The sequence below is a fragment of the Ascaphus truei genome, unplaced genomic scaffold (assembly GCF_040206685.1).
Source record: "Ascaphus truei isolate aAscTru1 unplaced genomic scaffold, aAscTru1.hap1 HAP1_SCAFFOLD_1029, whole genome shotgun sequence".
Taxonomy (NCBI): Eukaryota; Metazoa; Chordata; class Amphibia; order Anura; family Ascaphidae; genus Ascaphus; species Ascaphus truei.
In genome coordinates, this window is record NW_027453893.1 from 1,614 (window position 1) to 73,702 (window position 72,089).

At 46.7% G+C, this 72,089-nt stretch overlaps 2 protein-coding genes and 1 long non-coding RNA gene across 9 annotated transcripts; 1 reads left to right on the plus strand and 2 right to left on the minus strand.

The window, feature by feature from the left end:
- The first annotated feature begins 7,078 nt into the window (after window positions 1–7,078).
- Window positions 7,079–34,499, plus strand: PACSIN1 (protein kinase C and casein kinase substrate in neurons 1). Of its 6 annotated transcripts, none has more exons than XM_075581065.1 (10): window positions 7,079–7,230; window positions 8,438–8,535; window positions 14,056–14,212; window positions 15,981–16,216; window positions 16,412–16,567; window positions 17,155–17,330; window positions 18,729–18,849; window positions 19,092–19,216; window positions 26,126–26,319; window positions 33,308–34,499. In XM_075581065.1, the coding sequence occupies exons 2-10, from the start codon at window positions 8,476–8,478 to the stop codon at window positions 33,415–33,417; spliced, it is 1,335 nt and encodes a 444-aa protein (XP_075437180.1). In that variant the 5' UTR covers window positions 7,079–7,230; window positions 8,438–8,475; the 3' UTR covers window positions 33,418–34,499. The 6 variants fall into 6 exon arrangements, with proteins under 6 accessions (XP_075437180.1, XP_075437177.1, XP_075437178.1 ...); XM_075581062.1 differs by having other exon boundaries at window positions 7,080–7,230; window positions 8,438–8,519; XM_075581063.1 differs by lacking the exon at window positions 7,079–7,230 and adding an exon at window positions 7,534–7,556 and having other exon boundaries at window positions 8,438–8,519.
- On the minus strand, window positions 11,581–23,100 carry LOC142474972 (uncharacterized). The gene is made up of 3 exons (XR_012790653.1): window positions 23,074–23,100; window positions 21,801–21,832; window positions 11,581–11,639 (listed from the first exon to the last, which is right to left on the minus strand). It is a non-coding gene; the product is annotated as an uncharacterized LOC142474972 (long non-coding RNA).
- A 5,238-nt stretch (window positions 34,500–39,737) lies between the features above and the next one.
- Window positions 39,738–66,940, minus strand: SPDEF (SAM pointed domain containing ETS transcription factor). 2 transcript variants are annotated; one of them, XM_075581068.1, is made up of 6 exons: window positions 66,858–66,940; window positions 52,622–53,023; window positions 49,993–50,190; window positions 49,033–49,080; window positions 46,635–46,787; window positions 39,738–42,550 (listed from the first exon to the last, which is right to left on the minus strand). In XM_075581068.1, exons 1-6 carry the CDS (start codon window positions 66,877–66,879, stop codon window positions 42,372–42,374), a joined length of 1,002 nt encoding a protein of 333 aa, XP_075437183.1. In that variant the 5' UTR covers window positions 66,880–66,940; the 3' UTR covers window positions 39,738–42,371. The 2 variants fall into 2 exon arrangements, with proteins under 2 accessions (XP_075437183.1, XP_075437184.1); XM_075581069.1 differs by lacking the exon at window positions 66,858–66,940 and adding an exon at window positions 55,391–55,758.
- Between the last annotated feature and the right edge of the window lie 5,149 nt (window positions 66,941–72,089).

The window sequence follows — 72,089 nt, forward strand, 5'->3', positions numbered from 1 at the left end:
TTCACCATACAGGTGTGTGGAAACACGTCATACCATGATCAAAATAAATCTCTGAAGACCATGGTCACTCTACCTAGGAGCAGTCGTCCTACCAAAATCTCTCAGAGAACATACCGTCAAATCATCCAGGATGTCACAAAGAACCCCAGAGTAACATCCAAGGATCTGCAGGCCACTCTCGTCTTCGCTAATGTGAGTGTTCATGACTTAACTAGCAGAAAAAGACTGAACAAGAATGGTGTTCATGGAAGGATAGCCCGGAGGAAACCACTGCTCTCTAAAAAAAACATTGCTGCCCGTCTGACGTTCGCCAAAGAGCACATAGATGATCCACAAGACTTCTAGACGAACATTCTCTGGACAGACGAGTCAAAGGTAGAACTTTTTGGTCTCTATGAGCAATTATTTTTGAGGAAAACCAAACACGGCATTGGAACAGAAGAACCTCATCCCAACCGTCAAGCATGATGGTTGGGAGTGTGATGGTTTGGGGCTGCTCTGCTGACTCAGGACCTGGACAGTTTGCTATCATTGACACAACCATGAATTCTGCATTGTATCAGAAGATTCTAGAGGAGAATGTGAGGCCATCCATCTGGGAGCTGAAGCTGAAATGAAAGTGGGTCATGTAGCAAGACAATGATCCTAACATACAAGCAGGTCTACAAAAGAATGACCTAGTCAGTCTGGGCCTAAACCCCATTGAAATGTTGTGGCAGGACCTGAAACGAGCTGTGCATGCAAGGAAACCCTCACATTGTAACGTTGCTGACTAAACAGGATACGGACCCACAGGGCAGAGATAGGGAGTAATACACTGACCTTGGCCTGGGATCAGAGGCCTGGGATGCAAGGGTAATCAGGTACGTTCCGGGGTCGTGGCAGGCAAAGGGTAGTCAGGTCCGGTTCAGAGGTTGTGGCAGGCGGTAGGCTGTTACACTGTGCTCACCACAAACAAGACGAGACCCCGGTACTTAAATGGGAATAGGTAAACACCAGACACAGGGGTCACGTCCGGAGTGTAGAGTAGTCTTGGTAGCCGAGTCTGGGGTGGAGAGGTCAGGGTTGTTGTTATACTTGCCGAGGTCAGAGTAGGAGAGGTCCGGAGTGTAGAAGAAGCTATAGCCTAGGTCAGGTTGGAGAGAGCAGGATGGTCGAGGTACAAAGCCGTGGTCGGGGTAGGAGAGTTGCGGAGGGTCGAGGATAGCCGAGGTCAGTAGTCCAGAGAAGCGGCAGTCCAAAGGCAAGCCGGGTCGGTACACAGGTAAGCACAAAGCGAGGCAAGGCAGGAATCTAGAACACAGGAGAAGTAAGCACAGGGAACAAGAATTTATGCTCAGCCAAAGTGCCAGTGGCACAGCTGAGCATATATAGATATGACTGTCCAATCCCATGGTGGGGTGGAGCAGAGGAGTTACCTCAGTGGAGACTATGATAGGATAGAAGCAGGAGGCAGGTGAAGGTGGTGGAGCTGATTAAGCGCTGTTGCCACGGAGCTCGGGTGCGTCGCACGCGCCAATGACACGCGATCCAGAGGCGGGGTCTATTCCCGTGATGTAAGGGGGTACGCGCATGCGCGCCGTGCGAGTAGAGGGCGCCATTCGGCCGAGGGAAGCCCTGCACGTGCGTGAGGGGATGAGTGTGAGGACTCGAGACTCCAGGGAGCTGGTAGCGGGTGCCGGAATGAGAGGAGTAAGTCAGTGCGTGCGCAGGATCCGTGCGGGAGCGCGCGTGAGGAAGGGCGTTGTAGGCGGTATGCCACCGGGTTGATCTCAGAGACTTGAAATGGACCCAAAAATCTTGGGGCTAGCTTGAGTGTGGGGACCTTTAAGTGTGTGTTCTTAGAGGACAGTCATACCTTGTCTCCTGGACTCCGTTCTGGGATCTCACGGTGGTGGCGGTCTGCTTGGATCTTCTGTCTGGAAGCTTTCCTCAAATTCTCCTGAATCTTGGTCCATGAAGTTTGCAAGGTTTGGATCCGATTGTCTGCTCCAGGAACCCCCTGAAGAAGAGGGACTGATGGGTAGCCGTACAGGATGAAATACGTAGTTCATGAAGAAGGGGGAGACTTGTGTAGATTCATTCCATAAGGAATTATGAGCGAATTCTGCCCAGGGAAGGAGGTCTGTTCAATCGTCTTGAGTATCGGTGATGAAGCAGCGTAGGTACTGCTCCAAGGACTGGTTGGTCCTCCCTGTTTGACCGTTAGAAACTGGGAACCCCTGTCGGAGACGATGGTCGAGGGGATTCCGTGGAGGCGGAAGATCTCTTTACAAAAAATATCTGCCAATGTGGGCGAATCTGGTAGACCCTTGAGTGGGACGAAGTGTGCCTGCTTGGAGAAGCGATCGATGATTACAAGGATAGTGTTCTCACCCTTGGAAATAGGCAGTTCTACAATTAAATCCATTGACAAATGGTTCTAGGGAATAAGAAGAGGGTGTAAGAGTACCAGAGGTTTACTGCAGGGAACCTTGTTCCGAGCACATGTGGTGCATGCCTTGACGAACTCCTTAACGTCTGCTTGAATGTTGGGCCACCAGAACATCCGTGTGATGGGATCTGAAGTTCTCTTGGAACCAGGATGCCCGGCAGTCTTGGAAGAGTGACCCCACTCCAAGATCTTCCTGCGAAAAGGTGGTGCTGCAAAGAGAGAACCGTCTGGGACCTCCAGACCCACAGGAATGTTCACCCGATCTATAAGAATGTCATCTAGTACGTCGAATGTGTTGGCGGATATGATAAATTTAGAGGGAAGGATGGTTTCAGATCTGGCTTCGGTCTTGTCCTCGACTAGAAATTGACGGGAGAGGGCGTCTGCTTGAAAGGTTCTTGGAACCGGGTATAAACAAAATAATATAATTAAAGCGTGAAAAAAAAGAGACCAGCGGGCCTGACGAGCTCCCAGGCATTGAGGGCTCTCCAGATACATTAGATTTTTATGATCCGTCAAAATAGTAATTGGACTCTCCGTACCCTCTAACAGGTGCCTCCATTCCTCCAAAGCAAGTTTGATAGCTAGTAGCTCTCTGTTGCCCACGTTGTAGTTCTGTTGTGCTGAAGGATTTTTTTTAGAAAATGCACAAGGATGCAGGTTAGCTGAAGGTGACTTTTTCTGAGATAGGATGGTGCTGGCTCCGATGTCCGAAGCATCTACCTCTAAAGTAAAAGGAAGTTTAGGATTGGGGTGAATCAGAACCAGTGCGGAACTAAAGGCTTTCTTCAAGACGTTGAAGGCCAGGATCGCTGCAGGTGGCCAAGACACGACGTGGCTCCTTTCTTGGTGAGGGCCGTGATAGGAGCGACAATGGACGAAAAATTGTGAATAAATCTTCTATAATAATTGACAAAACCCAGAAACCTCTGAATGCCCTTGAGAGAAGTGTGGAGCGGCCAATCCATGACGGCTTTCAGTTTGGAGGGGTCCATGGAGAATCCGGAATCGGAGACAATGTATCCTAAGAATGTAGAAGTCTGATGGAAGTGGCATTTCTCCAATTTGGCATAGAGGTGGTTCTGGCGGAGGCGTAGTAGTAAATCCAGGAATCGGAGGGAGCAGTAGTACGAGGGCGTAGTAGTACCTGCTTGACCTTTTCGATGTGTTCCGGAAGAGATTTGGAAAAAATAAAAATGTTGTCAAGTTAAACAATAAGAAAGTTATTGAGGAGATCTCTGAATATTTCGTTTATAAAGTCCTGAAAGGCCGATGGAGCATTGCACAAGCCAAATGGCATAACTAGGTATTTGTAATGGCCGTCCCTTGTGTTGAAGGCTGTCTTCCACTCGTCGCCTCGACGAATCCTCACCAGATTATATGTTCCATGAAGATCCAATTTGGTGAAGATGGTAGATCCTTGAAGACGGTCCAACAATTCAGATATTAGTGGTAAGCGGTATCGGTTTTTGTGGTAATCTTGTTTACCCCTCGATAGTCGATGCACGGACGAAGGGTACCATCCTTCTTGACAAAAAAGAACCTTGCCCCAGCCAGTGAAGAGGATTTTCTGATGAAGCCCTTCTGAAGGTTCTCCTGAATGTAGTCGGACATGGCCTTGGTCTCCGGGAGAGAGAGAGGATAAGAGCGTACCCTGGGAAGAACCGAACCCGGCAGAAGATCTATGGGGCAGTTGGAGGACCGATGGGGAGGAAGTGTCTCCGATCTAGCTTTATTAAAGACATCTCTGAATTCCAAATAACAGTCCGGTAAAGTGCTCTGTACCTCCTCAAGCATTTTCATAATGCAGATCTTTTGAGGAGGTATAGCGCAGGTCGTGGAGCACTGTGAATTCCATGAGATAGGTCTTTGTTTAGCCCAATCTATGTGCGGCTTGTGATGTTGCAGCCAAGGGAGGCCCAGAATGATCTCAGCGGACGGGGAGTGGATAACGTCCAGGGAAATCTCCCTGTGGGTTTGCTCACACACCAGAGAGTTCAACAGTTTATAGGAAGATGAAGGCCGATTGTAGAGGTAATCCGTCAATGGCCTCTAATCCCACAGGGTTTTTTTTTTCCTCAATGGAATGTTATTCTTTATGGCAAAATCTTGATCAACGAAGTTACCTCTAGAACCGGAGTCGATGAAGGCAGAAGTAGCAACCGCAAACCCGGACCCTGAAGAGACACTGGAATCAAAATTCTGTTGGGTAAAAATTCCTTGGTAATAGAGGAGTTGGAGAGTGTTCCCACTGAGGTCGGAAGACATGGGGTTAGCTTGAGGAGCCCGCCCCCCTCCCCCCCTGCTCGGCGTCAAATCACGCGCAGTGTCATGGGTTGTCACGTTGCCATGGTAACATGACGTCATGTTACCCCGTGCAGTCATTTGACGATGGGTTACCACGACGACGCGTCGCTGGAAAGGAAGGTAAGTGTGTTATAGAGGCCTCGCGCGGTCCCCCGGCATTTAATTTAAATGCCTGTGGGGAGAGCGCGGGACCTCTATAACTGCTGTGCCAGAAAATCTAGCGCCCCCCAGTTTGCACACCTCTGCCCTAGAAGGCTGGGGTCGTGCACAGTAAAAAAAAGTTGTTACAGAATACAACTGGATCACAAAAAAGTGGTCAAGTTACCAGCACAGGACAAATATATGATAATAAATCTATTTATTGTTTCATCAGACACTGATGACTGCAGTAATATATACATAATAAAATGTATAATAATAACGTTATTTCATATAACGCTTTTCTCCCAATGGGACTCCAGGCACGTCACAATTACATTATACATAGACTTTTAAAGACACAGTCCCTGCCCAGATGAGCTTACAGTCTGTTTTGGTGCCTGAGGTACAGGAAGATAAAGTGACAGGAGCTGATATCGGGATTTTAACCAAACCCCCCTGCTTCAAAGGCAGTGTCATTGTTTTCAGTCAGTGTACGTATAGGAGTGTATATAATCAGTAGTAATACATGCATATATTATGTAAAGAAGTGTATACATACTGCATTAATATATACATACTGTAGTCATGTATAGGGTATATCCATACTGTAGTAGAGGGATACACTGGTCTATGTATGAATGTATATAAATGATTATGTAAGATTGTGTATATATATTGACCTGAGAGATGTATATTATGTATGTATGTAATTTATACAGAAATGGGAGCAGGTTACAGCGTGAAACAGGATCCCACGATTGAGCATTTGATAAGAGAGATAGAGGGGGAGGGAGAAACAGAGATGGAGAAGAGACAGAGGGGGAGGGAAAGAGAGAGAGAAATAGATCAAGAAGTTATAGAGGGGGAAGTGGGAGGGAGAGGGAAAAGAGATAGGGTGGGAGAAAAGAGGGCTTAGAGGAAGATAGAGGAAATGGAGAGAAAGAGAAAACATGGTGGAAAGAGTTGTGAGAAAAAGAAGTGAGAGAGAGGAGTGAGATAAACGTACTAGAGCCAGGTGCAGGGAGAATCAAGGTAAGCGTTTGTTATGGGGGGAGGAACATAAGAGTGCTAGATGCAGGGGGGAGCTCTGAGTGCGTGGGGAGCAGTATATGAACACTGGGAGTGGGGAGGAAGCACTATTAAGAAACTGGGTGTAGAGAAGGAGTGTAAGAGTAATGGGTGTGGGGGATGCTGTGTAATAGTGCTTGGTGTAGGGGGGAGCAGTGTAAGAGCTCTGGGTATGGGGGGAGTGTAAGAGCATTGGATGCCAGGGAAACAGTGTTAGAAGTCTGGGTGCGGGGACTGGCATTTAAGAGCACTAGGTGATGAGTGCAAGAGCGCTGGGGGTGATGAGGAGCAGTGTAGTAGCGCTGGGTGAGGGAGGAGAGCAGTGTAAGAGTGCCTGGTGCGAGGGGAAATCAGTGTCAGAGCACTGGGTGCAGGTGAGCAGTATTAATGCACTTGATGCGGGGAGGAGGGTAACTGCACTGGGTGTGTGTGTGGGAGCAATGTAAGAATGTTCGGTGCAAGAAGGCAACGATACCACTACAGTAGGTGCGTGGGAAGCAGCGTAATAGCTGTAGGTATGGGAAAGGGTTGTAAGAGCGCTGGATGCAGAGGGAGCAGTGCAAGAGCACTGGGTGCAGGGGAAGCAGGGCAACAGCGCTGGGTACGGGGGGAGGAACGTGCGAGTGCTGGATACAGTGTGGAGTAGTGTAAGAGCTCTGGATGCATGGAGAGCAGCATTTGAGCACTGGGAGCTGGGAGAAAGAGCATTATGAAGAAGCTGGGTGTAGAGGGGGGAGCAGTGTAAAAGTACTGGATGGGGAGAGCAGTGTAAGAGTGTTACTGGGGAAACATTGTAAGAAGTCTGGGTGCAGAGGGGGGAGAAATGTTAGAGCGCTAGGTGAGGGAGTGAGCAGTGTAAAAGAGCTAGGTGATGGAGGGAGCAGTGCAAGAGTGCGAGATGAGGGAGTAGTGTAAGGCTGCGGCCATGGTGACCTCTGGAGAGGGTGCAAGCGTTCACTCGGCTTCCCCGCCGCCTGCAGCAGGAGAGATCTGTGTCCTGAATGCAGAGGAGACAAGGAGGCGTGTTGGGGGGGCACGGCCGTGACCGAGCTGGTTCGTCCTTACTGGGCGACTTGCCCACGTGACCCGGCCGCCGCGCGTGAAAACAGATTTTTCTGTTTCATTCTGAATTGTGAGCGCCGGCGCCTCTGCGTGTGTTCGCGCGCTCTACAGACAGCCTCTTAGAAGCACATCAATGTGATCGCTCCACGTGCGTCCTCCTGCGCGCCGTCACGATCACCATGGCAGCAGCCTAAGAGTGCTGGGTACAGATAAGGAATGTAAGAGTGCTGGATGTAAGAGTTCTGGGTGTGAGGGGGGGAAGTAAGAGCGTTAGGTGAGGGAGAGCGCAGCGTAAAAGCACTAGGTGTGGAGATCGTGTGAGGGGGGGGGCAGTGTAAGAGTGCTGGGTAAGGGGCAGTGTAAGAGTGCTGAATGAACGAGGATACCAATGTAAGTGTGGTATGTGCCAGGGGGAAGCAGTTTAAGAGCACTGGGTGCAAGGATGCAGAAATAAAAGCGCGCCTGGTGTGGTGAGAAGTGTAAATACACTGGGTGCAGGGAGGGGAGGGAGCAGTGTAAGAATGCTGGGTGCCGGGGGAGCAGTGTAAGTGCGTTTGGTGTGAAGGGGAGAAGTGTAAGAGATCTGGGTATGGGGAGGGGAGTGTAAGAGTGCTGGATGGTGGGGAAACAGTTTAAGAGCTCTGGTTGTTGGGGAGAGGGGAGGGTAACCGTACTGGTTGTGTGTGTGGGAGCAGTGTAAGAGAGCGGGATGCGAGCAATGTAAGGCTACACTTATAGTGCCAGCGACGCAACGGTCAGGCTACGGTTGCTGGAAAAATCAAATAGAGATAACTTCCAGCGATCGAGACCAAACCATCGCACTGTCACGTTGCGCTTACTATAAGGGCACGCGATGGCGGCAATGCATTTGTTTTGCCGTCGCTGTCGCCGGCACTATAGGCGCAGACTAAGAGTGCTTGGTCAAGGAGGCAGCAATATAAGAGTGCTGGGTCTGGGGAAAAATGTAAAAGCACTGTGTGTGTGTGTGTACGGGGGGCAGTGTAAGAATGCTCGGTGCAGAAGGGGGGGAGGGAGCAGCGTAAGAGTGCTCTGAGCTGAGGGTGTGTCTGCTGCATGTCCAGAGTTCAGAGTTTAACCTTTGTCAGCTGATACATCAGAGACACAATGATCTGCCGAGTTACGGGAGTGAAACTCTGCAGAAAAAGGTTTGGTGCTGGGTGTCACTGCAAAGGCAATTAGGCACTCAAAAAACGCACTCAAGAGTTGGGTTACTGCAATAGAATGTTATAGGTGCAAAAACGCACTCGAGATAGGGTAATGCAATAAAATGTTACAGGGGCAATAAGGCACCTACGAGTTGGGTTATTGCAAAAATATGTACAAGTAAGATGTTAGAAGTGCATTAAGGCACTCAGGAAGTGGGTTACTCTCTAACTTCTACCCCCCTCCCCCTTTGTTACGCAGTGTATGACGCTGAGAGGTCACTATGTCAGGGTCTTACGATGATACTGCATCGCTGGAGGACACAACAGACAGCTTCTGGGAGGTGTGTTATTGCTAAGGTGCCATAAACATGTATATTACGTGTTGTATTGAATTTGTATCTATTATTAGTATTTGTATCTGTTATTGATATGATTGTTACGTGTATTACTACTGTGAAGTACTATGTACATTAATGGCGCTATATAAATAAAGACATACAGTACATACATACAGCTTTCCAAATGGAACACTGCATTATGGTGAATTGTGTTGAAATGTGTAATTGTATTAAGTTGTGTCATTATGTTATTGTGGGCCTGCAAGTTGGGCACTATATGCGCATAGTGAAGCAGATTGATGACTTTCTTTGAGGTGTGTTGAGTTGCCTTGAGTTCTGCTGAGTTGTGTAGGTGTGCATCAGCATGTTGGGTACACAAGGCGTACAATTCAGTGGAGAACATTGCGTTGAGCTGTGTTGAATTGGGTTGTGTTCAGTTGTGTTGTGTTATTTTGTTGATTTGTGTTGTGTGTCTGCAGGTTGGGCACTACAAGGGCATGATGAAGAGGATTGATGTTATTGTGTTGAGGTGTGTTAAGTTCTGCTGAGTTTTGTAGTGGTACTTCTGCAGGTTAGGTACCAAAGGCACACAGTGAAGTTGATCGATAACATTGCATTGAGTTGTGTTCAGCTGTGTTGTGTACAGTTGTGTTGAGTGGTGTTATTGTCACATAGTAGCTGAGGTTGAAAAATACATATGTCCATAAAGTTCAACATATGTTAAATTTAGACATCAGATACTTATCCTATATTTGTATTTACAGTATTTTGATCCATAGGAGGGCAAACAAAAACAGTGAAACATTATCCAATGATGTCTCATAACTCCAATAATAGCAATCAGATTTCTCCCTGGATCAACATCCTTCTCATGTTTACTTATTTGGTATATCACTGTATACCTTTCCTTTCTAAAAAGATGTCCAACCTTTTTTTTTTTTTAAAGATATCTATTGTATCTGCCATCACAGTTTCCATGGGTACTGAATTTCACATTTTAACAGGTGAAATCTCTTTTCTTCCAACCTGAAGGGATGACCCTTTGTCGTTTTGTACTGCCCTTGGAATTAATAGTTCTTTTGAAAGCTCCTTGTATTGGACCCTAAATATATTTGTATATAGTTATCATATCCCCTCTTAGATGCCTATTTTCTACTGTAAACAAATCTAATTTAGCTAGCCTCTCCTCATAAGTCAGATTGTCCATCCCCTTTATCAATTTGGTGGCTCTTCTCTGTGCTTTTTCTAGTTACATAATGTATTTTTTATGGAAGGGAGCTCAAAACTGTACTCAATATTCAAGGTGTGGTCTTACTAATGCTTTATATAGTGGCATAATTGTGCTTACTTCCCTTCCATCCATACCTCGTTTAATGCAAGATAAGATATTATTTGCTTTTGCAGCTACTGCCTTACACTGGGCACTATTGCTAAGCCTGCTGTCTACAAGCACTCCTAAATCCTTCTCCATCCTTTTACCCCATTTAATTTGGAAGTTGCCTATTTATTCTTGTTTTCAAAATGCATAACTTTACATTTATCTGTATTAAACCTCATCTGCCATTTACCTGCCCAAGTTTCCAGTCTACCCAAGTCCTTCTAGAGAGGAATTACAAACGCCTCTGAATAATACTACCTTACACAATTTAGTGTCATCAGCAAAGATGAAGACTTTAAGTTTAAAAGGGTTCCCGTACTGATCTTTGATGTACTCCACTCACGATTTTAGCCCAACATGAAAAGGTTCCATTTATTTCAACCTTCTGTTGTCTATCCTTCAACCAGTTTTCAATCCAGGTGCAAATATTTTTACTGAGTCCAATTTCTTTATTTTGTACAGTAATCTCTTGCATGGCACCGTATCAAAAGCCTTTTGTAAAATCTAAGTAGAACAGGTCAACTGCATTACCCTGGTCTAAATTCCTACTTAACTTCTCAAATAAACTAATAAAGTTAGTTTGGCACAACTAATCCTTCATAACTCCATGCTGGCTATTACTAATATTTGTTTTATCCATAAGGTATTCCTGAATTTTATCGCGAGAAGAGATAGCACTCTAAAAAAAAACAATGGTCCGCAAGCAGTGGCGGATTAAGACCATCTTGGGCCCCTAGATACAAAAACTTCAGGTGCCTTTTCTCGGGGCTGCTCTCCTCCTGTAGCGTCGCAGTGTCATGATATTATTGCATCCTGTGACGTCGCATTGTCATGGCAATGCATCGCCATGTGGCAACGCTTCACCATGTGGAGTCATTTGACGTCGGGTCGCCAGGACAACGCAACGCTGCAGCAGGAGGGCCGCTCCGGAGAAGGTAAGAGACACACCTCTCTCTCTTATACACCCACACCTTAGCTTGAATGAGGTCCGGGGGCTCTGCAGCTCCCTCCTCCAGCTCCCTCCGCCAGTCAGGCGGAAGTTGGATACTGGCGCCGACAGGAGGAGGGAGAGTATGGCAGACCGTGATAACGAGGCTGCTGCATGGAGATCTGGGGAGTCGTAGCACTGGCCCACCGCAACCCACGAGGGACACCTAACTTTGGGGGCCCCTATGCACATGCATAGTGTACCTAGTGGGCAATCTGGCACTGCTTACAAGAATGTGCACTGGGTAATCTGGTACTGCTTACAAAGAAAAGCAGCACGATCACAACGTTTGAGGCCTACAAAGCCTTTCCTAAAGCAGCCACACCTACCTGTGGAAAGGCCTTGTAGACTTCAAATGTTGTGATTTTGCTGCTGTTCTATTGCAATAAATTAAGATTTTTTTATACCTGTACTGAAGTTGATTTCATCCTTGTAAGAATATGTATCAGGACTGTGAGTTTTTTTTTACAGCTCTTTGACCAAGCTGTTTTAGAAATAAGCACCTAGTGATTATTTTGTAGAAGTTTTCTGCATACAACTTTGATCTTATTTTTTCTATGCATTGAAAATTATCCCATACTAACCCCACATATATATATATATATATATATATATATATATATATATATATATATATATATATATATATATATATATATATATATATATATATATATATATAATCAAAGGCTCCTTACCAGGCAGACCAGAGAATCCAGGGAATCCAAAGCAGGCACAGCAAGGAAGAGACAGCACACTTGTTAGCAAAAAGAATTGTATTAGTGAAGCAGGCACAAAACACCAACGTTTCGGTCCTAAAAACAGGACCTTTATAGCACTCCCTTGCACAATATAGCACAATACCCAATGAGGATTGGCTTGTGTAATACGAGCTTGAGACAAAAGGTGGCACTGAGTGCTCATTTGCATGTCATTTCCCAGAATCCCTTGCTGCAGTGGAAGCGCTGTATGCTGGGTGACAATGGGGAAAGACAGGGTTGCAGACCTGTCTAAGACATGCAAATGAACATACAGTAATATTTACAGTTGCTTTATGCTTTACTGTGGAGGGTTTTTGTCACTATATATATATATATATATATATATATATATATATATATATATATATATATATATATATATATATATATATATATATATATATATATATATATATATATATAATGGTTTGGCTATTATTTACTTTAATTTTATCAAGCCACCTATACACTTCTTCCTCAGTGAACCAATTGTTCATTAATATAGAGGTTGTGGCTTCCTCCTGTTCCAATATTTTAGCAATTGACACTTGCCATATAAATATAGAGGCAAAGCATGTATTTAATACCTCTGCCTTTTACTTATTTTCAATAATTTACCTGTCCATTTAACACACTGAAAGGGTCCTATTTTCTATTTTCTAATCTTTTTGTTATTAAGGTACTTAAAAAATATTTTAGGATTGATCTTGCTTTCTATTGTAATCCTTTTTTCATATTCAATTTTTGATGATCTGCTTGTCCGTTTGCAACCTTTGTGACGTGACATTTCTTATAATTCTGAGATGATGCCTCTGTCCCTTTTGACTTTAAGAATTGAAATGCCTGCCTCTTCCTTTCCATTTCCTCCTTTACCTGTTTATTTAGCCACATTGGTTTAGACTTGTTTCTTTTATATTTATTACCCAAGGGCATACGCTCATAAGTGTGCTCTTCTAACAATGTTTCAGAGACTGCCCGTTTTTCTTCCACATTTTTTCCTGCAAAATTGTCATCACAAATTATTCCTCGTAGATTATTATTCAATTTATTAAAATAAGCCTTTCTGAAATGTAAAGTCTGTGCTGAACCCGTATAATTTGTTTTTTTGATAATTTATTTCAAATGAGACAGTGTTATGATCACTGTTTCCCAAATGTTCCCTAACTTGAATATTTATTACTTCTACATTGTTTGATATTAACAAATTTAGTAATGTCTTTCTCCTGGTTGATTCCTTAATAATTTCTTCACATCATTGTCTTTTAGCACCCCCAAAACCTTGTTTCCTTTAGTTGTAATGCTAATCTCATTGCTCCAGTTTGTGTTCCGGATAATTAAAATCAGCCATTATGAAAATGTTGTGTTGTGGTGTGTTGTGTCATAGCGTTGATTTGGGTTGTGTTGTTGTGCGTCTGCAGGTTGGGTGCTGCAAGGGCATGGTAAAGAGTATTGATGGAATTGTATTGAGTTGTGTTAAGATCTGCTGAGTGGTGTAATTGTACGTTTGCCAGTTTAGTACCAAAGGTACACAGTGAAGTAGATCGATAATATTGTGTTGAGTCGTGTTGAGCTGTGTTATGTTGATGTTATTGTGTTGAGTTGTGTAGTATTGTTATTTTTTTGTTGCTGTGTTGAGTCTTGTGTTGTATTGTTATGTTAAGTTGTTATTTTGTTACATAGTTACACAGTTACATAGTAGATGAGGTTGAAAAAAAGACATGCGTCCATCAAGTTCAACCTATGCTAAATTTAGATACTTTATCCTATATCCGTACTTACAGCATATTGATCCAGAGGAAGGCAAACAAAAAACCCAGTGAAACATCATCCAATGATATCTCATAAGGAGAAAAACAAATTCCTTCCTGACTCCAAGAATTGGCAATCAGATTACTCCTTGGATCAACATCCTTCCCATGTTTACTTATTTGGCATATCCCTGTATACCTTTCCTTTCTAAAAAGATGTCTAACGTGTTTTTTTTTGAACAAATGTATTGTATCTGCCATCACAGTCTCCATGGGTAATGAATTCCACATTTTATCTGCCCTTATTGTAAATAACCCTTTCCTTTGTTGCTGGTGAAATCTCCTTTCCTCCAACCTGAGTCCTTTGTACTGCCCGTGGGATGAATAGTTCTTTTGAAAGCTCCTTGTACTGTCCCCGAATATATTTGTATATAGTTATCATATCCCCTCTTAGACGCCTCTTTTCTAATGTAAATAAATCTAATTTAGCTAGCTTCTCCTCATACGTTAGATTGTCCATCACCTTTATTAATTTGGTGTCTCTTCTCTGCACTCACTCTAGTTCAATAGTTGTTGAGTTTAAACATTGTGTTGTGTTGCATTGACTTCTGTCATTGTGTTAAATTGTGTCCTTGTGTTGAGTTTTATAGTTGTGTGTCTGCAGGTTGGGCACTACAAGCGCACAGTAAAGCGGATCGATGACGGGCACCGTCTTTGTAATGATTTGATGAGCTGCCTGCAGGATCGAGCCAAGATAGAGAAGGGATACTCACAGCAGATTACTGACTGGGCCAAACGTTGGCGTCAACTCATCGAAAAGGGTACAACCATCGACCACCCTACTCCACCATAAACCACCTCATCTGACCACAGACCACAACTACAACCTTTAACTATCACCCACTGACCACAGCCGCCCGCAGGGCCGCCAACAGAAATCATGGGGCCCAGGACAAATGGAAGGAGCAGCCCCCCCGCACCCCCCACCCATAGCGATTCAGTATGGGCCTGGGGTGTTCCCTACCTGTCTATGGGGGGTTAAGATAAGACAGAGAGAGTGTGGGTGAAAGAGAGAGACAGAGAGAGCGTGGGTGACAGACAGAGAGAGTAGGTGTGGGGGTGGGTGGGTGATGGGGTGGGTGACTGACTCTTGAGTGGGTGACTGACTTCGGTGGGTGACTGACTTGGGTTGACTGACAGACACTTGGGTGGGTGACTGACACTTGGGTGAGTGACTGACACTTGGGTGGTGGGTGACACTTGGGTGATTGACTGACGGGTGGGTGACTGACACTTGGGTGGGTGACTATGACTAACTGTGGGTTGGTGTCTGTATTCATTCACAGACTCACACACTCTCACTCGCACTCTCTCACACTCTCACACACACTCTCTCACACTCACACACACTCACACACTCTCTCACACACACTCCCTCACACACACTCCCTCACACACACTCTCTCACACACACTCTCTCACACACACTCTCTCACACACACTCTCTCACACACACTCACACACACTCTCTCACACACACTCTCACATACACTCACACACACACTCACTCAGACACACACACTCAGATACTTTCTCAGACACTCTCACATACACACGGAGGAAATCGGACCGGGGGGGAAATCGGAGCAGGGAGGCATGGAGCAGTACTTACCACTTGCTCCATGCAGGAAGAGGCGGGCCTAGCTTTGCCAGCTCGTATAGCGCTTGGTGCGGGCCAAAAAAAAAATCCTGGCAGCACGGGCCAGCCAATCATGAGAGGGGGGAGGTATTCCCACCCCCCCCTTTGCAGAGAAGCGCGCGCTTCCTGGCGGATTGCGAGCGCGCTAAATGCTGTCATCCAGTGGTGACCGGGCGACGGGATTTATCGAGGGGCACGCCCACGCAGGTACTTGCTGTCCCCCCCTGTTGGCGGCCCTGGCCGTCCGATCAAGGACCACCAACCCCTAAGCTTCAAACTCACAATCTACTGACCACAACCTGACACTCACGACCCATTGACCAATACCATGACCACAATCCCCCAACTGTGTCCACCAACTCCACAAATAGCAACTCCAGCCACTGCACTTGACAATAACCCACTTACCATCAACCATGACCATCAACACCCTTAAACACCTTCCATTGACAACAACTTGATCGTAACCACCACCCACTGGCCATCAACCATGACTACCCACTGACATCCCACTGACATCCCACATCAATGACCACTCCCTAACCATAAGCCGCTACCTACTGACCATTATCCATCTAGCACAAGCCCCCCAAACACCACTAGTTGACCCATCTACTAACAGCTACTCCCTGACCACCAAACCCACACACAATCCATTGACCTACAAACAATTACCCACTGACCACAAATCCCTAATCACTGACTACCACTCACCGACAACCCCCTGACCATGAACACCCCCAACCCAAACCCATTGGCTGCAAACCACCACCCACTGACCTCCATTTATTTACCCCCAATGAACCTCCACCCACTGACCACTCCCTGACCACCAACCCCTGAACTCCTTTGGTGTGGAGAATAGCCCCACATGAGCGTGTGCCACACAGGTCCTCAGTATGGCACCCTGGAGCGGGCGTGGGGCGCGCTTCTAACGGAGGCAGAGAAGGTGGGCGATCTGCACCAAGATGTGAGGAACCGTCTGGTATCTGATGACATGGAGAAAGTGCGGAACTGGCAGAAAGAGGCCTATCACAAGCAGATGATGGGGGGATTCAAGGAGAGCAGAGAGGCTGAGGAGGGGTTCCGCAAGGCCCAGAAACCCTGGGCTAAGAAGATAAAGGAGGTGAGAGGGGAGAGAGCTAGGGTGAGGGAGGTGCAGGGGAGAAAGAGAGAGAGAAACCGTGAACTAAGAAGATGAAGGAGGTGAGAGCGGGAGAGGGAGGGACAAGGTATTTGAGATATCGATAGAGAGAGGAGAGGTGGCAGCTCCATACCTCCTGTGGGTTCCCTGATTCTGACCCTGTTTCGTCACCCTCAGGTGGAGGTAGCTAAGAAAGCATATCACATGGCCTGCAAGGAGGAGAAGCTGGCTACCAGCCGGGAGGCCACCAGCAAAGCTGAGGCTTCAGTGACCATGGATCAACAGCGCAAATTGCAGGAAAAAGTGGAGAAGTGCAAGCAGGATGTGCAGAAGGTGAGAGATAGGAGTTGAGACAGAAAGGGAGGAGAGAAAGAGGTTGAGACAGGGGAAGAGAGGGACACGGAAAGAGGATGGAGAGAGAGAAAGATGGAGGTAGGTAGTAGGGAGAGATGGTTGTCATAGAGAAGGCAGGGAAAGGGGGAGGTGAGAGAGAAACATGAGAGAAAGGGAGATGAGGAGTAGGTAAGAGAGAGAAGAAAGAGCGGTGTTTAATAGGAGCAAAAAGAGAGGTGGAAAGAGAACAAAGAAGAGAGGGAGAGAATGGACGGGTTTAGGGGGTGTGGGGGAGGTGAGAGAATGGAGGGGGAGAGGAGGTTTGGGGGAGGTGAGAGACGTGGGAGAAATGGAGCTGTGGAGGTAAGAGAAAGGAGCGAGAGGCCGATATGAAAGAATGGAGGGAGAGGAGAGAGAAAAAATAGTGAGAGGGGGGTTTGAGAGAAAAGGGGATCTCTAGCTCTGCTGGTGTCTCTCGCTGTTTCCTCTCTCCCCTCCCCCTTCTATCTCTTCCTTTCTCTCCCTCACCCCTCTCTGTCCCTCTCCCTCCTCTCTCTCACCTCCTCTTTCTCACCCTCTCTCTTCAGGCTCAGGAGCGCTATGAGAAGATCCTGGAAGAGATCCAGAAGTCCACCCCTCAGTACATGGAAAGTATGGACCTGGTGTTTGAGCAGTGCCAGCAACTGGAGGAGAAGCGGCTGATCTTCCTCAGGGAGGTTCTTCTGGACATCAAGCAGCATCTTAACCTTGCTGAGAGTAGCAGGTAGGGAATGCCTGGTCCTAGAGGTGCCATAGCCAGGATCTGGTCCTAGAGGTCCCAGGTCACATGTCATGGGTCCAGTATTAGAGGTTACATGCTTAGTGTCCAGTCTGGCGGTCATATGTCCAATGTACAGCCCTAAAAGTCATACCGCTAGGGTCCAGTCCTAGAGGTTACTCCTCCAGGGTCCAGTTATAGAGCTCAAATCTCCTAGAGGTTCCATCTTCAGTGTCCATTCCTAGAGGTCCCATCTCCAGTGTCTAGTCCCAGCGGTCCAATTTCCAGAGAGACACAGGTAGTTGATGACATTACCCTACAGATTAGAGGTCAGACCTGTAGTGTCCAGTCTCTGTGACCCATCTCCAGTGTCCGGTGCTATATACATTTTCAGTTTCCAGTCAGAGATCCAAGGGCCCTGTCCTGGAGTTCCTATTTCTAGTGAGCAGTTCTAGAGATCACATCTCCTGAGGGACACAGAGAGGTGGTGATACAACTTTAGATATTATGAGTTAAAGATAGAGAGAGGGTGAGATAACATGAGAAACAGAGAAAAAAAAGAGAGAGATAGATAAAGATAGATAAGACAGGGAGAAATGAGAAATTGAGGAAGGAGGGAGAGATAGAGACAATATACGTTAGATAAAACAGGGAGAGAAGAGACAGGAAGGAGAGAGCGAAAGATACAACAGATAAAACAGGGAGAGATGAGAAACAGATGAAGGTGGGAGAGCGTGAGTAAGATAAAAGTGGGAGAGAAAGAGGAAGAATGATAGGGGGGAAAGGAGGGCATTACGGTAGTCAATGAAGAGGGGGCACCCTCAAACAATGTTAACAAACCTAAAGGGACCTGCAGTGCATTACAAAGCCTCTAGCATTGATTTTCTTTTGTCCACATGAGGGCACTGTCACCCTTTATTAGTGACACAGATAGAGGAGACCTATGAGTCCCTCCCCTGTATGGTGACAGTGACACAGACAGAAGGGAGCCACGAGTCTGTCCCTCCACTGCAGGTTGAGTTGACACAGTGACACTGATAGAAGGGACCTATGAGTCTTTCCATCCAAACGTAGGGTGATACAGTGACGCAGACAAAGGGGACCTATGAGTCTTTCTGTTCTCCACCAGGGTGACACAGTGGAAAAAGACAGAGAGATTGAGTTTGTACCTCCCCCTGTAGGGTGACAGTGACAGAAGGGACCTATGGGACATAGAGTCTGTCCCTCACACTGCTGGATCACACAGACAGCTGCTATCAGACACAAAGTCAGAATCACACTGACAGAAGGACCTAAGGGACATTGAGTCAGTGTGACACAGTAACAGACAAAAGGGGACCTGTGGGACAGGAAGTCAGGATGAGACAGTGAGAGAGAGGATCTGTAACACGTCTCTACCCACAGTTACTTGGCCGTGTATCAGGAGCTGGAGCAGGTGATTCGCAGCGCGGATGCCCAGGAGGATCTGCGCTGGTTCAGAGCAGCACACGGCCCTGGGATGCACATGAACTGGCCCCAGTTTGAGGTGAGACACACCAGTGACCTCTGACCTCCCACAGAGAGAGGAATGGGAGGGGAAGAGAGGAGTGAGTGAGCCAAAAAGGGGAAGAGGAGGGACAGAGGAAGTGTGTGGATGGCAGGGAGAGCAAGTGGGAATGTGTGAAGAGAGAGGGGAGATAAATGTGGGGGTGTCTACGATTGCCTCCTGTGCTCCCCTAGCCCCTCCATATCCCTCCCATGTGCCTGTGTCCCTGTCTGGTAACCTAGGAATGGAACGCGGACGTCACTCACACGATCACACGCAAAGAGAAGACTCGGAAGGTGGAGGGAGCCATCCTGACCAATGTAACAGGGACGTCAGAGACCAGCTCCCAAGGGGGAGACCGGGGGAGGTGAGAGAGAGCGTGGGGGGAGGGTGGCAGACTGAGGGGGACTGTGGGGTAGGGTAGGGGGAATGGGCCGGGGGAAAGAGACCAAGGAGGAGTCAGACTGTGGTGGGCGGTAGTTATGTACCCTCAGGTATACACAAAATATAACAAATTTATTGAAGAAAAGTCATAAAAAACATGTAATACAACAGTCTCAAATGTCCCCTATTGTAGAGCTCACCACATATAAACCTTGGTATAATTAAATGCCAAATAGCATCAACTAATCAGACATACCCTATGTATAGTATAACACAGTAACCTCAGAGTGGTCAGGCATGCAATTAGCCTCCCACCGGTTACCGTCCGGTCACAATCTAAGCTACTAGGGCTAGGCTAACAAGAGCTAATGATAAGCCCTAATACCGATGAATAAATATACCAGGGGTCCTGCAAGTACCAGAAGTGCTAAACCCTGTCAATAAAATATATACATGAGAAGGTGAATGTAATCCCATGCAATGACAGAGAGAAGCTCTAAGCAGAAATGCAACATGAAAAGCAATGATATCACACACAAAAGCCTCTATAAACCATATAGGCAGCAATTTAAATACTGCTGTACACATATAACATAATGATCTATATGGTATGAGACAGAACATATAGTGCGTGACAGTAAATAAATGGAGTATAAGTAACAGCAGACAAAGGAAGCTAGTGAATAACCAGGCACTGACTAATTAATAGTAAAATAACTGTGGCAATACTTAGTCCAATAGTAAGCCTACTATGACAGATATATAGGAGAGCCTGAGTTCAGTCCGCTTCCCATGTAAACGCTGTAGCCGCCATTGATCCGCAGGATACTTCCAGAGAGTGCAGGAGCAAGTGTGTATTGAGGAGATCACATGAGAGTACAAACAGCTTTGTTGTGTATGTATGTATGTGTATATATATATATATATATATAAATATATATACATATACATATATTGATATATATATATATATATATACCTGTACAGTATACACCCGCAATGTGAATATATACAGATGTAGCAGACATTATTACTACAGTTGGCTCGTTGCAGCAAACACAATGCTTCAACGGAAGAAGCGGCCAGCATGTCTGTACATCTGCTACATCTGCGCCTGCTACATCTGTATATTTGTTTGTATGTATATCTTTATTGATATAGCACCGACAATGTACTCAGTGCTTTACAAAAGTGACAATACAGGAAATTATAATACAATAATTGCAAACAAAATCAGACAATATGAAAGGAAATCCCTGCCCCAGAGAGCTTACAATCTAAATGGTATGTTGGGAGAATTACAGAAATAGGAGGTGAGGGAATAAGTGCAGTAGATGGCAGTGCTTGGCCTCAATGATTGGGAGGAGCGACTGTGGGTTTGGTACAGTAGCCATTGGTTTGGGCTTTTGAAATATTTCATTTAGGACGTGAGTTTTAAGGTTTGACTTAAAGGTGGGCAGAGAGGGTTCTTGGCATATACCGAGTGTGTGCAAGTTCCACAGGTAAGGAAGGGGCAGTGAGGGGTGAAAGATTTAAGGCGAGAGAGAGCAGTAGCGGTGAAAGGGTTGGAGTGGAGACAGTTATGGGTAGAGCACAGGAGACGAGATTGACAGAGGAAAGAGCGGATCTTGGCAATACAACAGAGGAACAAGCGACAGATCTTAGACATGCCATGACTGTGAATGGAGAAGGAAAGGGAGGAGTCAAATGTCACACATAGGCAACGTGCTTTGGCGACAGGATAGAAGTACTGTACATGTACTGTGATGGAAAAATGGGATATTAGTCCAGATTTAGGGGGAATTATGAGGAGCTCAATTATTAAGTTTAAGGAGTGAAGTGCCATCCACAAGGATATAGCCAGGAGGCAATGCGGGAATTGGGTCTGAATTGCATGAGTGAGGGTAGGGGTGGATAGATCTATCTGCATATCATCTTCATAGAGACGGTACCTAAGGTTAATGAGAAGGCTGAAGACACCAAGAGATATTGTCTAGAGAGAGAAAATGAGAGGTCCCAGAACAGGGCCCGGAGGTACACTAAGAGGCAGATCAACACTAGACGAAGACATGTTAGCAATAGAGACAGAAAATGTGCGATGTGAGATCATTGGCTACTTTAATGAGGACAGTCTCCATTGAGTGAGCTGTACGAAAGCTAAATTGTATATGGTCCAGGAGGGCATGGGAATAAAGAAAGTTGATGAGACACAGTATAGAGCTTTGTTGTGGATACCAAGAGTGTTTAGAATATTAAGGAGGAGAGAGTTATCGACTGTATCAAAAGCAGCAGAGAGATCGAGTAGGATTAGTAGGGAACAATAACCATGGGGTTTTGCTTCATGTAGATCATTGGCTACTTTAGTAAACACAGTCCCTGTTGAGTGAGCTGTACGAAACCCAGATTGTAAAGAGTCCAGGAGGGCATGGGAATTAAGGAAGTTGGCCATAAGTGTAGCGCACTTTCCCCACCCCCTGAGAGATGTGTGGCTACGGTGTGTGTATATGGTGCAATACCTGTGGTGCACAGGAGATCTGAGTCTCCGGCACTGGGAACCTGGGGTATACCTGAGTCGATGTTCGGTTGGTAGTGCCTCCACCTGTAAAGGATTCTATGATGTAGAATAATCCCGCTACAGGACCCGCATACAATAAAACACATACTTATGAAACATAACAGTTTTACTGAACATAAATAACCTAGGATATATATATGCCACCAACCAGGCCACGCACGGCTGTACCCTCCAATGCTACGCTCCCCCACCCAATGTGTGTGCAACAGCACTGCCCCACTATAATGTTTGAGTTGGTGCACTGATGCATTGGGTACCTGCCAGGTGATGCCACACCCGGGCGCGCTGATACCACGATGCTGGGATCCATGGATCCGATGCTGATACTGCGAAGCCTCCGCCTCTACGTTGGGTGTTTCCCTCGTGGATTGTACCACCTGAGATACCATCACTGTCCTCTAGGGGCTGAATAGGGCAGCTATAGGACTTTTGCTGCACATAGAGTTAAACTTCCCTAGAGAAAAGCAGCAGCTGAAGCTAATCAGCCTGCTCTGAATGAACTGAACAAGGAAGTGGTTTAAAAGACAGACTGAAGCTGCTATGCAGAGAGACTGTTTTTCCCAGAGAAGGGGGGGAGATAGGAGTGCTCCCCAGCTGCGGAAGCTGGTTACAGAGGGATCTACAAGGAGTTTCTCTGGGCTCAGGTGGGGCCGAGTTCCCCAAAAAAGGAAAGGACACAAGGCCTGTGCTGAAGCAGGGACGTCTGCTCCGGAGGACTTACAAACAGATAAGCAAAAACCCTTTGTTATTGCTGTGTGCAAAGACTGTGTAGATTCTTTGATATGCCAGGGCATGTTTTAGCTGGGAACCAGTATAGTTGGCCAGCGGTCCTTAGAGAGGACTGAAGAAAAGTCAGTTAGTTTCCCTAACAGGAATAGGATTTGATTTTATTATTTGGTTTTCTTAAAGGGATGGTGGGCCTGTTGTATGATTTAATCCCTGTAAATAAACCCCTGCATAGAAAATACAGTGTTTCCGGCCTTAAATTGGGACAAAAGAGACTGCAACGTGGTGTGGGCATCACACACCGTAAACAGTGTCTTTATTAATGTAGGGCGATCTGTGTCCTGGACCACAGGCCGCAGCCACTATGCGCGTTTCCCTGTGTCCCTAACGCGAATATTGCTAAGCAGGGCAGGGTCCCTATCTGAGGGGCAAGTCCCTATCGCAACCACAAACCATGTGGGAGTCGGGGCCTAGCTGGGGCATAATAGGGGGCATCTGGCCTAGTGCAGATGGCACTGACATCTGCACATATTACTTACTCCTTCTTTCTCCTTCTTTCTCCCAGCTCCAACTGCCACACTCCTAACTGTCATCTGAAACTTCAAGCACACCCAAAGTTCCAATCTCCCCTCAGGAGATTCTAGCAGCCCTATTGGCTGTACTGTGTCATGTGTTGTGCAGCCCCTGGGGCTGCTGGAACCTTTGCATGCGCAAACCTTTTCTGCGCATGCGAGCGCACAAACAAAATGGCGGCGCCCTTAACGGCTACCCGCCTGCAGCCTGAGTAGAGCTAAACGGAGGTCGGGGCTACATCAGGTAGAGCAGGGGTGCGCAAACTTTTCCCCGTGCGCAACCCTGCTTGCTCTCCAGTTCAGTAAAAAAATGCAGTATTGAACGACTTGTTTTTTCTAAGTATTATTGCGCTATAAGTCCTATCGATTGGCAACTGTTTGTTTAAACTGCAGCCTGGAAGACCTGCATAGAGACGCTGTGTCTCCATGCATGGCTCTTACAGGTGATTGTGCATTTTAAATATTCATTTTAATACTAGTGTGCGGGAGCAGGGGGTCTCCTGAACTGAACCGCATTGATTTCAGCCTCGGGGAACCCCTACTTCCCGAGATACAGGCTCCAGCATCGGGTGCCGGTATCCCCACCATGTTTAAATCCTCCGCGTCACGTGACCGGGGAATTTAAATACTGCAGGAGATACCGGCACCCCATAACGGGGCCTGTATCTTGGGAAGTAGGGTGTCCCCGAGGCTGAAATCAATGCGGTTCAGCTCAGGAGACCCCCTGCTCCCGCACATTAGTATATATATAAAAAAAAAATGATGCTGCTTTAATGTGAATTTTACTAATAGTGTACGGGGGCAGGGGGTCTTCTGAGCTGAACCGCATTAATCTCAGTCTCGGTGACACCCTGCATCCCGAGTTATAGGCCCCGGTGTGGGGTGCTGGTATCTCCTAAGCGTTTAAATCTCCCGGTCACGTGAGAACCCCTTTCTTTGCTGCAAGTGAAATTTCCTTTATCTTTATACAATGCAGTGTGAGTAGTTGAGATATATATATATATATATATATATATATAATCATCATCATCATCATATCCATCATCATCATATCCATCCATCCATCCATCATCATCATCATATCCATCCATCATCTTCTGCTCATGACAAACCACTACTGGATGAAGGCCTACCTGGTTAACCTCTCTTCTCCACATTGTGTCTATCTTCTTGCTTTAGGTCGTCCTTTTGGTATTTTGATATCCCTTGGAATGCAGTCGAGTACCATGTTTGTCCAACAATGGTCATTTCTTCTTCCGATATGTCCAGTCCACTGCCACTTTAATTTCACAGCCATACATGAGCACAGACAGAAAACATTTTCCTCTTCAGGCACAGTGGAAGCTTCCCTTAAAATAGTTTTCTTGTTTCTTCCAAATGTGCACCATCCCATTTTCATTCGTCTATAGATTTCCTTGGAATGATTTGAATCAATTGATACTTGCTTCAACGAGTTATCTGACCTGGTGATGTTGGTCAGACTACTTGAAGGTTTAATACGGGATAATATTCAGGAATACGTAATGGAAAACAAAATTATTAGTAATAATCAGCATGGATTTATGAAGGATAGATCATGCCAAACTAACCTTATTTGTTTCTTTGAGGAGGTAAGTAGGAATTTAGACCAGTGTAATGCAGTTGATGTGGTCTACTTAGATTTTGAAAAGGCTTTTGATTCCACACGAGGTTGGTGTACAAAATTAAGCAAATTGGACTCCGTAATAATATATGCACTTGGATTGAAAACTGGTTGAAGGATAGACAACAGAGGGTTGTCATAAATGGAACTTTTTCAGGTTGATCTAGGGTCGTGAGTGGAGTACCTCAGGGATCGGAACTGGGACCCCTGCTTTTTAACTTATGCAATATGCAATGCATATGCATTAACCTCCCTAAGGTACAACTGCCTCCCCGGGGTAGCGAATGGCACTGGTAGTATTTCTGAAAATACTACCGTGGCATTTTTTAGGACCCTTCATCTTTCTTTAACTTTGTCATTGGTTCCAACGTGTACCTAGACCACTAGGTCAGCTCCTCCCAACAATCTTTCTAGCTGATCCGCAATGTGCAAAACCCGACCACTCGGGAGACAACAAACTGTTCGGTTCATGCAGTCACAGCAACAGATTGCCCTCTCTACCCTCCTAATAATGGAGTCCCCTATCACCACAACCTGACTTGAATTCTGAGTATCACGAGTCTTTTCTGCTGGAGGAACTAATCCCCTGGCTGCTAGAGGAATCAGTCTCCCTAGCCTTGCCATTCCCGCCCTGACTCCCCCAATACCTTTACTCAATCTTGGTCAGCTCAAAACTGGTTTGCCTCTTCCTCTTCCCCCTGCTCCCTCTTCTAACTGTCACCTAGCTACCTACCTCTTCCTGCTCCTCACAGCCCCACCCTCTCCACCTCTTGTCCCAGTGAGCACTAAACTCCATTCAAGATTGCAAATGGCCTTCAATGTTCCAAGTTGTCTCTTCAGATCAGCAATCTAAGGCCTCGTCCAGGGTGATTGCACGCTCGCGAGCTGCGTGTTGAAAACAATGTACCTGCATTGCAGTGCCCATGGTGCGCACGCATGTGCACATGAGCATGGGGAGGTGCGATGCGTGCAGAGACAAAAATGTTTGTCTTTGTTGCGCAATGCCCTCATCACGTGTACGGTTCAGACAATGAGGGCGCCCTCAGCACGCCCTCGTCAAGCCCCTCATCGTGCAACCCAACAGGCCAAGAATCGCCCGAGCAACATCAGCTCGCGCACGCAATCACCCTGGACGCGGTCTGAGGCTCCAGAGAGACCACTTGCTCACGCTTGCCACAGCGATAGGCTCCCTGGAACAGCTGCTCCAAGTGCACATACATATGGCAAGATGTGCACTGAGTGACATTCTAAACCCTGCTTATTTTTGCAACTATGAAGTATTGTGTGCCAACAGTTTACTGTATTTCTATATAACTTTTTTCCAACGCACTACTTATGGATATATAAATATATGTATGTACCTGTATATACTTGCAGTGTAAGTAGTTATGAGCGCGCTCAGCCGTATCCTGCTGATTGGTCGGATGAAGAGGGGGGAAGCAGCCCATACCCAGCCGGAGATTCGAATGGAGGGGCCAACCCGTTTGAGGAGGAGGTGACAGGGAGGGTGCGTGTACGAGCCTTGTATGACTATGAGGGCCAGGAGCAGGATGAGCTCAGCTTCAGAGCAGGTACAGAACCGCTCAATTTCGGTGTACTGTTCAGTGTGTTTATGTCTGTCTGTATATTGCTCAGTGTCTGTATACAACTGTCTGTCTGTGTAGTACTCAGTGGTATAGGTTCACTAAAGGAATGAAAAACATTGTGTTATCGGTGTTTTAAGCCAATTCTGTTTATTGACCTATTCACTGAAGCCAAAGCAAAGATAAGGGCCTTTTTACCGTAGCGATTTGTCTGTAATATTTTTAATGCAACTTATGCAATGAGCATGCAAATGAGTTATTAACGCCAAATGATGTATTCACTAAAGTCTGATACCTGCCAATATCTGGGCTACGGTTCAAAAGTATCACCAACCCCTTGCTGGCGTTAGTGCTATCTTGTCTAAAATAGCCACTATATACATAGGCAAGCAAAGACTAGCTAAACTAAAATTGGTGATAAAACAACATACTATTAACATTGTATACATATTTATATATTAACCACTTTGAAGTCCAAGGGGCCGGATGGCCCCGGTCAACCCATGAAAAGCTGTACACTTAGGCTGCTAGAAGGTTGATATTTACACATATGAATGATTTGCTTTTTGTATTTTATTTGTGCGTTTTATATTGTATGTTAACCCCTTTGGGGCCTGAAGAATTCCTTTGCAATTTATTGGTAGCCCCAGGCATCAAAGGGCTCAAATCATTTTCTGCCATAGGGTTTTGTAAAAAGTCATACGATAAAACCGTACAAAAGTGTGATCTCTTCCATCCTCCACAATTGCATTGGTAGTGCTGATTAACACGTGTGTGTGTGTGTGTGTGTGTGTGTGTGTGTGTGTGTGTGTGTGTGTGTGTGTGTGTGTGTGTGTGTGTGTGTGTGTGTGTGTGTGTGTTGTGCGAAAAAGAAACTACACCCTCTTTGAATTCTATGGTTTTACATATCAGGACATAATAACAACCTTTCACTTTTTTTGCATATAGGTGTGCCTATCCTTTTTGCCCTATTTTGTATCTTTTTGCACAGTATGCACCCTCCCTTTACCTTTATTTTATATTTTATACATGCATATATACACGGCTGGCTATCACTGTTATCTCTCTTTTTCTTTTTTTAATGGTTAAGTTTTAATTTTGAAGGGTACACGACAAAAAGAAAACCTGGAATATAGTGTGTGATGGGGGGAGGGGGGGAGGCAGGATTGTACACCCACACGTTCAGATATAGTTATACATAGTCAGAAAACTTGAGACAAATCCAGGAGCACATGTCAACCTTATACAGATGACTAACTTATTACAGAAAAACAAAAACACACAAAATAAGCAAACAGTAAATTAAAATAAAAGTGGGAGAAGGAAAACGATCATGAAGGGTGAGGGGAGGGATTCTGAATTGCTTGCAACCTGCAACCACCTTCTACTTTGTCAATGAGGGTTCTAATCTCTCCCATGATAACTTCCCAACAAGCAAAAGGGGTCTGACGGGGGTAAATCTATGTAAGAGCCATGTCCATACTAAACCCATTCCCTCCCAGAGACGCTGTCCATGGGCCATAAACCTGTACAAATTTGTTGCTACTCTCTTAGAAAGGCCGTCAGCCTCTCCCCTGATCATATTCATATCTGGCACTCTCGTTTGTCTCCAGAGGGCCGCAACACAGCAGCTTACCGCGGTGAGAATATGACCCATGAGTTTATTTTCGCTTCTTGGGAGTTCTTCAATTTGTGTTTATATAGCAGCGTCACCCAAGGTTCCTGTCTTAGCGAGAGTTCCAGTGTGGAATTAACGAGTGGAAAAATCTGCCTCCAAAATGGAACTAAACGAGGACAAGAAACTGTTCTGACCCCAGCTCCGAAAGCACCTTGGCGAATTTAAGTTGCTAATAGCATGCATTCTAACTGGTGTCATGTACCAGCTATATAGTATTTTGTATGCATTCTCTTTTATGGACGTGCAAATGGAGCTCCTAGCTGCCAACAACCAAATTTCCTCCTAAACATCCTCTTCCAATGTCTCCCCAAATTCCTCCTCCCAGTTCCGTATATAAGGGCTCTTGTGGCTTATGTTTTGACAGAGCAGCGTCTGGTATATGATGGAAATAAGCCGCTTATCCAAGAAATTGGAGCCGAAAAAGGATTCGTAACCCGTGATAGTAGTAGGCTGATACGTCTTATGTATTTGTGCAGTGAAATGTTTTAATTGCAATTGCAATTTATTGGAATTATCTGGTACTAAGTCTTTGACTCGGGTGATTCCCAATTGCTGCCATACTTGAAAGGTATTACTTTGGAGACCAGGGCGCAAAGTCGAGGTTGTCAAAGAGAGGGATCATACCCGAATTTCTAGAGGAGAGGCCAAAACGAGAACGTGAGACTGTCCCATATATCAAGTGAATGTTTTAATACTGGCTGCAATTTAATGCTTAGGGGTCTGCTAGGGTTAGTCGGCTACATCAAAATGTTGATATTGTCTGGCTGAACCTCAAAGTGCTCAATGTCCACCCACCCACTTGACCCTCTCCTGGAATTCCATAGCAAGAGTTGGCTCAATTGGGAGCTGTTGTAATATTTGGACAGGTTTGGAAGTGCAAGCCCCCCCCCCCCACCCCCGACTCTTTGGGCTTGTATAAAGTGGCATTTTTTACTCTCTGGCATTTCCCTCTCCATACAAATCGAGAAATAGATATTTGGAGATTTTTCAGATCATTGTTAGGGACTGCTATCAGGAGTATACGGAATAAATACATGATACGGGGGAGGAGATTCATTCTAACAGATGATTTTACCTATCCAAAAAATGCAGTATTTAGGGTTTCCAAATCCTTTTTCAGGCTGTTAATAATTTTGGGCTAGTTGGCGCTATTACGGGCGTCATATGTTTTGGATATGTACATTCCCAGGGTATGAGATCGGCTTCCAAGAGAAATCAAAGTTTAATTTTATAAGGTTTGAAACGACCTGCGGTAGATTAATATCTAGGGCTTGTGATTTTAGGTTGTTGATCTTAAAACCCGAGAATCACCCATATCTATTCAGCTCTTGGACAAGGTTGCGGAAAGACGTTAGGGGTCTCGTGATCGTGACTATAACATTGTCCACGAACAATGCTATCTTGTAATCGATGTCACCCACTTTAACGTCGAAGATGCTAGGTTGTGCCCTGATATCGGCCACCAGGGGCTGAATGGACAGTGAAAATAGGAGTGGCGAGAGACGGCAGCCTTGCCTGGTGCTTCTGGTAATAGTTATGGAACTAGACATCTGTCCGGCACATTGAATTTTTGCCAATGGGGATTGGCATTGACAATTTGTCTGGAGAAACCCATGTGAGCTAAAATTTGAAATAAAAAGTTCCAATCTAATCGATTGAATGCCTTTTCGGTGTCTAGATAGAGTAGTACGGTTGGGGTGTTGCTCTGGTTAGCTCTGTTAATAAGATCAAATATGCGCCCGACTTTATAGGATGCTTGTCTGATGGGTATAAACTCTACTTGGTCTGGATGCACCAACTGTCCGAAACGTATTGAAGCGGTTAGCCAATATTTTCGAGAATATCTTAATATCGCAGTTGATCAAGGAGACTCAAACAATTATTGGGGTTCTTGGCTTTTTTAAATATCTGCACTATATTGACCTCAAACACGTTCAGGTCAGGGTCTCATTAGAGAAGGTAGCCTTATGAGAAGTTTCAAGGAAGGCCAACTTTTCTGAGAGCTCCTTAATCTTTTTTTTTTTAATAAATATTTTTTTCGAAATGATGCCACTTTCATGCATTGACCTCTCGTAAGCCTATGAATTTCCCTAACTGTCACATATGAGGTGTCCTGGGGCCTGTTAGTCTTGAAGAAGAACTTTAGTTAATCCTTAAGCTGGTTCAGGAGCTCAGGTACACACATTAGAGACTCATTCAGTCTCCACCAATGGGTTGAATTCAGAGGGAATAGAGTTGCTAGACTACTGAATCAGATGCTAAATAACCATTGCATGATCCGACCAAGTTATGTTTCGGATAACGAATTCTTATATGCCTATGAGATAACCTGAGCTTCAACCCCGAACATAATGCGAGAGTAAGAGCTGTGAGGGTTTGAGAAGACAGTATAATCTTGCTCCATGATGCATCCCAACACTTGAAGATCTTTAAATAAAATTTGGTTAGGGTCCCTGATTCTCCCGCTACTGGTTGTTTTGCCCCTTCACTTTTGCCTCCAGATCTATCCATTTTCGGATTCATAACCTGATTAAAATCACCCCCCACAATGAGAAGGCCTTTCCTAATGTTGTGGAGTGCATCTGACACACGTTCGAAAAAAGGTGCTCTGAAACAATACGGGGCATAAGTATTAGCTAACCTTCCCCCCCCCCCCCCCCCTCTCTTTTTTTTTTTTTACCTTTTCAGAAGATAGGAGCACTTGTACATAGTGTTTATGAAAATATGATGGTGCTGACCACTTGCTAAAATAGGTCTTCTGCAGGAACATGATGTCGGCCTCTTCCTTTTTATTAGTTGGAAAAGGCTATTCTACACTTGTTGAGACTGTTTATTCCTTTTACATTGTGGGAAATCACTTTCAGAGAAGACATATCTGTATGGGAGAGAACCGCTGAAAACCAGACCTAGACAAGCGGAAGAACATATATGATACATAGTAGGGAAAAATGGGGTGAACTAATAAGTGAGAGAAAAATGACTGCCAAACTGGCGCGACACAAGAAAGGACCTCAGTCTCCCTGGAGAGTGTGGCGTGTGGTTTCTTTGTCCAAAGATAGGGGTGACATGAAAATGTAAGGGCAACAATTTCTAGGGTGCATAGCACGCCCCAACCCTCATAACAGTGTCCTGGAGCCAATCAACGGAGCACACACTTACTTATGTATGTTATAAACAACTATTTATTTACAAGTATTGTTGACTGAACTAGGGCTTTCTATCTCCAGATCCTCCCATATAAGGAATACATTTCTTGTCTTGTGATATATTCCCATATCTATGGTGGGGAATCACTGCAAACCCCTGAAATCCATTGGTAACCAGGGGAGGGAGGGAATTCGCCTCTATGGCTTAGAGACCACTGCTACGGTATGGGAAACTAGACCTAGGCGCAACAACGGAGCGTGTAACTTAAAGGAACAAAACCTGGATGGAGGGGAACAGTCTCACAAACTGGCAACTGGCCTGCAACTTACTAACCTGAACCTGTGGTCCCCAGCAACTGTCAGTCCAATAGTACTGCTGCTAACCGGAGGACCCCCGCCAAGCAATTTTCCATCCGACCAATTGAATAGTGCAAGGGGGGAGCCTGCTTTACAGATTATTCCGACATTGTTGGGAAGATCTGCGAGGGGACCCCACCATTACCCTGGGCGATCCACGAGCTGCTCTAGCCTCCGGGCCCTGCTCTTCAGAGGTGGCAAACTTCAGACCCAGCCTCGCTAGGAACCGAGGGGCCTTATCAGGATCCTTGATTGAAACCTAGGTCCCGGCTTTCATCACAATGATCCGGAAAGGAAATCCCCACTTCTATCTTACTCCTGCGCTGTAAAATACCTCTGTAACAGTCCTCATATTAGGCAGTTTCATCAGGGTGATGGGGAAAGAGATCAAAAAAGATCTGAAGTCTGGATCCATCTTGCTCAATATCCACTTTGTTCCTTGACACTTCCATTATGTAGTCCTTGCTTTAAAATAGTGGAATTGGAGTATGACATCCTGTGGTCTCTCCATATTAGCTTAACTTTGCCCCAGGATCAGTTAATTTTCCATCATATCTGGCTGGAGAGACAGGAACAGGCAAGCCAGTAAAAAGTCCTCCAGATCCGCTACTGCCTCGAGGATGCCTCTCACCTGAATGTTATACCCCCCTGAATCTGTTTTCCTCATCTTCCTATCCCTCCGCCACTCCCGAATCTTATTGTGGGTGACTCAAATTTCCTCTGCTTGAGTATACTGACGTTCAGAGATGCCAGTAACCGCAACCTCCACCTCCGTCATTCTTTCCTCCAGGTACTCCTCCAGGTACTCTAGATCTCCCTGTAAGTCTTTCACAGCCTGCTGTATTGCTGTCTTTAGGTTGGTACACAGGTCCTCTATATCCTTTTTAGTGCTGGTTTGCGGCACTTGAGGTTCCGCCTGCTCCGATTCGGAGTTGTCGTGCTGTGAGCTGCCATCTTTACAGGTTCCATTCACTGCAGACCTCTTCCGAAAGGAATCAGGACTGTCCCAACCCGGTCTTTTTGCTACGTGAAGAGGGCATTTATGTGATCAGGAGGGGTTGCTGTAAATTCATTTTCATATCGATAGTTGAGTTATTTATGACCATTGTCCCACGATGCGTGCCTGCATGAAACATAGCTGTTCTAGAGCACGACCATGCAGGCAGACGGCAAGCCAAGCCGCCCCTGTCTGTCTTTCTTAATCTCTCTTTCTGTCTCAAGGCCAATGTAAGTTCAACAGTGCAAGGTCACATATTAGGTTAAAGGGGAGAGGTAACAGGCTGGGTTAGATGTCATGTTACAGGTTGAGTTAGAGGTGAGAGGTCACCAGTCCACATATACTTTACCATTCTGGCCAGGTTAGGGGTGAGAAATTAGAGGTTCGGTAAGAGGTCATCCTATGGGTTAATAGGTCGAAGGTCAATGTACAGCTTCTATTATATGCCAGAGGTCATGAGCTGAGGGTCAAAGAGCAAATCAGATGGGTTGAGAGTTCAAAGGTCAGAATACAGGCCAGGGTATTTTTGAGAGGTAACAGGTTGAGCGATTAGAGTTACAGGTTTGAAGCTGAGCACCAGAGATCAGATGGCAAGTTATAGAGCAGGTCGGGGATGAGAGGTCTACGGTCAAGGTTGATCAGACATCATGGTTAGTGGTCAATGGTACAGGTCGTGGGCTGAGGGTCAGGGGGCAAGTTAAAGGTCAGGAAGGGGATGAGGAGAGAGGTCAGCTCCATGGTCAGGAGCTGACAGTCAGAGGGCAGCCATGATGTTTTTCTGTGTCCCCTCCCCCACAGGTGAGGAGCTGACCAAGTTGGAAGACGAGGATGAGCAGGGCTGGTGTAGGGGGCGACTGGACAGCGGGCAGCAGGGCCTCTACCCGGCCAATTACGTGGAGAACATCTAGTCACCTGACCCGAGCCACCCAATCGCACGTCTACCCTCCACGAAAACCCCCGCCACCCTCTACTGTACCCATCAATCATCCCTCACTCCCCCAAACCATGAGAGCGAGTCCAGCCAATAGAGAGCAGAGCATTGGTTGGAACCATGTCACTGGTCATTAACCCCTACCCTGCCAGAGCTCTGCAGATCTTTATAATTTACTCTATAGATAGCTTCCTTATACCCTACAGCTCCTTAATTACCCCTTGTTATATCTTAACTGCCCCCAGAAGGGACTGGGCATTGAAAATATAGGTACTTATTGGGATGTTTGGTTAATATGGTTAGTGGAAATTCCCTCTGACAGAACAAGGAGTCCGTGGGCCCCTCTCAATCCATAAGTGGAAGGGGACGATTATTAACTCCGTATTAATTTGGATCTCTGCTATAGATAAAAGGTCTGCCTGTTAAATTGTTGGGGGGCGTGGGAGGGAAGGGTATGGAGGAGGAAGTTCAGGGTAGCCATGGTGGCAACATGCTGAGCCATTCAAACCCTGACCCAATCAGACCACTCTAGCTCTTCAGGAAGGGGGCAAACTCATTGTACCCATTTCAACGTGAGCCAATCACTGAGCTCCATTTCTAAAAGCTGTTGGGAGGAATCAGATAAATGTATGCTTCGCAACAGCTTAAACTAATTAGAGGGCTCAAATCTTAAAAGCTATGGGGAGGGACAGACTCACTGGTATCCATGGTAACAGCCTGACCAATCAAGGAGCTCTATCAAACCCAGGAGATGTAGCCATGGCAACAACCTGAGCCAATCAGAGAGCTGTATTTCTGAAAGCCCTTTGGTGGAGGAGCCTGCTCACTGTATGCATGGCAACATCCTGAACCGGTCACAGAGCTTCCAAGCATAACACAAAGCGTGGGGGAGGGTCAAGCTTAGTGTTTCCATGACAACAGCTTGAGCCAATGAGAGTGCTGTGTCTGAATGTTTTGGCGGGAATTGACCGCGGGGGACGTGGCCTGAGTCGGACAGAACCCCGTGTATATGAATTGTGGAATTTAAAGTGATATAAATATATATATATATATACACCATGTGTGCCTTGTGTCAGCTTTTTGTCTGGGGCAGATAGGAGCCATGGGGGCAAATAGAAGTGGCATATTTGAGGGATGCGGAAAAATACAAGAATGTTCATATTTGAGGGATAGGGCAAATAGGAGAGGAAGGGGACAGATTTGAGGTGTTGGGACAAATAGGACGGGAGGGCTGTAGATTTGAGGGGTAAATAGGAAGGGACAGTGGTAGATTTGAGGAGCGCAAACTGTGTTTGTGGGTAGAGGTAAGGCAGGTAAGTGGAGTCAAATATGAGGAGAAAAGCAGTTTTGGTGGGGAGCAAATATGGAAAGAGACAGATTTGGGATGTGTGTAGTGGGGGCAGATAGAGGAGTGGGTACGGGGTGGGGGGGAGGGGCGTTTATTCCCCTGTGTAAATGTATTGTGTTATCCTGGTGTTTGCACCCACACATACACTAGGGTTGATGTGGGAGGGAAGGGGTTCATGTTAAAATAGTGATTCTAGCCCTTTGTTTAAGTTACCCTCAAAGATGCCTGCCTACTAAATGCAAATGGTCAGGAGAGCAACCAAATGTTTAGGAAGCAGCCCCCTGATCAAAGGCTCAGGCACTCTACCTGTTTGCAGGAAGCTGGAGTGGGTTGTGAGCGTTATAACTCACACTTACAAACAATAGTATCCTACCAGACCCCCCATGTGGTAGACTGGCCAAACGCCTCTGATTTAGGAGTGGGGCTACAGAATGAGTGACCTTATTAAATATAAGAATATTATGAGATGTCCTCGGCTGAACGTGCTAAAAGCTACATATGTGTATTCGTGGGACTGATCCGCAACTAACGGTTACAGACACCTGGTGTTTAGCCGGTCCTAACAGACAGATATTAATATCTCTCTTAATTTTAGTATTACACGGTAGTATTTAGTCTCATTGGGAGCGTCATGCGTGACGGAATGTATTAATATGTCTCGCGTGCCAGTAAGTACACTGAACTGAAGTTATGAAGTTAGTTACAGTGTATATGGAATTTTGGTTCTGCTCTGAAAATGCAGACCCCCATCTGCTATGCTAATAAGGCAGGGAGAGCATCCTGCAAGAATTAACATAGCCCGGTGATCAAAAATTTAACTGCCCTATTGTTTATACTGGGGGCAAGAACAAAGGGGCTGAGTGTTTTTAAGTGTGATACTTCACACTTACAAGGGAAGCCAAAATCTGCTTCAAAGAGATTTTTTCTAGCCAACTCGGCATCTAGGGTTAAGAGATGAGTTTGACATGGTATTTAAGTCAGTCACCCCTTACTGAAATGTCTTCATGGGTTCCTTCATGTGCCTTCATGATCTGCATGTATTGCTGTGATGTCAACTGAATTATGGAAGAAATGGCCCATCCTGTATCCTGATGGCTTTCTTGTCCTAACCTTTAAGTAAGTGTCCATATTTTGCCTGTTATTTGTATATCTCGTGTGTTCACCTTTATCAAGGAATAAATTATATTTTATCATATCTAAGTCTCGTCCGGTTCAACCCAGTTATATATTTTTTGGTGTATTATTAATAGCCTGTCACAAAGCTCCCGTCACAATGTGACTGTGTGTTTGTCACCGTGTGTATATGTGGGCCCATGACTGTAAAGATTCATGGTGTAGACTAGCCCCCCTTTTTCCCTACAGTAGGTGCGGAGAAGCTGGCGGTTAGGTGCTGGAGCTAGGCGCGATCGGGGAGCGCTCCGGTTCAGGCGGCCATCTTGAGATGTTGCGCATGCGCATTGTAAGCGATGTGCATGTGCAGTGTGTGCAGAGTTGCGGCGTCCATCTTAGGTGGCTCCGCAGAGCCGCACGGGACTACAAGTCTCAGGATCCTCTAGAGGGGATTACCACATGGGATGAGCCCAGCCAATAAGGCTCGAGCTAGAGGAGGAAGGCAGGAATAGAGTTTGGCACAAATAGCCACCATGTGAGTTGGAGGTAGGAAGACAACAGGGAAGGTAATGTCCAGGGAGCACTGCTTCCCAGGACTAGGCCTAGACTTGCCCCGAGTCACCACAGCCTGAGTATTGCAGGGAAAGCCCCAGCCTAGAGACACTTCCCCTTAGTACACAGTGGTACTATTGCACCAGTGATCGAATGGACGTGTAAGGAGCGAGCTGCACCTGGGTACAGTAGTGCCCAGGCAGGTATAAAGTGCACCAACGTTCACAGGGGTAGAGCGCTACCTCATATATTGGGTGGGATTGACACTGGGAAGGACACAAGGGATATTGGTGCCACCGAGCCCTAAGTTTTTTGGGGGCACTCACCCACGTTATTGTTGTGTGTTATACTGTGGTACAATTATATAGTTATTGATGTGTGTTCAGTAAATACTCATTATATACCTTCCTTGTGTATTCATTACTGTAATAGTTCCTGTGTGTGGTTATCCCGCCAACGCTGTGATCCCTCATAGGTGGAGGCGCTGCACTAAGGAGAAAGAGCTCACCCAGTCTCCTAGTGGTGGAGGCTTAGGCTGCGATTATGCAGCCGAACTGCAGGGTGTACGCGCGGATCTGTGACATCACAGAGCGACGTGCACAAGCACATGCTACTGTGTGCGCGTCTGCAGGGTGAAATCTGTTTTCTGATTGGACGGCTGCGTCACGTGACACGGCAGTCGCAACCCAAATTTTTTTTTTTAAACGCTCCAACTGTCTCCCGCTTTGCAGTAGCAAGCGGGGAGACAGTCGCATTTGGTATATGCAGATTTCACTGTCTATACAAAATTGTTTTTGCGCCGAGCGGTGACGCTACAGGCGAGACCACAGGCGTTTTTCTGTATAATCGCAGCCTTAGGCCTTCTGTGAGCAGCAGGTAAAACAGCACACGTAGCCGTCCGCGCAGTTTCCCTTAGGCATAGGGAATGGGGGCTACAATGGTCACACAGTATATATGCATTTCAATGTTTCTATGTCAGTGTGTTTTACTGCGTCTCCGTTTAACTCTACCTATTGCTAAAATAAATGTCCCCATATATGTATAAGTCCCCTTTATATTCACTTCCTACTTACTATTGCCCCATGTAACCATACACCATAACTCCTCCTATTGCTCCATATAACCACTCCCCATAACTCCTCCTATTGCTCACAAAACTGTTTCTTATAACTCCTAATGCCCCATATAACTGCTTCCTATCACTTCTATCACCCCATATTGTCATGGTAGCTAGTGATAGGTTATAATACACACCAAAATAACTGAGTTGAATTGAACACGACTTAAATATAATAAATATAGTTTATTCCTTAAAGAAGGAGGACGCACAAGATGATACAAATAACAGACAAAATAGACACTTACTTAGGGTTGGACAATGAAGCAATCAGGTACATGATTGGCAATTCATTCACCAATACAGGTTCAAAATGAAGACATCACGAAAAGACAACGAAAGACACTGGGCATAGAGCTTACACTCGTTTATATGGAGTTTCACTCCTATATCCTGGCATTGAGTGCAAGTCATTGGAGGACAATTATCTGCACCCAAACCCTCCTTGCCACCTCACTTGAGAGGCACAGTAATACCTGCCCACTGGGTGGATATTATTATAATCAGGGGCTTATTTCCCTAGCCCCCCTCCCACAAGACTGGCGTCTGAAAGTCTGCTTGGGCCAGGAAACCCTTTGTCCCAAGGTGTGAAACACAACACTTATCATAAAGTACCCATGTCCTGCTTTCCTTTGTGCTAGCATACACAAGCCTTTGATCAGGGGGTTTATTGTAGACCATTTGTCTCCCCCCCTGAGCATTAACAAACCATATGAGCTCTGGGTTTTTATACCAGACCCAAAATACAATACATGCTTTAATATTTACACATATTAAAATAACCGTTCTGTGGGTCTGAGCGGGCTGAAATTTGCCAGGTCCTCATGCCGGAGGACCCTTGCCATAGTGGCCAAATATCAGCCTTCCACGACCCCCAGAACCGGAGATACCAAAAACAATTTAAAATCCCCTATTAACTTTAATGCAGGATTCTCCGCTATAGCTAAGGAAATCTCTGCTTTTCACTCTCCCATTGAAATCAACGGGCTCCATCGCTATAGGTTTTCAATGGAGCAACTCCGCCATTGAAGTCAATGGGCTCCGCCGCTATAGGCTTTCAATGGAGTAACTCCGCCATTGAAGTCAATGGGCTCCGCCGCTATAGGCTTTAAATGGAGCAACTCCGCCATTGAAGTCAATGGTAAAACTACAATTTTCACATTTGCCTACACTCCGTCTGGTTGATCCGAGCGGGCTGGAAATGGCCGTGCAGTCATGCCGGAACAGTGACTACCTGCGACCAAAATCCCAACTTTCTGGTACTCACAGAACCGGAGATATCGGCTTACACTTTTTACCCTTTGGAATTAGCCGTTTCAAAGCCACGCGGCTTTCCTCCATTAGAATCAATATGGCCGGCGCCGCCATAGGAAATGCATGGGCCAGCACCGCCATAGGATTCAATGGGACCTCCGCTCCCATTAGTCAATGGCGCGACCCTCGTTGCGAGCGCGACCCTTTACGGGGGCACTCATTCCCGGACCCGGGGGTGGTCGAGTGTGGGGGTTCCTAGGGTCTAGGGCCAAAAAGAATTTTATTTCTGGGTGCCCTAGAACCTAAGTTTCCCACGCCAATTGTATTTGAACTTGAACTAATGTGATCAAAATCTCTTTTTCAGATATTGTATCCGCTTCTGCGGTTTGGATGGCTGTCAACCCGTTTCTGGAGGTCGGCGTCAAGGAATCCCCATTGAAATGAATGGCTCCATTGACTTACAATGGGGAACCGCCGCTCCTCCTCTCAGGCGCCACCTGCAGGTCTCCTGATGAAAATGGATCCAAATCGCCAGTTTCCCCATAGGATCGTATGGAGCTGCAACGACGACCTATGGGGAGCTGCAAAATGGAGCCTGCAAAGGCGTGAAAATGGAACAAAGGGCTATAATCACTGAATTAACATTAACCCTTTCCCTCCCACATAGATCCCAGTGTATGTGTTGGTGCAGACACTGGAATGGGAACAATACACTTTTACAGGGGAATATACATTTGGGTGCTGAAGCAGGGTAAAAACACATTACTGGACCGCAGTCTAATTAACCCCTTGTTTCCCAAGTGAGAGCAGGGGGTGGCCAAATGGGGTGTAACCCTTTTAATACCGGGCCAAACCCCCTCTCCCATGACACATATAACCTCAATTTTTAACTCCTTTGTCTCTGAGAAATTGAAACAGGGGCATCACTTTTGTCATAAACATGTGCTTTATTATTTAATTAATAACAATAATATTAAGAACATTTTCCTGCTTATTTACAAATCAGACATAAACCGGGATTAAATGGGGCAGATTTGATTTTTGCCAATACAATTCTGGCAGTGAATGGGTCAAGCAACATACCTCTATTGGGTCTCTGGCAGTGAAGAGACTAATGAGGGGAGTGTTCAGACTGTGGAGGTCTCTGATAGTGAATAGATTAACCCCCTCTGCTGTTCCTGCTTATTAGACAACCCCACACCCCCCTTAAGTATAGAGTCCCATGTCACTACACTGGCCTAGAGTGGCAGCGCCTGTACTTTTCCTCCTCTCTCTCTCACTCACACACACACACACACACACACGGAATTAGTTAGTGTAATTGACTAGTTGCCGATACCAAGTCCCTGGGAACTAATTACAGGCATACCCCGGTTTAAGGACACTCACTTTAAGTACACTCGCGAGTAAGGACATATCGCCCAATAGGCAAACGGCAGCTCGCGCATGCACCTGTCAGCACGTCCTGAACAGCAATACCGGCTCCCTACCTGTACCGAAGCTGTGCGCAAGCGGGGAGACTATAGACCCTGTTTCAAATGCTGTTTACATCAGTTATGCACGTATATGACGATTGCAGTACAGTACATGCATCAATAAGTGGAAAAAAGGTTGTGCTTCACTTTAAGTACATTTTCGCTTTACATACATGCTCCGGGTCCCATTGCGTACGTTAATGCGGGGTATGCCTGTACCTGTTTCCACTGTACCAGCTCTAGAGGTATTAGTTACAATAGTCAGCTTCCAGGAAACTAGTTACATTTAGCCAGCAGTAAAGGAACTGATACCAGCTTTCAGGGATCTTTCTACCAGCTGTTGAGGAACTACTAGTTACGAACTGGTTAAAATAACCAGCGTCAAGGAAATTAGTTAACTAGTGGTACAAGTGCTAGTCACAGTTAACCAGCTTCCAGGGAAGCTAGTGGCAGTTACCAGCGGTGTAGGAACTAGTTGTAGTTACTATTTCCCAGGGAGATAGAATCAGTAAGGGAACTACTTATAGCTACACACAGGACTAGTTAGTTACTAGCTAGCATTACACACAGCACACCCTCTATTCCCCTCCCCCTTTCTCGCACCCCTTCATTCTGCCCCACATTTTCTTCATCTCTCCTCCACATTCCCTCTGTCTTTTACTCAGCCTGTCTCTATCTCTCCACACACATTCACCCTCTCTCTGCACTCTCTTCCCCCCTCTCTCCCCCTGGCGTGGGAAGGCTGTTATAGGGAAGTACCTACACACAATAGAGCAGCATTAGATGGCAAACAGTCGCTGTGTGTTCAGACGTGAGCGAGACACAGCGTGGGAACCAGAGTTCCCCCCCTTCCCTGCGCAGACTGCCACACCCACAACCAGCGTGTCCCCGTAGAGAGATATGGGGCCGTCCACGGAGAGATATCCTTATAGTGGAAACCGTATAAGACTGAGTCAATATTCCAAAATTGGCTCTATAAAGAGATATCGGGAGAGGTTATGTGTGACAATAGGAGGAGTTATAGGGTACAATTATATAGAGCAAAAGGTGTAGTTATAGGCAGTGGTTATATTGGGCAATAGGATGACATATGGAGTGGTTATGAGGTAATAGGAGAAGTTATAGGGAGCGGTTTTATGCCGCAAAAGGCGGGGGTATAGGGAGCAATATTGTATATGGGGCAATAGTAGGAGGTATAAGGAACAGTTATAGGGAGCAATGATATGAAGCATCAGGAGAAAGTACACTGGGTGATTATATGGGGCAATAGGAGTTATAGGCTTGATAATTATAATAAATACATATTACTTTGTGGGTCCAGTAATAGGTATCACTTCATGGCAAGAATCTGCTGCTCCGCACAGTGCTATTGGTGCGATGCAAGCCGGGGCAATGATATGGTTCAAAAGAGCAATGCCCTGCAGGTCCCACTCCTGTATGTAATGGTTTGCAGGTCTCTGGCACACTCGCGATGCTCTGCGGTCAGCGTGTCCTGCATGCTCCCACCTCCCATTGTCCTCCCAGGTTACAGAGTCCACGAGGTCTCAGATCAGTGAGTTCCTATAGGACAAGCAGGGATAGGGAGGGGGCAGAGCTAATGTTGCAATGCTCTGCAGGGTGTGTGGGAACGACGCTCTACAGAATATGTAACAGAATATTTATGGAGTGGTGCTCTGCTGGGCATGGGGTGGCAATGCTCTGCAGGCCTTTGTCAGTTCCTTATAGTGCAATGCTCTGCAGTATCAGGAGCGCAACTCTCTGCACACCTCGTCAGTTCCATGTGGAGTGAGGCATTGCAGTTTCGGCCGTGCGATGCTCTGCAGCCTCCTTCAATTTGTTACAGACAGAGGCTGGGAAGGGGGATGGCCTCAAGTCAGTTTTATTAAGGAGGGAGGCATGATGTTCCACACTGTATAGGAGTGATGTTCTGCAGCCCGCATGGATGCAATGCTCTGCAGTGCGAGTATAGAAGTAATACTGTGCAGTGCTCTGCAGGCCTTGATCGGTTTGATAGAAGGGACACGGTTGTGGAAAGCACTGCAGTGTGTTCACCACTCTGCGCTCCGCTTTTCCTCTCACAGTGGGTGCACAAACTGATAGACAAGACGCTGGGACACGTCGGGCTTTCGGATAATCCCCTTCTTGTAGTACTGGCGGATAGAGCGGCTCAGTTTGTCGTAGTTCATGGCCGGACGGTTTTTCCGGATCCCCCAAAGGCGAGCAACCTGCGCAGAGTCTTCTATCTTAAAGATACCTGAGGGGTGTGAAAGAGGGAGAGAGTGTGTGAAAGGAGAGAGGGAATGGAGGACGCTGTGTGGAGTACTATGTTGTAAGTGAGCGTGGGGGGAATTGAAGGAGCGTGAGAGAGAGGGGGAGAGAAAAAGGGACTGGGACGGAGAGAGGGGAATAAGAAGAGCAATCTGCATATATACGTCTATCTTAAAGATACCTAAGAACGAGTAGAGCCAGTGGGAAAGAGGGGGTAAGAGAAAGAGGAGTAGGCTGTGCAAAGATCTGTATTTTAAAGATACCAGGGGAGGGGTGAGAGTGTGAGAGGGGAAGAGAGAGTGTGTGTGAGAGAAGAGGGAGAGAGAGACAGAAAGAGAGAAAGGGGGTGAGAAAGGGGGGGGGGAGAGAGACAAGTGACATGTGTGGCACCCTCTACAGGTATATAGATACACCGATAGATGATGGATGGAAAGGTAGAGGAGCGGGATGGATGTGAGATAAAGGAGAGACGGAGAGAGGGGAGGTATTGTGACAGAAGTGTGGGACAGTGAGCGAGTGTGAAATGTGTGTGTGTGGGGGGGGGGGGGGGGAGATAGTTACACAGTCATATGATACTTAGATAGAAAGACAAACAGATGCACAATTAGATAGATACACAGATGATATGTTTGGTTATATGAATAGATAGATAAAGATGGTTGTGTATATATACGGATGGGTGAATTGGTAGACAGAGGAAGATAGATAGGATAAAGGGGGGTTAAGATGGAGGAGAAAGAGGGTGGGGTACTGTGACAGAAGAGAGGGAGTGAGATATAGAGAGGGAGTGAGATATAGAGAGAGTGTGAGACATTGAGAGATAGATGGAGAATGGGGGAGAGAGATGGGGAGGGAGAGAAAGTGAGTTACTGTGACAGTATCTAGGGAGAGAGCGAGATGGAGTAGACAGGGAGGAAAGAGAGATTCAGGGAGGGTGATAGAGGAGGGAGAGGGGAGATACTGTGACAGAAGAGTGGGAGAGTGGGAGAGGGGGGGGGGAGAGAGGAAAGGCAACCTGTACAGAGATAGATAGACAGACAGATATAGATAGATAAAGATTTGGTAGATAGATATGGATGGATAGGTAGAAACATAAAATGATGAACAGACAGATAAGGAAAGAGAGAGAGGGGGAGTGGTAGAGGACGACGGGGGAGAGAGGAAAGGCGACCTGCACAGAGATAGATGCACAAATAGATAGATATACAGGTAGAGACCAATAGATATGTATATATGAACAGATAGATACAGATATGTAGATGATATATAGGGGAGGTAATCTGATAGAAGAGTGGGAGAGTGAGCGAGAGGAAGATAGAGGGAATGTGAGACAGTGGAAAGGGTGGGTGGAGAGAGGAATGGCGACCTGCACAGAGATAGACTGACAGATTTATGCACAAATAGATAGATACATAGATAGATAAACACAGACAGACAAACAGATAGCTCTATTGAGAGATCCATATACACAGACAGACAGATAAACAGATATATAGATGATGATACACATAACAAAGAGACAAACATATATATATATATATATATATATATATATATATATATATATATATATTTATTAGACAGATAGATATAGTGATGGATATACAGCTAAATACATTAGATAGATATACACAGATAGATAGATAGATTGATACACAGCTAGATGACTGATGGATACATAGATAGATATGGATGAAGAGGATAGATAGATGATTGATAGATACACAGATATAGATATGGAAGAAGAGATTAGATACTGTAGATAGATCGATATGGGTGAAAAGATTATATAGATTAGATAGATGATAGATACACAGATAAATACACATACTGTATAGAAGATAGATAGATACACAGGTAGATAGATATGGGTGAAGATAGATAGATAGACAGATATACAGATGAAGAGATTAGATAAATAAAATATATATACACAGATATATATATATATATATATATATGTAACATCGCCGGAAGAAGAGATCAGTGTATCTCGAAAGCTCGCACAAATAAAAGCATTTCGTTAGCCACACAACGGTATCATGTATTTATTTTTTGATTATTGAAGCTCGGCTAACACGGTACTGATACCTCTACATGTATATATATATATATATATATATATATATATATATATATATCCAATATCAAAGAATCTGGAGCACTCACAAATTCAAAAAATACAATTTAATGAAGTAACACAGGCATCAGGGGGGTAATCACAGAAAAAAGAAGCAATGTTTCGGACCTTACGGCCCTTTCTCAAGCTCCCCCCTGGGAAACGTTGCTTCTTTTTTCTGTGATTACCCCCCTGATGCCTGTGTTTCTTCATTAAATTGTATTTTTTGAATTTGTGAGTGCTCCAGATTCTTTGATATTGGGTATTTATCTATTTTTTGTTGCTGGATGGTGATCCTGGCCGCACTGTGAGCACCGCGACTGATCAGATAAGTTTTTTTTACTTTTTCCCTTTGAGTGCCCTGAACATTCTTGCTATTGAGATATATATATACAGTGTTCGACAAACCTATACGTTTGCACGCCCGGGCGAGTGGATTTAACATCGTGCCGAGCTCCTATTGACCCAAGCAGCACACGTGTGGTACTAGGTGGCGAGTAGATTTTTTTGTTAGGCGAGTAGATTTTTTGGTGATTTGTCGACCACTGTGTGTGTGTGTGTGTGTGTGTGTGTGTGTGTGTGTGTATATATATATATATATATATATATATATATATATACATATATATATATATATGAACTTAGATATAGTGATAAATAGATACAGTGGATTGCAGAAGTAATAACCCCCTACCTATAATGTCACATGTTGTTGAATTACAAATAATGTAGTTGTGATGTTACTGGGTGATGTGCAATGTTGAGCTTGTGCCAGGCGTAATCCTTAATTTAGAAGAAAAAATTTTTGTCCTTAATTTAGAAGAAATTTTTTTTGTCTCATCTGACCATAAAACCATTTTCCCACGTCTGCAGTATCATCTATATGCTTTATCCCGCAAACACAAATGTAATATTTTGATCTAAATTCCAAGCGTTACGTCAGGCGCAAGCTCAACACTGCACATCACCCAGTTAACACCATCCCAAGTGTCAAGCATGGTGGTGGCAACATCATGTTATGGGGATGCTCCCCTTCAGCAGGGAGTGGGAAGTATGTCAGGATAGAGGGGAGAATGGATGGTGCGAAGTACAGACGAATCCTTGAGGAAAACCTGCTTGAGTCAGCCAAGACTCTGAAACAGGGGAGGAAATTCATATTTCAGCAGGACAATGACCCGAAGCATAAAGCCACACTGGAGTGTTTGAACAACAAGAGAATTAATATTCTTCAGTGGCCCAGTCAAAGTCCTGACTTGAATCCAATTGAACATTTGATGGTGAGACTTGGAAGATTGCAGTCCATCAACAACCCCCAACAAACTGATCAGAACTGGATCAATTTTCCCGTGAAGAATGGGCAAACATGTCACCATCCTACTGTGCAAAGCTGTTGGGGACCTATCCAAAAAAACTCATAAGCAGTAATTGCTGCAAAAGGTACTTCTACCAAGTATTGACTGAAGAGGCTGAATACGTACGGAACCAGTATTTTTCACCCTTTTTTCCCCTTTGAGGACATTTAACCTCCTTCTCATATAACAATGTTCACTTTAACCACTACAGCTACTGTATGTAGCTTTGAATAAAAATAGTTTGAAACAATGTGCATACATTATTTATATTTTGACAATATGTGAGATTATTGGTAGAGGGTGAATACTTCTGCAAGCCACTGTAGATAGATCTATTAGATAGATAGGCAGATATAAATACACAGATAGATATCTTTGGATAGATACACAGACAGATACATAGATTGATTGGTAGATATACATAAATATACAGATAGATAGCTATATAGGATAGTTAGAGTGGGACAGGTAGATAGATACACAGACAGCTAGATAGATTGTGGGACAGGTAGATTGATACACAGTTATATACTGTACAGAGATAGACAGATAGATACACATATAGATAGATAGGCAGACAGACATATAGATGCCATTACCCTTATCCTTGTTCAGCCAGCGGATGGCACGTCCATAGCTGTGCGGTTTTAGCAGAAGCTCTTTCAGGAACTGCCACAGGTGTATGGGCTGTCCTGAGCTAGAGGAGTCCACTTCAGTGTCTGCCCAGACCTCACCTGCTGCCCCGCTGCCAGCTGGGGGGAAAGGGAATGGTCAGGGGCTGTTCCAGCCTCCCCTTATACACACAAAGCACACTGTGCCATGTTCCCCTCAAGCACACAGCATCAGGCTTCCCTCAAACACACAGCACATAGTGCCAGGCTACCCTCATACACACATCACACACAGTAACAGGCACCACCCACATACACAGTGCCAGGTTCCCCTCATACACACAGCGCCAGGCTCCCCTCATACACACAGCGCCAGGCTCCCCTCATACACACAGCGCCAGGCTCCCCTCATACACACAGCGCCAGGCTCCCCTCATACACACAGCACACAGTGCCAGGCTCCCCTCATACACACAGCACACAGTGCCAGGCTCCCCTCATACACACAGCACACAGCGCCAGGCTCCCCTCATACACACAGCACACAGTGCCAGGCTCCCCTCATACACACAGCACACAGTGCCAGGCTCCCCTCATACACACAGCACACAGCGCCAGGCTCCCCTCATACACACAGCACACAGTGCCAGGCTCCCCTCATACACACATCACACAGCGCCAGGCTCCCCTCATACACACAGCGCCAGGCTCCCCTCATACACACAGCACACAGCGCCAGAATCCCCATACACATATAGACAGTGCCAGACTCCCCTCATACACACAGCACACAATGCCAGAATCCCCATACACATATAGACAGTGCCAGGCTCCCCTCACACACAGTGCCAGGCTCCTCTCATACACAGTGTCAGGCTCCTCTCATACACACTGCAAGCAGTGTCAGTCTCCCCTCACACATACACAATGTCAGGCTCCTCTCATACACACAGCACACAGTGCAGGCTCCCCTCATACACACATACACAGTGCCAGGCTCCTCTCATACACACAGCACACAGTTAGGGTTGCCAGGTGACTTCTCCAAAAATACTGGACACAATGGTGAAAGGTGCAACACGCTTGGTGCGACACACACACCTCTCACTGCTCCATACTGTTTCCTCCTCTCCTTGGCCCCACCCCCAGGCTCTTGACACCTCCTGATTGGCTGCTGCTGGGTAATGCAGCCAATCAGGATGGAGCAAAGCTGCCCAGCCTCCTAGCAACAGCCCTGTTCTCTCCCTGCTCGGGGAAATCCCGTGGCCCCGGTCTATACTGGTCATCTGGCAAACCTACACACAGTGCCAGGCTCCCCTGATACACACAGTGCCAGGCTCCCCTCATACACACAGCCCACAGTGCCAGGCTCCCCTCATACACACAGCACACAGTGCCAGGCTCCCCTGATACACACAGTGCCAGGCTCCCCTCATACACACAGCACACAGTGCCAGGCTCCCCTCATACACACAGCACACAGTGCCAGGCTCCCCTCATACACACAGCACACAGTGCCAGGCTCCCCTCATACACACAGCACACAGTGCCAGGCTCCCCTCATACACACAGCACACCGTGCCAGGCTCCACTCATACACACAGCACACAGTGCCAGGCTCCGCTCATACACAGCACACAGTGCCAGGCTCCCCTCATACACACGTACACTGTGCCAGGCTCCCCTCATACACACGTACACAGTGCCAGGCTCCCCTCATACACACGTACACCGTGCCAGGATCCCCTCATACACACGTACACAGTGCCAGGCTCCCCTCATACACACAGCACACAGTGCCAGGCTCCCCTCATACACACAGCACACAGTGCCAGGCTCCCCTCATACACACAGCACACAGTGCCAGGCTCCCCTCATACACACAGCACACAGTGCCAGGCTCCCCTCATACACACAGCACACAGTGCCAGGCTCCCCTCATACACACAGCACACAGTGCCAGGCTCCCCTCATACACACAGCACACAGTGCCAGGCTCCCCTCATACACACAGCACACAGTGCCAGGCTCCCCTCATACACAGCACACAGTGCCAGGCTCCCCTCATACACACAGCACACAGTGCCAGGCTCCCCTCATACACACAGCCCACAGTGCCAGGCTCCCCTCATACACACAGCACACAGTGCCAGGCTCCCCTCATACACACAGCCCACAGTGCCAGGCTCCCCTCATACACAGTGCCAGGCTCCCCTCATACACACATACACATTGAAAGGCTCCCCTCATACACACAACACACAGTGCCAGGCTCCTCTCATACATACACAGCACCAGGCTCCTCTCATACACACATATACAGTGCCAGGCTCCCCTCATACGCACACAGTGTAGGCAGCAGCAGTGCCAGCCTCTCCCTTCTTACCACAATATCGCACATCCCCAGGTCCAGTCTTTTCCTTCATCCAGGCAGCTGCAAGGTGAGGAGAGAGAGTGAGAAAAAGACAGGGGAAGATAATGAGAAAAGGGGGATGAGGGTTGGGGGGAGGGGAACTGGGAGGAGAGAAGCCGGAGAGATAGATTTCTATCCTCATGTCCACTCTGTCCTCCATGTCACCTTTGTCTCCCTGCCCCCTCCCCCCCCCCCCCATCTCTGTCCTCCCATGTCACCTGTGTCAAAATCTCCCCCTCCCTCTGTTAAATCCCCCCCCCCCCCCATGTCTCTGGTGTCCCCCAGATGTCCAGGTGAGCATATAAGACGTCCCCACACAGCAGTGACTGAGTATCTCTATATACTGATAATAAACATGGTTTACTGTATAACAATCTTGTGTGTTAATTCTCAATTAATAGATACTCATCACCCTGTCCGCTTCTGTGCCATATAACAAGTCCCCACAGAGCAAAGACATCTCCTTGTAGCTAAGCACACAGTCAGTGAGCCCTTCTCATGTCCCATGTATCCTTCTCATGTCCCATGTATCCTTCTCATGTCCCATGTACTCTTCTCATGTCCCATGTATCCTTCTCATGTCCCATGTATCCTTCTCATGTCCCATGTATCCTTCTATCTGTCCCATGTATCCTTCTCATGTCCCATGTATCCTTCTCATGTCCCATGTATCCTTCTCATGTCCCATGTATCCTTCTCATGTCCCATGTATCCTTCTATCTGTCCCTCCCTCTGTCACCATACTGCCAGATAAGGATATAAGATATTAGCTACACTCCCTCTAACCCCCCTTTGCATCCCTCCTCTTCCCTGCGCTTCCCCCTGGGTCACCTGACTTCTCGATGTCCGTGTGTCAGTGTATAAGACCTCCCTACACCGCGGTGTCCTGTCCCTGAAGCTCAGAACAAACAAGTCCCCCCTGCCCCGTGTCACCTGACTTCCAGATGTCCAGGTGAGCGTATAACACGTCCCCGCACAGCGGCGACCTCTCCCTGAAGCTGTCCTCGCTTAGGGCGCACATGTCTTTCCCGCTCAGCTCCTGGAAGCTGCGCCCCACCTGAGGGAGGCGGTACTGGTGCTCTGTCCACAGGATCCACTTCTGCACGTTCCCCACGGACCACTCCGTGGGGTCTGAAGGGGGAGAAAGCGCTCAGACTCGCAATGTTTGCTGTGTGCAGCTGCATCGAGTAATGTGATGGCTTTGAGGCTCTGGATTGAGCTTGTCACTATTATGCATTACACCCACTTCAAAGACCAACTGCTTCCCGTCAAAGGGAGAATAGCGCTAAGGCATGCAATGGCTACTCTACCGCTCTGCGTCGTATGGTGCGTCCCAACTCCCACCCACTTCAAAGATCAATGCAGCCCCTGGGGGCCACCCCACACAGTTATAAAACAGACACAGGTAAACACACAATGTGGCCCGAACACATTTATCTCTCCCCCAAAGACAAGCATATTCCTGTCAAAGGGGAGGGGGGGGGGGGGAGTTTGGGCCCTTAGACATGAAATGGGGAGGGGGGGGAGTTTGGGCCCTTAGATATGAAATGGGGAGGGGGGGTGGGGGAGTGTGGGCCCTTAGATATGAAATGGGGAGGGGGGGGGTTGGGCCCTTAGACATGAAATGGGGAGGGGGGGGGAGTTTGGGCCCTTAGACATGAAGGGGGGGGGGGGGAGTTTGGGCCCTTAGATATGAAATGGGGAGGGGGGGGGGAGTTTGGGCCCTGAGACATGAAATGGGGAGGGGGGGGAGTTTGGGCCCTTAGACATGAAATGGGGAGGGGGGGGAGTTTGGGCCCTTAGACATGAAATGGGGAGGGGGGGGGGGAGTGTGGGCCCTTAGATATGAAATAGGGAGGGGGGGGGAGTGTGGGCCCTTAGATATGAAATGGGAGGGGGGGGGGGTTGGGCCCTTAGACATGAAATGGGGAGGGGGGGGAGTTTGGGCCCTTAGACATGAAATGGGGAGGGGGGGGGGAGTTTGGGCCCTTAGACATGAAATGGGGAGGGGGGGGGGGGAGTTTGGGCCCTTAGACATGAAATGGGGAGGGGGGGGGAGTTTGGGCCCTTAGACATGAAGGGGGGGGGGGGGGGAGTTTGGGCCCTTAGACATGAAATGGGGAGGGGGGGGGGGGGAGTTTGGGCCCTGAGACATGAAATGGGGAGGGGGGGTGGGGGAGTGTGGGCCCTTAGATATGAAATGGGGAGGGGGGGGGGTTGGGCCCTTAGACATGAAATGGGGAGGGGGGGGGAGTTTGGGCCCTTAGACATGAAGGGGGGGGGGGGGAGTTTGGGCCCTTAGATATGAAATGGGGAGGGGGGGGGGAGTTTGGGCCCTGAGACATGAAATGGGGAGGGGGGGGAGTTTGGGCCCTTAGACATGAAATGGGGAGGGGGGGGAGTTTGGGCCCTTAGACATGAAATGGGGAGGGGGGGGGGGGGAGTGTGGGCCCTTAGATATGAAATAGGGAGGGGGGGGAGTGTGGGCCCTTAGATATGAAATGGGAGGGGGGGGGGGTTGGGCCCTTAGACATGAAATGGGGAGGGGGGGAGTTTGGGCCCTTAGACATGAAATGGGGAGGGGGGGGGGAGTTTGGGCCCTTAGACATGAAATGGGGAGGGGGGGGGGGGAGTTTGGGCCCTTAGACATGAAATGGGGAGGGGGGGGGGGAGTTTGGGCCCTTAGACATGAAGGGGGGGGGGGGGGGGGAGTTTGGGCCCTTAGACATGAAATGGGGAGGGGGGGGGGGAGTTTGGGCCCTTAGACATGAAATGGGGAGGGGGGGGGGGAGTTTGGGCCCTGAGACATGAAATGGGGAGGGAGGGGGGGAGTTTGGGCCCTTAGACATGAAATGGCTGCTCCAACGCTCTGCGCCGAGTTCTCTCTTCTCCCTATCGGATTTCTCTCCTCCAAACCCGCTCTCCCACTTCACTGCTTTGAATATTCTGTGCCTGGAGGGGATTAGGGGTGGGAAAGCGCATAGGTCTGTTTATAACCTAGAGGGATAACTGTCATGTGACCTTCACAGCAACATCATTCAGCATCTACACTTGAGGGTAAACCAGCTCCTTATTGCCCCGTGACCTCTTATTGCCCCTGTGGCCTCTTATTGCAGTAATTTAGTGCATTATTGCCCTGTGCTGTACAGTGATGCTGAATATACTACAGTATATAATAATGCAGAGTATCTCTGTACAGTGATAATTAATACACCGCACAGTATAATGATGAGCACATTGCACTCTATAATTATGATGCGTATCTCTATACACGGATTAGGAACATGCTGTGATGTATCTCCATACACAGATATTGAACATGCTTCACTGTCTAATGGTACTGAGTATCTACACCCTGATAATAAACACACCACACTCTATAATCATGCGGAGTATCTATACACTGATAATGATCATGCTGTGCTGTGTAATGATGCAGAGTATCTCAATATCCTGATAATGAACAAGCCCATGCTGTATATTGGTGCTTAGTATCTAGACACCATTTTTGCAGTATCCCAGCATGCCTTATTGCAGTGAGGTGGGGGCCGGGGGGCCTCACCTGCAGAGATGTTGAGCAGTTTACACGCAGTCTCAATGTCCTTCAACACTTCACCCACTACCAAGGACTGCATCTGCTCCAGGGAGTGATCTTCGATGTGCAGTGAGGTTTGGTACTCCAGCTCATTGTGCAGACCCTGGCTGTCTATAACGGGGCACTGCTCAGGCTCCTTCTGTCCCTCCCCCCTGTGGCCACCTGGCATCAGCCCCTTGGGTGCCCAGCTGCCCCCCTCGCCCGGGTACAGCATGTCGCAGTAGGGCAGGTAGTACCCGGGCTCCCCATCTTCAGGTGGCTTGTCCAGACTGGTGAGGGTGGGGTCCTGCAGAGCCAGGCGTGCATGAGAGGCAGGAGGGAGGCTGGCACCGCTGCTGCCCATTCCTCTGTACTGCAGGGTATCAAAATCTGGAGGGGAGAAGGGGGGGAAAATCAGTCTCTTGTAATAATAACCATACTCCTGAGTGCCATATTGCCCCTGTAACCCAACCCAATAAGTACCTTATTGCTTCTGTAACCTGTTATTGCAGTAACCCAACTTCAAGTGCTTTAATGCCCTTGTATGATCTTGTTGCAGTAACCTGGCTCCTGAGTGCCTTATTGCCCCTGTAACATCTAATTGCATTAACCAATGTCCTACTGTATACATGGAATATAGGACAAAGGCTCCATCCCATAAACTGAGACACAGACATAGATAAGGTGTTCTACGGTGAGTGCTTTGTCTGTTGTAAATCCTATATACGTTGCTAAGTGGTCCTTTTAAATGATGAAATCCCATATATTCCAGTGACTGAGCAGAGATAATGGTGTTTCTAAGCCTGTTAAAGGGGTTACGCTCTTAATAAAGGGAACCCCCCTTAATGGAATATGGGCTAGAGAACAGGGGTCCACGGCTTTACTGAGGTCAAATGGTTTATCTCCGCAGAGTATCACGCCTTTACCCTTCAATTGCTGGAAAATGTGTGGGGTGAGTGGATTCTGCAGAGCATTGTTGCACTAGCCTCACAGGGGTTAATGGGATGATGCTCTGCAGAGTTTGGCTGGAATTGGTTAATACTGCGACAGTCTGCAGGGTTTCTGGCGGAGAACTGGTTAATGGAGCAATGCTCTGCAGGACTCTGGCAGAGGAGAGGTTAAGCGAGCGACGCTCTGAAGGGCTCGGCAAGGAGAGGGGTTAAGGGAGCAACGCTCTGCAGGTTCTGTAACAGCTTGTGTGGAGACAGAGTGACATAATCCTGAGGAAGATATATGTGCGTGACAGTGTGTGTGTAACAGTGTGGGACAATGTGTGTGTGTATGTGTGACAGTATACCAGTGTATGTGCGTGACTGTGTGATAGTGTGCCAGGGCGTGTGTGACAAGGTGTGTGTACGTGTGACAATGTGCCAGTGCGTGCATCACTGTGTGACAGTGAATGTGTGTGTTTGACAATGTGCCGGTGTGCGTGACTGTGACAGTGAACGTATGTGACAATGACAGTGTGTGCAACAGTGAATGTGTGTGTGTGACAGTGAGCAGATGGAATATACGTCCTATAAACCGTATAAACGGAGACCAAGACCCTGTAAAAGGCCTACAGTATAAGTGGAATACACGATAGAGAAGAAGTCATACAAACGGAAATGCAAACCCTATATAAGTTTGTTAGGCAATAAATTGGATTTTTACAGTTAAAATCCATAGGAAAAGTTTGGGATCACTCGGAAACACTTCAAAGGTGAGTCTCGAGCGGAGTGTTCTGTACACAGGGACAGTGACTCACAAGGAGATGCAGTGACATCAAATCACAAAGGGGGCACATAGTGTCAACTGTCTGTGTCCTGTCTCTGTCCCTTTGGGTCGTTCTCTGTCACCCTTGCTCTGTCATCGTCCCTTGCTCTGTCACTGTCCCCTTTGCGCTGTCACAGTCACATTTGATCTGTCCCTATTCATATAAAGACACACAGGCTGAGACAGGGAGGATCAGCTGTCCCTCTGAGCTCCCCCACAGACAAGATGTCTGACCAGTCAGCCTCAGATTATAGGATCTGAGTTAATGGCATCCTGAGAAGCCACACCGGGAAATCCTATAAACAGATAAGGACCTACTAGAAAATCCTAAATCATCTCCACCTTGTATCCCCCGAAACCTACCTGATCACATTTGCAACAAAGAAGCACATATCCTATAACAAATCACAAACTTTTTTAACATCACACATACCCTGTACCACAAGGCAGACCTTATAACGCAGCATAGTCCCCATAGCACCAAACAGACCTTATATCACTGCACAGACCACATAACTTCTCACAGACCCTAAAACATCACACAGACCCTATACCACAGCAGAAATCCCATAACATAACACACATTCTACAACAGAACAGATCCTATAACACATCACATCCACCTTGTATCCCCCGAAACCTACCTGATCACATTTGCAACAAAGAAGCACATATCCTATAACAAATCACAAACTTTTTTAACATCACACATACCCTGTACCATAAGCAGACCTTATAACGCAGGACAGTCCCCATCGCACCAAGCAGACCTTATATCACTGCACAGACCACATAACATCACACAGACCCTATACCACAGCAGAGATTCCATAACATAACACATATTCTACAACAGAACCGATCCTATAACACATAGTCATCAGAGACCCTATAACACAGACCCTATAACAAAGCACAGACTGTATAATGAAGACAAGACATATAAGAGACCTGCAGAGCATCGCTCCATTATTTCACTGTCGGTGATGGTCTGAACATTACCTGCCTGGACTGTGAGGTATCACCAGTAGGATGTCACACTATCATCGGTGTCACTTTCACTCTCTTTTAGCACTCACACACGCACTCTCTTTTGCTCTCTTCTCTCTCTCTCCTCCCTCTGTCTCTCGCTGACGATGCCTTAAATCCTGGAAGAGACACGTGTCCCTGGTGTGAAGGATGTCTCTCCCTCTCTTCCTCCTTCTCCCCTCACTGGTTCTTTTCAACTCCTTCGGTCCCTCCTTTCTCACTTTTTTTCCTCTTTCGCTTCTTTTCTCGCTATATATATGTGTGTGTATATATCCTTCTCTCTCTGACCACTTCTCTCGCACTCTCCACCTCTCTCTGTCTCTCTCCACTCCTCTTCCTCTCTCTCTTTCTCTCCAGTGGAATCCTCTTAGTTTATATATCCCTGTCCCGTACCTGAGTAAACACACCCTGTGTGCTCACATCTAACAGGTGCGGGACCTGCCCGCTTAACCCTTCACTGACACTAAACACACTTACTGACACACTCTCACACTCACTGACGTGCTGACTGACTCAATGGCTAACACTCACATGGTAACTGACAAACACTCGCTCGCACACTCTAAGGCCGCGTCCAGGGTGAAGCTGAGCGTGCGTGCGCGCTTGTGCTCAGCGCGATGAAACACATTGCGACAATGTGTTTGTCCTGAGTGCGCGCGCACGTGCCCGTGAGAGCTCCGCGCTCAGACGCTTGCCGAGACAAATTCTTTTGAATTTGTCGCGCTTGCCCTGGTCACGTGCGCGGTTCAGCCAATGAGGGCAAACCGCTCACTTGATGTTACGGGTACGCCCCCCGGCACGGCCCCCCGTGTGCGCAACTACACGCTCTAATCCAGCGTTGCGCAAACTGGGGGGCGCCCCCCACAGGGGGGGTGCTAGATTTTCTGGGGGCCGAGGCAGTTATAAAGGTCCCGCTCTCTCCCTCCTGGCATTTAAATTAAATGACGGGGGACCGCACAAGGCCTCTCTAATACACTTATCTTCCCTTCCAGCGTCGCTTCGTCCTGGTAACCCGGCGTCAAATGACGCAGCGGGGTCACATGATGTCATGTTACCATGGTGAAGTGATGTCACATAATCCCGTGCGTCATTTGATGCCGGAGTCGAGCAGGGGGGGGTGCGCAAGGCACCAAGGAGGGCAGGCATGTGCACGGGGAAAAGTTTGCCCTGCTTTATACAACTACTCTCACGGCGCTCGAGCGAGAGCGCGCTTGCTCTCAGCCTGTATGAGGCCTAAGTACGCGTCCATAGTAAGCGCGACAAAAGCCTGTAAGGCAATACGCACGGCCATAGAGCGCGCGTGTACGTACGACAGTGTGACAGATTTTTCGCGGTTCAGCCAATGGGGGCGAACCGCTCATGTGGCGTCACGGGCACGCCCCCAAACATTGAATTGGAGCTGCTTTTGGTCGCATCTCCTCCTCCAGACGCCACAGGCCACGGATCACCTGTGTAGCAGGCGCGTGTGATGTCACATGCTCGGTCATGCGCGCCTACTATGTACAAGGCCTCACATAATCACACACGCATTGATTCACTAACAAACACTCACTGACTGCTTTACACACTATACATTTACATGTACACACCGTCCCTGAGACACTTATTGACACACTCACATAGTCTGTAACACACTCTCTCTACATGGTCACACTCACTGCCACACACACTTACTGATTACTGCCACATTCACACTCACTGACTAACTTACACAATCCCTAGTCACAAGACAAATTCTCACACTTACAGTCACAAACTCACTGATATACTCATAGATACCGTCCAATAATATGGAGCAATAGGATTTGCTATAGGGAGTGGTTGTATGGAGAAATAGGATGAGTTCTATGGAGTGGTTGTATAAAGTAATTGGAGGAGTTTTAGGGAGCAGTAGGAGAAGTTGCAGAGAGCGATCAAATTAGGTAATAGAAGCTGTTTTAGGGAGATGTTATATGGGGAAATATGCAGAGTTATACGGAGCAATATGAGGAGTTACAATGAGCGGGTATGTGGAGAAATTATAGGTAGTGGTTATATGGGGCAATAGGAAGGGGTATAAGGAGCGGTTATATGGGACAATAGGAGGTGGTATATGGAGCGGTTATTTGGGCCAATAGGAGTTATAAGGAGCGGTTATATGGGACAAAAGGAGGAGTTATACGGATAAGTCATATGGAGCAATAGGAGGAGTTATAGGGAGTGGTTATATGGAGCAATAGGCAGAATTTTAGGGACCGGTTATTGTGGAGCAACAGGAGGAGCTTTAGGAAGCGCTTATATTGGGCAATAGGAGTTATAGGGAGCGGTTATATGAAGCAATAGGAGGAGTTATAGGGAGCGGTTATATGAAGCAATAGGAGGAGTTATAGGGAGCGGTTATATAGGGCAATTGGCAGAATTATAGCATGGAAACAAAAATTAATCCGGTGCCTAAAACAAGTCCAAAATAGCAGATAAATAAATCTGACTATATATAATGTCCAGTCCTGTTGAACTAGGGGTCTTCAGATGTATCTTGAAGGTTGTCTCACAATATGTGGAGATAAACACAAATACCGATCACAGTGTGTATCTATATAACTGTTGATGGGAAAATGCATACAATGACAGATAAACAAACACTAACCGCCTGACAGACCAACTTACACAAACACAAAACTAGGCAGACACCTAATGATGAGCTAGAAAAGACTAATTTAACAAAAATACATAAAAAATAGTAATGAATTATATCATACACAGGGAGTGATGACGTAAGTGTTCTGTTCCGGTAGGGGAAAAATTAGAATCCTACTTACAGCAAGCAGGCATGGTGGGTAGTCTCTATCCTAATAGGCAGGTCTCAAAATCGGGATGCTTGTTGTTTCCCCAGATTGCTGGTTCTGCCGTCGCATGTACCGCCGCTCCGGTATCACCTCCGTTAATCCCACCGCCTAGGTAGAGCTTCACAACGTCGCCGTAGGCTCAAAGTCCCGTATACCGACCTTCCGGTAGGGAAAAATTAGAATCCTACTTACAGCAAGCAGGGTTTAGAAAGGCATAGTGGATAGTCTCCATCCTAATAGGCAGGACTGAAGATCGGGATGCTCATTGTTCTTTCCCCAGATTGTTGGTACTGCTGTCGCATGTACCGCCGCTCCGGTATCACCTCCGTTAATCCCACCGCCTAGGTAGAGCTTCACACCGTCGCCGTAGGCTCAAGGTTCCAGACATGCCCCTGATGAAGTGAATCTTTCACGAAACGCGTAGGGTGATTCTGGGCGTGTTGACGAATCTGCAGAGTGCCGAACGGGCTGAGCTAAGCGGAGAGCAATAATTACTTCTGCTTTTGTGCGCACAACCAGGGAAACACTCGAGGTCGGTATACGGGACTTTGAGCCTACGGCGACGTTGTGAAGCTCTACCTAGGCGGTGGGATTAACGGAGGTGATACCGGAGCGGCGGTACATGCGACGGCAGAACCAGCAATCTGGGGAAACAACAACAAGCACCCCGATTTTGAGACCTGCCTATTAGGATAGAGACTACCCACCATGCCTGCTTGCTGTAAGTAGGATTCTAATTTTTCCCCTACCGGAACAGAACACTTACGTCATCACTCCCTGCTGTGATATAATTCATTACTATTTTTTATGTATTTTTGTTAAATTAGTCTTTTTCTAGCTCATCATTAGGTGTCTGTCTAGTTTTGTGTTTGTGTAAGTTGGTCTGTCAGGCGGTTAGTGTTTGTTTATCTGTCATTGTATGCATTTTCCCATCAACAGTTATATAGATACACACTGTGATCGGTATTTGTGTTTATCTCCACATATTGTGAGACAACCTTCAAGATACATCTGAAGACCCCTAGTTCAACAGGACTGGACATTATATATGGTCAGATTTATTAATCTGCTATTTTGGACTTGTTTTAGGCGCCGGATTATTTTTGGTTTCTGTACTGTGTGTGATCTGATTGGTCTCCTTTGTCCTGGCAGCCTATCTTATAGGTGTAAGATTTTTTGGTATTCACTATCAGTGTTTAAGGTACTGTACACTAATTATGTACACTAATTATCAATTATTGCACTAGCGCTATAAGCACATTTTCTTTCTTTTCACAGAATTATAGCATGGGGCAACCATGGCTAAAAAGTTGCGGTGGACATGCGTGATGCTTGACACGCATGTGTGTGTGTGTGTGTGTGTGTGTGTATATATATATATATATATATATATATATATATATATATATAAACAAAAGAATGCTGGATGCACACAAACATGAAGCCTTAAAGAGAAATGATGCAAATAGAAAATGAAAAATATATTTAACAGAGATTCAGGTGCTCGCAGATAGACAGGGAACACCAGCCCGCCCAGTAGATATACAAAAAAACAGAAGTTCCGCAGCACACTCAGTACAAAAAGGATAATTTAATAGCACTAAATCATCAGGTAGCACTAAATCATCAAGAGCTTGAGAAAGGACCGTATGGTCTGAAACGTAAGTTGCTCTGGGGCATGTTTGATTGCCTGATGATTTAGTGCTATTAAATTATCCTTTTTGTACTGAGTGTACTGCGGAACTTCTGTTTTTTTATATATATATATATATATATATATATTTTTTTTTGGGATTATGCAAGAGACCAGCACAGGGATTTTTAAAATATGAAGAAAATTTTATCCAAGCGATATATATTTATGAATAGACATATATATATTTATGAATAGACATATATATATATATATATATATATATATATATATATATATATATATATATATATATATATATATATATATATAGTCAGGTATGGAGATTAGCACTCACGGTTTTGTTGCAGGAGGCAGATGCTTGTCCCATAGAGAGTATGTAGACATATGGAGACCAGGGGATCCTGATAGCCAAAAAGAGACAGCACACTGCAGGTATGGTATCAAAAAAGTGTATTCAGTAACACAAGGCCGCCAACGTTTCGGTCCTCCCAACGGGACCTTCCTCAGGGCAGTGCCCTGAGGAAGGTCCCGTTGGGAGGACCGAAACGTTGGCGGCCTTGTGTTACTGAATACACTTTTTTTGATACCATACCTGCAGTGTGCTGTCTCTTTTTGGCTATCAGGATCCCCTGGTCTCCATATGTCTATATATATATATATATATATATATATATATATATGACCAAAAGTAATGGTGAAGGCACTCTCAATTTGTGTACGAAAATGAATGAGATTGGGGCGCTATCACTGAACACAACTTTTTTGGAGCTGTGAATATGTACAGAGGAAAAAACTGTAAGCACATCCCTTCAACTGCAAAACCAAGTGATATGTATTATATCATTGTCACATCAACGTTTGGGGACCGAAACATTGATGTAACAATAATATAATAAATATCACTTGATTGTGCAATAGAAGGGATGTGCTTACAGTTTTTGTTCTGTGTGTGTGTTTGTGTGTATGTATATATATATAAAACAGCATGCATTGGCTTGAGGATTGGCTTGTGTAATACAAGCTTGAGACAAAAGGTGGCACTGAGTGCTCATTTGCATGTAATTTCCCAGAATCCCTTGCTGCAGTGGAAGCGCTGTATGCTGGGTGACAATGGGGAAAGACAGGGTTGCAGACCTGTCTAAGACATGCAAATGAACATACAGTAATATTTACAGTTGCTTTATGCTTTCCTGTGGAGGGTTTTTGTCACTTTTTTTACCCACCATAACCTTAATGACAGTGGTGATTACCTAGTCTAGTCTCAAACCTGCTTTGCCATTAAGACCAGCCTCACACTGATGATACCCATCAAGGTTGAAACGTCTAATGGCTTTGCATCTCATCCCAGCCTCTGTTTAAAAGCTGTGTTTAAAACAGCATGCATTGGCTTGAGGATTGGCTTGTGTAATACGAGCTTGAGACAAAAGGTGGCACTGAGTGCTCATTTGCATGTCATTTCCCAGAATCCCTTGCTGCAGTGGAAGCGCTGTATGCTCGGTGACAATGGGGAAAGACAAGGTTGCAGACCTGTCTAAGACATGCAAATGAACATACAGTAATATTTACAGTTGCTATATATATATATGTAGAGGTATCAGTACCGTGTTAGCCGAACGTCAATAATCAAAAAATAAATAGATGATACCGTTCTGTGGCTAATGAAATGCTTTTATTTGTGCGAGCTTTCGAGATACACTGATCTCTTCTTCCGGCGATGTTACAATGAATGAAGCAAGCAAAAGGTATACTTAAAAACAGTGTCTCTTGGAATGTTATCTGTGCTAGTCCTTCCCCCGGTGTGGATGTGTTTTATGGCTAGAGGTGATATATATATATATATATATCTGTCGATAGGGGGGGACAGCAGGGACACCCAGTGGGTGTGGGTGGCCCGGTGGCCGGACAAAGCAGTTGCCGCCGGACCCTGGCTCTCCCCCAGCTGCAGGTCTCTCCCTCACTCTGTCCCACGCCGAGCGTCAGGCGCTAGCGCGCCACGGGCCTCTCTGACGTCAGTGCGCCGGAAGTAAGCTTGGCTCAGCTGTCCGGCATGAGAGCGAGGCCCAGTGCACGCTGACGTCAGAAGCTCGGCGTGGGACAGAGTGAGGGAGAGACCTGCAGCTGGGGGAGAGCCGGGGCCCGGCCTGAGACCATCACCAAGGTAAGTCTGTATTTTATATATGAATTGGGGCGCGGGGGATGTATTTTTAGTATGTATTGGAGTGGGTGGATTTTAATTATGTATTGGGGTTGGTGTATTTTTATATGTATTGGGGGGGATTATATCTATTTGTGGTTTTTTTTTTGGTATGTGTTTGGGGTATGGGGGGGTTGTATGTATTTTGTGGGGGGGATTGAGTGAGAGTGGGGTAATTGACAGAGGGTGAGAGTACAGAGGGGTCGAGGGAGGGAGTGAGTGAGGAAAAGAGGGAGTAGGAGTGAGATGCAGGGGAGAGAAATACATGTGAGGCAGGGGGGATTGAGTGAGAGTTGGGTAATTGACGGAGGGGGGGAAAGTGAGAGGGGGTGAGTGAGCAAGAGGGAGTGAGACGGAGGGGAGAGAAATACATGGGAAGAGGGGGGGAAATAGAGGGGGCTCGGGAACTATGTCATATATCACCTTCATTTTATACAATTCCTTCTTTACACATATAGGTGATTACACTCTATTAGCGCAACTATTTATAATATATATATATTATACACACATACTTTATTTTAGACACAGACATATAGTATACACACAGAGACACATTTACATAGACAAGGCCGCCAACAGGGGGGGACAGCCGATGCTGTCGTCCCGGGCCCCCTGCACGGCTGTGCCCGTTTAAAAAAAAAAAACAGTAAGAAAAGAAAATGGCGAAGACCCCTCCCCCCCTTACCCCCCCGTGTGCATGTGTAGAGCCGAGGTCCCGGCGCACATGCAAAAGGGTGTCCGGCCTGTGCCTTGGGCCCGCTCCCCCCCGCTCCCAACGTGGGACAGAGGGGAAGTGCCAAGGCATGCCCACTCGCGCCAACCCAGCTTCCCCCGCATGCGCAAGCCCAACTTCCCTGTGCGCCCGCCAACCCAGCTTCCCCTGACTCCAGCCACGAAATCCGCAGTCTATGCCCACCTCTTGTGCCCCCCCGCCCCACCCGCCCACCTTCCGCGCCCCCGAGGCTACCTCCTGCCCCGGGCAGGAGCTGCAGGGATATCGGGGGCAGGAGGGGAAGCGTCTGACGGGGCAGGAAGCAGCACCCACTCGGTCAAGGTTAGCCACTCAGTCACTCACCCACCCACCCAGTCACTCAGTCACCCACCCAGTCACTCACCCACTCACCCAGTCCCTTAGTGAGTCACTCAGTCACCCAGTCACCCACCCAGTCACTCAATCACCCACCCAGTCACTCACCCACTCACCCAGTCACTCAGTCACCCACCCAGTCACCCACCCACCAAGTCACCCACCCATCAAGTCATCCACCCACCCAGTCACTCAGTCACCCACCCAGTCACTCAGTCACTGACCGACCCACCCAGTCACTCACTCATCCACACAGACACACCCACCCTGTCACTCACCCACCCAGTCACTCAACTCAGTCACTTACACAACCCAGTCACTCACCCACCCAGTCACTCACCCACCCAGTCACTCACCCACCCAGTCACTCACTCACACACACAAGTCACTCACACACCCACCCAGTCAGTCAGTCACCCACCCAGGCAGGCAGTCACCCACCCATCCAGTCACTCAGTCACCCACCCAGTCACTCACCCACTCACCCACCCACCCAGTCACTCACCCACTCACCCAGTCACTTAGTGAGTCACTCAATCACCCACCCACCCAGTCACCCACCCACCCAGTCACTCAGTCACCCACCCAGTCACTCAGTCACCCACCCAATCACCCACCCACCAAGTCACCCACCCATCAAGTCATCCACCCACCCAGTCACTCAGTCACCCACCCAGTCACTCAGTCACTGACCCACCCACCCAGTCACTCACTCACCCACAGTCACTCACCCACCCTGTCACTCACCCACCCAGTCACTCAACTCAGTCACTTACACACCCACCCAGTCACTCACACCCACCCACCCACCCTGTCACTCACACACCCACCCACCCAGTCAGTCAGTCACCCATCCAGGCAGGCAGTAGTCACCTGTCTTTTGTTGAAAATATAAAAATAAACAGATTGCATTGTAATGTTTTTTTCTGTATTACAATAAGAAGAAAACAGTTAAGTAAAAGTTTGGCTCTAAAAAATATATTTTCGTGGTAGGTACGCTATGGGTTGGGGGGGGGGGGCTGCTTCTTGCATTTGTCCTGGGCCTCATGATTTCTGTTGGCGGCCCTGCACACAGACACATACACACACACGCACACACACACAATTGCAGACCTTTCCTCAGACTCTCCTTCCAAGTCCTCACAGGAGGAGTCCCTTGAGCTACTGCTGCTTCTCCTCACCACTCCCTTCTTTCACTGCTTCAGAGGACAGCTGACATCTCTCCCATGCGCAGTAGCTCCACTGATAACTGTTAGCTGAGTAGCTGGGAGAATGCGGGAGGGAATGTGCCCCACTCCTCTGGCCCCTGCAGCTGAGTAAGAGAAGTTTGGGGCGGCCCTGCAAGCATCCCCCTTTCTCTTACACCCTCCTCCTTCCCCCCCCCCTTGATCTCTCACTCTTCCTCCCTCTATTTCTCTCCCCCTTTTCTCTCAATTTCCTGCTTTCTCATTCTGTATTTCTCCCCCCTCTCTCCACTCTCTTCCATCCCTCTCTCCTTCACACTCACCCTCTCACTCACTACTCCCATGTATCTCATCGCCCTCTCTCTTTCCCTCTCCTCCCACCCCTTGCTCTCCCCCACTCTCGCCTCCTCCCTCCTCTCACCTCTCCTCTCACTCTTCCCCATCTCTAAGAATGTTGGGGAGGAGGCCGTCGGTTATTGGCGAAAGAGGGCCCCGCCGCTGAGGAGAGACAGGGCCCCGCGGCAAACGGAGGCTCCTGCGGCTCGACGCAGAAGTTGGGCCCGACTTTTGGGTGGGCTGAACTTCCAACATCGGCCGACCGGACCCCTTGTCGGCAGCCCTGGCAGGAGATATAGGGAGTTATATCTGTCTGTTTTGGAGCAGTTACAGGGAGCGGTTATAAGTAGCAATAGGAGGAGTTATCGGGAGCAGTTATATGGGCCAATAGGAAGAGTTATAGGGAGCGGTTATATGGGGCAATAGGAAGAGTTATAGGGAGCATATATATATCAATAGGAGGCGTTACAGGGAGCAGTTATATAGGCCAATAGGAAGAGTTATAGGGAGCGGTTACATGGGGCAATAGGAAGAGTTATAGGGAGCGTATATGTGGCAATAGGAGGAGTTACAGGGAGCAGTTATATGGGCCAATAGGAAGAGTTATAGAGAGCGGTTATATGGGGCAATAGGAAGAGTTATAGGGAGCGTATATATGGCAATAGGAGGAGTTACAGGGAGCAGTTATATAGGCCAATAGGAAGAGTTATAGGGAGCGGTTACATGGGGCAATAGGAAGAGTTATAGGGAGCGTATATGTGGCAATAGGAGGAGTTACAGGGAGCAGTTATATAGGCCAATAGGAAGAGTTATAGGGAGCGGTTACATGGGGCAATAGGAAGAGTTATAGGGAGCGGTTACATGGGGCAATAGGAAGAGTTATAGGGAGCGGTTACATGGGGCAATAGGAAGAGTTATAGGGAGCGGTTACATGGGGCAATAGGAAGAGTTATAGGGAGCGGTTACATGGGGCAATAGGAAGAGTTATAGGGAGCGGTTACATGGGGCAATAGGAAGAGTTATAGGGAGCGTATATGTGGCAATAGGAGGAGTTACAGAGAGCGGTTATATAGGGCAATAGGAGGAGTTACAGGGAGCGGTTATATGGAGCAATAGGAGGAGTTACAGAGAGCGGTTATATGGAGCAATAGGAAGAGTTATATAAAGTGGGTATATGGAGTTATAAACACATACAGGCACATAACTAAATACACACACATACATAACTCACTGTATACACACACACAGGATGCTGCCCTAAGGCCACCCTGCGGGACGGACACACGTGTTAACAATGTGACAAGAGTGTCACAGCAAGGAACAAAGTGACGCACACAGAGATGCACACAGCATCAACACATCTCACACACAATACAACGTTTGCTTTTATCATTTTATATTTATATTTTTGATTACTGTAACATTTGTGGGAACCAGACAGATAGTTTTACACAGATAGAGAGACAGATACAGAGGTGATACGTCCTCTTCCCCCTCCCTTCCCTCTCACTCTTTTCTCCCACTCTATCTCTCCCTTTTCACCACCACCCTCATCTTTCCCCTCAACTGCCCCTCCTCATCCCATCTCTCCACATCCTCTTACCTGTCCATTTCTCCTTCCTCCACTCACCTGCCCCTCTTCCACACTCCTTCACATGATCCCCCTTCACTTGCCCCTCTACACCCTCACCTCTCTCCTCTTCACCTGCCCCATCTCAACTACCCCTCTCCTCTGCCCTTATCTGCCCCCTCTTCAAGCCATCTCCTTCCATCGCCCTCTTCTCATCTGCTCATCTCCCCTTCCTTTCTCTCGCCTTCCCCTCTCCCCCCTCACCTGCTTCTCTTTTCCCCCTCATTCACCTGCTCCTCTTCCCCCCTGACCTCCTCATTTCCCCCCTCACCTGCTCCTCTTTCTTCTCCCCACCTGCTCCTCTCTTCCCCCTGACTTCCTCATCTTCCCCCCTCACCTGCTCCTCTTAATTTTCCCTCACCTGCTCCTCTCTTCCCCCCTCACCTCCTCATCTTCCGCCCTCACCTGCTCCTCTTTCTTCTCCCTCACCTGTTCCTCTCTCCCCTCCATCTCCTGCTACTCTTCCCGCTCCATCAGCTGCTCATCTCACCCCCCTCACCTGCCCTCTTCCGCTCTCTTCTCACCTGCCCCTCTGCTGCTCCACATGTCTCTGCTGCTCCTCTCTCTGATGCTGCTCCCTCTCACCTTATACCTGACACAGGGAAAAACCTGCCCTGACTTATTGGCTGCCAGATTCGCCAATCACCTGACAGCATCTCCTAGAACTCCGCCCACCCCACTCCCTGCCCTCACACTGCAATATACAACTACACATAAATACACAACTACATCACAACTATACGCAGCTAAACAACTTCATCACAATCACACAATTACCCAACTACACCACAAATACACAACCACATGCCAACTATACACAACTACACCACAGCTACACAAATACACACCACACTAAAATAGTTACACAGCTACATCACAACTACAGAAACACACAACTATATCTCACTTACATCACAACTACACAAACATTCAACTATATCACAACGACAACTACAAACAGCTATACAACACAACAACTATACAATTGCACAACTACAAGCAGAACTACACATCTATATCACAACTACACACCTACATCACAATAACACGGTTACACAACTACACAACAGTATCACCACAACTATAAACAGTTACACTGCATCGTAACTACACCACAACTACACAAATACACAACTATATAGCAACTACACAAATGCACAATGATATCACAACACCACTACACAACTGCATTATAACTACAGCTACACAAATACAGAACTATATCACAACTACTGTACACTGCAAGTACACAAATACACAGTTACACAAATACACAATTTACATGACAACTACACACTTACATCACAACTACACAAATGCCCATCACAATAACACACAGTTACATACCTACACTACAACTACACAAATACACATCACAATAACACAGTTACACAACTACATCACAACTACACACATCTACACAACCACACAGGATTACACAAACACAATACATCACAACTACACACAGTTACACAACTACATTACAACTGCACAACCACTTCACAACTATACACAGTTACACAACTGCATCACCACTATACATCATCACAACTACACAACTACAGCACATCTACAGCTCTACACACAAACTACAAAAATGCACATAGCAACTGCACACAGTTACACAACTACAACACACCTACAACCAGCTACTCAACTACACCATGCCACAACCACACAAATACAATATATCTACAACTGCATATCTGCACCTCTACTCTGCAACTACACCACACATACAACCAGCTGCAAACTACACCATGCCACAACTACACAAATACACTATATCTACAACTACATATCTGCACCTCTGTTCTGCAATTACACACAGTAATACAACTATGCATCTACATCACCACTACACTACTATATTCTAATTACAACACAACTACACAAATAACCAACTATATCACCACTATACAACTACTAACAGCTACACAACTACATACATACACTACATTACAACTACACACAGTTACACAACTGCATCATCACTACACAACTCCACAACTACATCACAACTATGTCATAACTACACACAGTTACACAGCAACACAACTAGACACATCTACACAAATACACAGCTACATCACAACTAGACTACTACATTACAACTGCACAACTAAATCAAAACTATGCACAACTACACACTGTTACACACAGCACAACTGCACATAGATATACTATCTCCTGCTCTCGCTCCCCCTCCATTTCTCTTTCCCCCTCTCCATCTCTCTTTTTCTTTTCCTCCCTTTCTCTCACTCAATCACTCTCCGGGATATTCCCTCTCTCTCTCCTCATACCGCTTTCACTCTCTCTACCCCTCTCTGTTTCTTTCACTCAGTCTCCCTGTGATGCTCTCTCCCAGCAATGTTCTGTCTGTCCCTCGCACTCTCTCTTCCCCCTATCTCTCACTCTCTCCCAGTAAATAGCACTCCCTCCTCTTTATACCTTCTCTCCATCCTTCCCTATTGCCTCTCTCTTCTCTCTCCCCTCTCCCCGTCCCTGTCTCTCTTTTGCTAACCAATATCTCCTCCACTCTCTAATTCTCTCTCTTCCACTCTCTTTATCCCACACCCTCCACTCCTCTCCACCCTGCTCTCTGTCTCTCCTCTCTTTTCCCCTCTTTATCTCCCTCCTCCTCTCTTTCCCCATCTTCTCTCTCCCACTTTCTCTAGCTCTCTTTTTCTTTCCCTCTCTCCTTTCTTCCCCCTCTCTACACACCTGCATCCCTCTCTCTTCCTCTCTTCCGCGTCTTCCCTCCTCTCCCTTCCTCTCCCCTTTGTCTCTCATTTCTCCCCTCTCTCTCTCCCTCTTTCTCGCCCTCTCTCCCTCTCCCTCTTTTCCCCATCTTCCCTCCTCTCTCCCGCTCTCTCTTTCTTTCCCTCTCTCTACACACTCGGATTCCTCTCTTTCCCTCTCTTCCGCATCTTCCCTCCTCTGCCTTCCTCCACCTTCCTCCCCGTTCTCTCTCTCTCTGTCTCCTCTCCGTTTGTCTCTCCTGTTTCTCCTCTCTCCCTATTTCTCTCCATCTCTACCCTCCCTCTTTTCCCCATCTTCCCTCCTCTCTCACTGTATCACCCCCCCCCCTTTTTCTACCCCCTTCTGTCTCTTTCTCTTATCTCCTCACTCCCTGGTCTTGCCCCTCTCCTCTCTCACTCTCCCTTTCTAGCTCTTTCCGTCTCGCCCCCCTCTCGTCCAAATCTTCCCTCATCCCTCTCACCCTCTCTTACTCCCTCTCTCTCTAGCTCTCACACTCTCGCTCCCTCTCTCTTCTTTCACCTCTTTCCTCCTCTCCAATCTCACTCCCTTTCCATCCCTCTCTCACTCTCTCTACACTCTATCCCAACATCTCTCTCTCTTCCCCACCCCACTATCTTTCTCCTTTCTCTGTCTTCCACTATCTCTTTCTCCCCCTCTCTTCCCCCTCTCTCTCCACTCTTGGCCCCTCTTCCACTCTGGCACCCTCCCTCCACTGTCTCCTCTCTCTCCCCCTTCTCTTTCTCTCCCACTCCTGCTCCTTATCCTCCCTCTTTCGCTCCTTTCTTCTCTTCCCCTATCTCTCTCCACTCTTACCCCCTCTCACCCTTTCTCCCCATTCACTCACTCTGCTCTACACCTCCACCTCTCTCTTTCTACCTCTCTCCCCCACCCACTCTCTCTTCCCCTTCTCTCTCCCCAATCTCTCTCTAACTGATCTATCCCCCCACCTCTCTCTAAATCACTCTCTCCAGCTCTCTTCCCTGCTCTCTCTCTGCCATTCCTCTTTCTCAATCTCTCTTTCCTCTCTCTCGCCTCCCTATCTCTCTACCTCTCTCGTTTTCTCTATGCCTCTCTCTGTCTTTTCTCTTCTACCCCTCTCTCTTTTCCCCTCTCTCCCCCTCTTTCTTTTCCTTTACCCCCCCTGTCTCTCTTTCTCCCTCTCTCTCTCTCTCTCTCTCTCTCGTCTCCCCTTCTCTCTATCTCACCCTCCTCCCTCTCTCTCTCTCCCACGCTCCCCTTTTCACAGAGAGGTCAGAGGTCTCCCTTTGCCTGCTTTTCCCATAGAGTGCAGGCAGATAACAATAAAAGAGAGAACCATTAGAGCGCTCATTAAACTTAACACTCTCACTAATGGTTCCATTATCAACCAATCAGCTTATCTTATCATCCCCTGATAACTGAGCAAACGAGAGAGCAGATACGAGACACCCTGCACTCTCTCTATATATAGTGTATACACTGATGATAATTTTATATTGTATTTGCATATATATATATATATATATATATTATATATATATATATATTGAATACATTGTTTATCATTATCTTAAAAATATAATCTGTATAAACCAGACTCATTATATGCCGCAGTGGAAGCACTGTATGCTAGGTGATGGTGGTGAAAGGCAGGATTGCAAACCTGCCTAGGACATGTGAATGTGCTCACAAGTGATCTTTCTATTTACTATATGCTATACGGTGGAGGTTTTTTGTCGCCTTTTTCACCCACCATAACTTAAATAATGTGTGGTGAAGACCTACCCAGCCTTGCAAATTGCAGAGCCAGTACAACCAAACGCACACTGATGAGACCCAAAAGGTGGAGACAGCTGTCTGTGAGTGGTTTCACTGGCTTTGCAGCTAATCCCATGCTTTGCTTAAAAACTGTGTGAACAGCGAGCATTGGCTTATAAGGGTTCCATGTAAAATGGATTTCAGGCAAAAGGTGACAGTGTGCTCAATTGTATGTCATTTCCAAGAATCAGTTGCCGCAGTGGAAGCACCGTATGCTAGGTGATTGTGGTGAAAGGCAGGATTGCAGACCAGTCTAAGACATGTGTATGTGGTCACAAGTGATCTTTTTATATAATATATTTATATATATAAAAATATTACATGTGAGCACATTCACATGTCTTAGACAGGTCTGAAACCTTGCCCTTCACCATTATCACCTAGCATACAGCACTTCCACTGCAGCAAAGGATTCTGGGAAATGACATGCAAATGAGCACACAGTGCCACCTTTTGTCTCAAGACCATATTACATGGTTAAACCCTTAAGCCAATGCATGCTGCTTTAAACACAGCTTTTAACCATAGCCTGGGATGAGATGCAAAGCCAATAAACCCACTCACAGACAGACTGTTTCGACCTTGTGGGTCTCATCAGTGTGAGGTTGGTTGTACTGGCTTTGCAATTTGAGACATGAGTAGGTCTTCACCACACATTATTTAAGTTATGGTGGGTGAAAAGGTGACTAAAAACCCTCCGCTATACGGTGGAGGGTTTTTAGTCACCTTTTGGGATGGTAATAGATGTGGATCATCTGACTATACATTCTACCACTACATAAGATTCACAGGTGACCATATCTGATCTGGCAGATGACTATTATCCTATTATTAAAACCTCTTTTAAACACCCCTCTTGTTTTTTTCCTTACCAGTCTAAAGGGAGTTTCATAGAGACTTTCTATTCATTTAGGGACCTACAGGAGATGTGTTCAACATCTACGCCTCATCACAACTTGTCTAGGGGTTAAAACACCGCCCTTAGGAAGCTTAAAAACAATCACAATATCATTGTGAGACAGGCAGATAAGGGCAGTGGGATTGTCATACAGGATAAGGAGGCTTACATGTTGGAGGCAGATCGCCTTCCCTCTGATCCAGCCTCATATATAACGCTCCCACGGGATCCCACTGGTGAGTACCAGGCCGATTTACATTGCTTGTTGAAGGAAGCACGTTCTAGTCATTTGATCCGA

Bases quoted from the DNA above. Each gene is read 5' to 3' on its own strand.
- PACSIN1 (XM_075581065.1), top strand. From the start codon at position 8,476: ATGATACTGCATCGCTGGAGGACACAACAGACAGCTTCTGGGAGGTGT. The intron at 8,536-14,055 runs GTGCCATAAACA...GTGTGTCTGCAG, and splicing joins GGAGGTGTGTTATTGCTAAG to GTTGGGCACTACAAGCGCAC. The intron at 16,568-17,154 runs GTGAGAGATAGG...CTCTCTCTTCAG, and splicing joins GCAAGCAGGATGTGCAGAAG to GCTCAGGAGCGCTATGAGAA.
- SPDEF (XM_075581068.1), bottom strand. From the start codon at position 66,879: ATGTGGAGCAGCAGAGGGGCAG. The intron at 53,024-66,857 runs GTGAGAAGAGAG...TCTCCCCTCCAG, and splicing joins GTGGAGCAGCAGAGGGGCAG to ATTTTGATACCCTGCAGTAC. The intron at 46,788-49,032 runs GTAAGAAGGGAG...CTTTCCCCCCAG, and splicing joins TGGGGATGTGCGATATTGTG to CTGGCAGCGGGGCAGCAGGT.